The 71,525-nt window shown below is 38.9% G+C and overlaps 4 protein-coding genes across 9 annotated transcripts; 2 read left to right on the top strand and 2 right to left on the bottom strand.

The window, feature by feature from the left end:
- Positions 1–1,079: 1,079 nt before the first annotated feature.
- Positions 1,080–18,203, top strand: wu:fl23c11 (interleukin-17 receptor C). 4 transcript variants are annotated; one of them, XM_058785053.1, is made up of 16 exons: positions 1,080–1,143; positions 5,335–5,528; positions 6,462–6,489; positions 7,106–7,234; positions 7,318–7,514; positions 8,477–8,591; positions 8,705–8,740; positions 11,810–11,952; positions 12,040–12,102; positions 12,560–12,611; positions 12,957–13,180; positions 13,373–13,426; positions 13,517–13,568; positions 13,702–13,797; positions 15,970–16,008; positions 16,087–18,203. In XM_058785053.1, the coding sequence occupies exons 2-16, from the start codon at positions 5,424–5,426 to the stop codon at positions 16,761–16,763; spliced, it is 2,010 nt and encodes a 669-aa protein (XP_058641036.1). In that variant the 5' UTR covers positions 1,080–1,143; positions 5,335–5,423; the 3' UTR covers positions 16,764–18,203. The 4 variants fall into 4 exon arrangements, with proteins under 4 accessions (XP_058641036.1, XP_058641034.1, XP_058641037.1 ...); XM_058785051.1 differs by lacking the exon at positions 1,080–1,143 and adding an exon at positions 2,029–2,128; XM_058785054.1 differs by lacking the exon at positions 1,080–1,143 and adding an exon at positions 2,029–2,128 and having other exon boundaries at positions 11,813–11,952.
- A 129-nt stretch (positions 18,204–18,332) lies between these two features.
- Positions 18,333–39,704, top strand: LOC131545859 (protein disulfide isomerase Creld1). The gene is made up of 11 exons (XM_058785055.1): positions 18,333–18,742; positions 21,118–21,240; positions 22,039–22,121; positions 22,266–22,376; positions 22,700–22,791; positions 24,775–24,954; positions 25,296–25,391; positions 30,302–30,385; positions 30,458–30,553; positions 30,672–30,812; positions 37,821–39,704. The coding sequence occupies exons 2-11, from the start codon at positions 21,124–21,126 to the stop codon at positions 38,039–38,041; spliced, it is 1,221 nt and encodes a 406-aa protein (XP_058641038.1). The 5' UTR covers positions 18,333–18,742; positions 21,118–21,123; the 3' UTR covers positions 38,042–39,704.
- Positions 39,705–40,876: 1,172 nt separating this feature from the next.
- mbd4 (methyl-CpG binding domain protein 4) lies at positions 40,877–49,140 on the bottom strand. 3 transcript variants are annotated; one of them, XM_058784883.1, is made up of 7 exons: positions 48,940–49,140; positions 47,645–47,890; positions 46,416–46,475; positions 45,956–46,090; positions 43,975–44,124; positions 41,254–41,357; positions 40,877–41,142 (listed from the first exon to the last, which is right to left on the bottom strand). In XM_058784883.1, the coding sequence occupies exons 2-7, from the start codon at positions 47,826–47,828 to the stop codon at positions 41,068–41,070; spliced, it is 708 nt and encodes a 235-aa protein (XP_058640866.1). In that variant the 5' UTR covers positions 47,829–47,890; positions 48,940–49,140; the 3' UTR covers positions 40,877–41,067. The 3 variants fall into 3 exon arrangements, 2 of the variants coding, with proteins under 2 accessions (XP_058640866.1, XP_058640865.1); XM_058784882.1 differs by lacking the exon at positions 48,940–49,140 and adding an exon at positions 48,794–48,932; XR_009272494.1 differs by lacking the exon at positions 48,940–49,140 and adding an exon at positions 48,794–48,932 and having other exon boundaries at positions 41,108–41,142; positions 43,875–44,124.
- A 5,009-nt stretch (positions 49,141–54,149) lies between these two features.
- Positions 54,150–56,876, bottom strand: trh (thyrotropin-releasing hormone). The gene is made up of 3 exons (XM_058785219.1): positions 56,742–56,876; positions 56,403–56,593; positions 54,150–55,637 (listed from the first exon to the last, which is right to left on the bottom strand). The coding sequence occupies exons 2-3, from the start codon at positions 56,578–56,580 to the stop codon at positions 55,135–55,137; spliced, it is 681 nt and encodes a 226-aa protein (XP_058641202.1). The 5' UTR covers positions 56,581–56,593; positions 56,742–56,876; the 3' UTR covers positions 54,150–55,134.
- Between the last annotated feature and the right edge of the window lie 14,649 nt (positions 56,877–71,525).

Consider the following 71,525-nt stretch of genomic DNA (forward strand, 5'->3'; position numbering starts at 1 on the left):
GGGTCGTCTTATAATCAGGGTCGTCTTATATTCGGGACAATACGGTAATTACTTTTTTAAAGTAACTTGCCCAAGACTGTATATTATTATGAAAAACTTGTCAATTATTACTCCCATTATTACACTTCTTTTTTTCATTACATATGTTGCCCCAAAAACACATTAATATACAAATTAGATTTAGTTTATAGATACATTGTATATAATGAGAAAACCCGTTTATGGCCATTTTACACACATTTTGCAGAAAGAAAAATGGTATATCAAATCATTCTGGTATAACACAGTTGAGAATCATCTTTATACAAAGTTTGGTAAAAACAAAAAAACAAAACAAAAACAAATCCTGAAAACTACAAATTTATTGGTGATTTAAAAAATCAGTTGTTTTTGCCTATGCATGTTCATTCATGCATTTTTATTTAAAACAACAACAACAACAAAAAAAAAACAGGTCCCACTTTATATTAGGTGGCCTTAACTACTATGTACTTACATTTAAATTAATCATTTGGTACAATGCACTTATTGTGTACATACATGTTTTTACATTGTACTTATATTTTTAAAAATACCTATATGTAATTACATCTGTAATACAGTTTTGTACTTACAATTATAATTACACTGTTGAACCATCCCTCACACCTTAACCCACCCTTAAACCCACCCAGACCACCAAACCTGTCCCTAACCTTACCCATATCCCACCTCAATAGCAGCAAAAGTGTTTTGCAATACAGTATGAACACAAAAAGTACATTGTACTTATTCTTAAGTGTAAGTACATATTAGTTAAGGCCACCTAATATAAAGTGTGACCAAAAAACATTAGCATAACTTATGAATGGAATATCATAAAATTTTTATTTTTTAACTTTTTTTATGCTCTAAACAATGTAATGACATGAAAAAAGCCCAATTTTGTCCTAAAACGTTTTCCCGGGTCTCAGGAGGATTTGAGTGAACTATTTTTGAAGTAAATATTGAGAGAGTGTTTATGAAAGAGTGAAGTGTTTGCGCTGATGTGCTGCTGTTGGGTGGAGTAGGAGGATATTTGTTTTTCCGAAAAGTTCCCTGTAAAACAGCTGAAGAGTTCCGCTCGCCGCACGCCTCGAACCACTCGCTCCTGAGGAACACATGGTGAGTCATTTCACTTTTCTAACCCACAAAACAAAAGACAGTAGGTACACCTCAGTATTCAGTTCCTGATTTACAAATGAATACATTCAGTGTGTCTGTTTTCAGGCTCCCTCTTCAGTTGTGTTATCATGTGAGTTTATAACATGCCATAAAATATTTTACACACAAACACAAAATATAGCAGCTTTAATTTACATTTTCATTTATGTGAATCATTCTTTCAAATAACGATTATTTTACTGTAAAAAAAATATAATCAATAAGTCATGACTGCATGTATTTTTCATTAATTAATTAATTAATTGTTTTTTTAAATTCTAAGTTAAGCAATTTTCAGCTTTTTTATAAGTTATACTAGATTCAACCTTTTTTAAAGCCAGTTTAATGTAATATAAAGTAAAGAGACTTGAAAGTCGATTGTACCTAAACATTTAAGGCAGTGTTTTTTTTTTTTTGGTAGTAAAACCATGGTCAGTTTTCTTATGAGAATGTTGGAAGTGTTGATTCTACATATTAATATTTAATTCGGCAGAAGCCATAGATCAAAAGTTTTTTTTTAGATAATCTCTTTCTCTTTCTCTTTCTCTCTCTCCCTCTCTCTCAATTCAATTCAATTCATATTGCTTTATTGGCATGACATACTTAGATACATATTGCCAAAGCATTGTACATTGTAAAAACAAAACAAAAATACATATAATATACATCCATAAATAAACAAAACAAAATACATGTAAAATACATCCATATATATATATATATATATATATACATTAATGGTACTACTAATGCAGATGTGTTCACTCTTTACTTCTTAGTTTGTGGCATTTATAAATATGTTGTGCTACCAAAGAGGAAGCAGGTCCTTCAGCAAGTAATATTCCTAGTTTGTCATTTTCATGGAGTGACTGGAACTCAGGAATAATCTGCTGGAGCAATTAAAGTGCCAGTAATATCGCAAGTAAAGTCAGCGGGAACTTTGGTGGTAAGTGATGGAGTACCAATAATGATGATCTCAGTTTTTTCCATATTTAGTTTCAGAAAATTAGAGTTAAGCCCAGTTTTAATATCCTGCACGCAAACAGAAATTTTGCCTGCATGACGTGTAGATTTGAATGTCATCAGCATAAAAATTATAGCTAAAGCCATGACGCTGTAGTATCTGACCCAGTGGTACAATATAAATAATAAACAACAAAGGCCCAAGAACGGAACCCTGGGGGACACCTTGTTTCAGGGGGCAGATCTGAAATCCCGAGCAGAAATATAAAACTGTCTGTCATATAGATATGAAGAGAACCAAGAAAGAGCAGTACCTGATATACCCACAACCGAAAGTCGAGAGATGAGTAAATCATGAGAGATAGTGTCAAAGGCAGAACTGAGGTCTAGTAACAGAAATAAAGATAGAAAGCCAGTGTTGCAAGAAAGTAATAAATCATTAACTACCTTTACAAGGGCAGTTTCTGTACTGTGTTGTGGACGGAAGCCAGACTGAAATGGGTCAAAGAAATTATAGGCAGTATGACACTATCGAAAATCTTTGTCCAGATTATGATGGAGATGTCTATTTTGAATAATTTTGGTTGTATGGCGTGCTGTGCCCTGCGGGGCTTTTACAAGTAATGTTTTTATCGCCAAATTGAAATTTCCAGTGGGAGTTAAAACCAGACCAAGATCATTATATTGTAAAGCATGTTGAAGTGTGGTGTTGTTTAAAGTAAATATATGTTTATGTTCTAGATTTCTTGGGTTTTTTCTGAAATACCATAATCTTAGTTTTTTGGATGTTGACTTCTAAGTTCCAGTCATGGCAGTATTTAGTTAAAATGTCAAGGTTGTTCTGGAGACCTTCTGGTGTTTTAGATAGAATTAGTAAGTCGTCAGCATACAGTAAATATTTGACTTCTGTGTGGAATAATTGTAGTCCTGGACTGTCTGATTGGTCCAGTAGATCTGCCAATTCATTGATATATATGTTAAATAAAGTCGGGCTGGGCTCCTCGCTGTTGAGAAAAATAGTCTGTCCTCTGCTGTCCAATTTTTACTGCACATTTATTTTGGTTATACATGTTTTTAATTAAGTCATATTTTTTACACCCTATGCCACTTTGAAGGATTTTATAAAACAATTCATTATGCCAAATGTCAAGAGTCAAAAGCCTTCGTAAAATCTGTGAAGCATGCAAATATTTTTCCCTCTTTCTTTAGGTGTACATGTTCATTTATTAATGTGTAGTGTGTGAATATGGTCAGTAGTTCGATGTTTAGGGAGGAAGCCAATTTGTGATCTGCTGATGACATTGTGCTGCTTTAAGAAAGATGAAATCCGAGAGTTGATTATAGAGCAAAACACTTTTGCCAAATGACTGGTTCCACATGTCCCTCTGTAGTTATTAGGATCTGTTTTGACTCCACTTTTAAAGATAGGAGAGATGAGTCCTGTGTTCCAGACCTCAGGAAAAACGCCTGAACTCAAAATCAAATTAAAAAGTTTGAGTAGTGCGCTCTGAAGCTCAGGAGAGCTGTTTTTAAGCATCTCATTTTTTATGTTGTCAGGGCCACAGGATTTCCTACATTTGAGGGATTTCAGTTTTCGGTAACACTTTAGAGTACTCTTCCTTCGTTAATGAATAACTACACAGGAACAAGTGACTAAAGCACTATTAACATTGTAGTAACTACTATTAACTAACAAGAAACTAATGATTTAGAAAGTAATAGTGCTCAGTTGAAACTGGTAGTTCACTATTAGCTAATCAATAACTACTATTTTTTCATATATATTCTGGAGAACTACTAAGAACTACTGTATACAGGCTCATAATTCATGTGAATTATGCATAATGTATAATTAATTCTAAAATGAAGGTCATGGTAACCCACCAGTAATGACTCACCGAATCATTCTAAATGAACTACTAATTACCTGGATCAGTATTTTAAAGTGAAAATCATCATAACTTCCTAATATTGACTGACGTCATTGTGAGCTTTTGAGATACATGTAAGGTTTTGGATAGTAATGACTCAAGTGTTACTACATCCTTCTGAAGAAACTACTAATTATTTGGATCAGTATTCTAAAGTGAAGACCACTGTAACCCACTAGTAATGATTTAAGTGTTACCAAATCTAACCAGGACCTTACAAAAACCTCAAAAGTTTACAATGACTTCAGTAATTAGGGAGATATCACGATCTTCACTTTAGAATACTGATCCAAATAATTAGTAATTCCTTCTGAAGAATTTGGTAATACTTGAGTCATTACTAGTGGGTTACCATGACCTTTACTTTAGAATTAATTATACATTATGTATTATTCATATTAATTATGAACCTGTATACAGTAGTTCAGTAGTTCTTGGGGATTAATAGTATTTATCAATTAGCTAATAGTGAACTACCACATTCAACTAAGCACTATTACTTACTAATTCATTAATCAGAGTTGCTTGTTAGTTACTAGTAGTTACTAGAGTGCTAATACTGCATTACTCGTGTGTTCTTGTGTAGTTATTCAGTAATGATGGAACAGTATTCTGTTCTTGTTGGGTTATTGGGTAATCTAGTGGATTTTGGTTGTTTTTGACACATGATTCAAGAGCAGTCAATTTTTCAAGGACTTTTAACTGGTTGGGATTATTCAGAGGGTCAGTTTGATGTGTATAGAGCTTCTCAAAATAATCTTTCCAAATCTGACCATCTTGAATGGCTAGTTCTTGTGGCTTTGTATTGTTGAGACTGTTCCAAGTGCTCCAGAACTGACCCTGATCAATTGTGTTTTCCATCTTCTGAAGTGTGTTGTTATAATAATCCAATTTCTTCTGTCTCAGTGTGTGTTTGTATTGTTTCAGAAGTTCTGAGTGCTTTAAGCGTAATTCTGAGTTGACTGGATCTTTGTGTTTTTGATTTGAAATTAATCGTAGTTCTTGTCTTATTGTTTTACAGTCATGGTCAAACCACTTCTCAGAAGGTTTTTGTTTAGCTCTATTTTTGTGTTTATATGTGGTAGTTTTATTTAAATGAGCCTTTTTTGCTATATTTTCAAAAATGTCATTAATCTCTCTCTCTCTCTCTCTCTCTCTCTCTCTCTCTCTCTCTCTCTCTCTCTCTCTCTCTCTCTCTCTCTCTCTCTCTCTCTCTCTCTCGCTCTCGCTCTCTCTCTCTCCCTCCGTGCGCTATCAGTCTCTTGTGAACTGAGTGGCAGGAGCTGTTGAGTTTCAGAGGGGATCCAGACATCATCCAGTGTGTGTGTTTGTGTGTATGAGTGTGTCATGAGTGTGTGGCCCCTGCTGCTGGTCTGTGTGCCGCTGTGTATCTTCACACGGGCGCTGGAGAGGATCGAGCTCCGCGCGGATCATGCGCTCACCTGTGGACAGGTACAGTACGGTCAACGCGTCTGTTTTCCTTGCTAGACAGTTCACTGTTTAAAGTTAGTAATAAACAAGCATATTGAGACTAAAGTAGCTAAAATGAGCTGAAAACATAAAACTGTTGTAAACCTGTTTGCGTTAGTGTAGTACAGTTGATTCGCCGAGGTTCCAGCTCAGACATGTTTCTACATGGATACAGTTACTGGGAATCTGCCTGTTTGCTGAGGGGCAGTGTGTGTGTGTGTGTGTGTGTGTGCGGGTTCAGTCTACTTAGGGACAAAATATCCCCACAAAGATGGCAATATCCAAAATCCTTGACTTTGTTTGGGCATGTCTTGGCCCCCTTATGAGGAGACAAGCTTATAAATCATGCAGAATGAAATATTTTGAGAATCTAAAAATGTTTGTAGTTTTGAAAGATAGGTTTACGTGTGTGTGTGTGTGTGTGTGTCTGTGATAGAGTGGGTGGATTTGTGTGAGTTTTAGGAAGTTAAATGTTTTCTTGTTTGCTGTGGAGAGTTGTATGCACGCACATGCGTGTCCTCTTGCAAAGCCAGCAGAGACATGCGGTTATCTACAACAATCTATGCATATCAAAAAATACCACTACATTTGCATGCATATACAACTGTAATACAGTTTTGTTTTATTGAAATGACAGTAATATAGACCTAAATGTAATTATTTTTTATTTTTATCCCTGAGTCTGATGATCCTGAAATATAGGCCTAGGTGTTATTGTCTTTAAGCAAAAGAAGCAAAACATATTTGATTTTGTCATTAAATATAACCTGTGCATGTTTTTGAAAGAATATATGGCTTTCTGTGTATGTGTATGTGTGTGTGTGTGTGTGTGTGTGTGTGTGTGTTATTTATGTGAGTGATTTCTGTTAGTGTGTTAATATGACTGAATGTTTGTTCATTTTTTTGTCTCTGTAGGGTATCATTCACTGTGAAGTAAAATCTGGTAAGAAAACATGGTAACACTTTACAATAACAGTACATAAATTATCATGTACTAATACCTTAATTAATAATTACTTGACTATGAACTAATGAAGAGTTAAGACATGTATTAATCAAGAACTAACTTAACTACGACATGAGTCATATGAATTACCGCATGAATAACACCACCTTAATTACATGTTAGTTCCTGCATGTTAGTTAATGTATTAATTAACACTTTGGGGTAAACTAAATCAAACGTGCTCTAGAAGAAAGATTCATGAAAATGGCACACTGCAAAATTGTTTATAAATTTTCCACCTGCAGCTGTCACAAATTAATTAATACATTAATTAACATGCAGGAACTAACATGTAATTAAGGTGGTGTTATTCATGCGGTAATTCATATGACTCATGTCGTAGTTAAGTTAGTTCGATTAATACATGTCTTAACTCTTCATTAGTTCATAGTCAAGTAATTATTAATTAAGGTATTAGTACATGATAATTCATGTACTGATATTGTAAAGTGTTACCGAAAACATAGACTAATGTGTGAATCAGCATATGGCGGATATTTCACATGACCAGCAAAACTTCACTGGCTTCATTTGTCTAATTGTCTTGTCGTAGGTGGCCCTACTTGCATTCAGGATGACGAGCATGTCTATGTGAGCAGTCTAGACGCCTACATTGTGCAGTGCCGAAAGCAGCAGACCTGGAGCTTGTGCCTGAAAGTCCTGGTGAACGTCACAGTCACAGGTACGTCATCGCAGCAGATTTGGGGGCTGAGTTCTCTGAACCGCAGGATTATTTCTTGAGGTGTGTTGACGTGTTCGATGCAGATCGACCTGTGGCAAGTGATGGCAGTGGTGATGAAGGGGCAGAGGAGATGCATGGAGGCGCTCATCAAGACGACCTTGACAACATGACATCTGCCGTCGCTGTTTGTGTGTGTTACGCGTACTCTTCACAGCGCCACTCCAGCACGCTCCGCTTCACAGTCACTTCTTCAGCGTTTGATGACAGCACTACACTGCAGGTCAAACAGAGGATCTATATACATTGGTGGCCAAAATGTTTAGAACACTAGTATCTTCAGCAGCTAAAAATGGTTTTAAGTCAGTTATTTCTATCTTCTGCTGGAGTGTGTCAGGAGGAAATATCAGATTACATTTCCAAACATTCATTTTGCCATTAATTGTAATAATCGTGTTTGATTTTAGTTTGCTCCACACAGAGATGTGATCTGATCATCTTCAGTCTGTCTGCAGTGACATGAAGAAACAGAACAAACTGAGACTAAATCCAGAAGAACTGTGTCTCTGCTTCAAGAAAGCTCCTGCGAAGCTCCTGAGAAACTCTGCTCGAGTGCAGCGAGGACAAAACCTGCTTTAAACACAAAGCATGCTCACAACAAATGCTGATTTCATTTAGTTCATAGAAGTTAAGAAAATCTATTTTTGACAGCATCCTCATTTTACAGCATTTTTACACAAGTGCCTAAAACTGTTAACAGCGCTGTAGCTCTGCAGGAGGTTTCTTGAAGCGTCTTGAGACACAGTTCTTCTGGATTTAGTCTCAGTTTGTTCTGTTTCTTCAATTAATGGCTAAATGAATGTTTGGAAATGTAAACTGATCTATCTATCTATCTATCTATCTATCTATCTATCTATCTATCTATCATATACCAATGGTCTAGCAAGCAGAACACCTTAATAACTGCTTAGCAAAACTCTAGCAACCACATTTCAGCTTTCAAATCTCTTTCTTATCTCTTTTAAATCTGCCCAAGTATTCAGATAAGACAAGGTTTACATACCTTTCAAACGGCAAGTTCTCTCAAGACTAGACTTAAAGCCTCAGCTTCAGAAATTTTTCATATTTTCGGCAAGCCTTTGTCAAGCTAATATTTAAAGTTTAATATTTAAAGTTTTTCTAGTTTGGTTTGGATTTGTAAAGTGTTGCACTGGATGAGCTGATTGTTTCAGATGTGTGTGTCAGGTTTGGATGTCTTTTGTGGTGGACTTACCGAAGGCAGAACTCGGCAATTCTGTCCTAGTGCATTCTTCATACAAAGCCGCCCAAAAACATGTCCGTCTTCCTCCAATAGAGGAAGGTAAATATGCTGTAAAACATGCACACCTCTTTCACTAAGTATTCGAGACACATAAATGACTGCTTACAGTAACATTCATTGATGGATGGCACCAATACATTTTTCTCTTCCAGTGTGTTCCAAGGGTTTGGATGCCATCTTCTGTAAAGGTAAGTTAACAGGTGTTCAGTTTACCTGTCTAGTTTACGTGACTGGTAGAGTGACAGTTACAAAGTTGCAGATCATGGGTTCAATTTCCAAGGCATCATGTATTCTGATGAAGTGTGTAGTTTGAACGCACTGTTAAAGTTCACACTGCCTCAGTGAATGCAAACAAACCTTGACCATGAAATCAAATATTACTGACAAACACTAATCCATTATGGAAATGTTTACCCAAAAGACAAAATTCATTCATATAGGGCAGCTCAGGGGAAAGTCACAGGTTACTGGTTTAGTGTCATGAAAGTAAATATTGGTTATTGCTAAGTATTACAGCACACTTAGTAAGGTTTTGTTTCACATGTTTCAGCAACAATAAAAATTTGATTCTCAACATCACACCCTAAGATAATTTGGGTGGCTCGAGAAATTCCTTTAAATCAGTAATTGATAATGTATTCATATAATGTATTTACATGTCATACAGTGCTGTCCACAGTTGATACCCTTGACAAATATGAGCTAAACAAGCCATAGAAAAATTTACCTTTCATTAAAATATATTTTTTATTACTCAAAAAGCTTTTTATGAAAGTAAAATAACTGAAAGAAAATTATATTTGTAATCGAAAGAAAATATATAGACTATATAAAGAGAGAAATGTTCTCTCAACTGTTCTTTCAACTGCTTTTATTTCCTGTTAATTTCTTAACGTGTAAATGTTTGTTTAAAAAGAAAAACATAAAAAGGTAAACAACTGAGAAATAAACTGAACAATTTTCACAGGAATTTGACAAACAGAAAGGGAATAATGAGTCCCTGAATAAAGTGTGCATCTCATCCTCATAGACTGCACTAGATTCGATTTGCCAGGTCTTGCTGTGAGATGTTACTCCACTCTTCCAGCAAGGCACTGGCAAGCTCTCGAACACGTCTGGGGGGACTAGGGCTGTGAAGGGGCAGAACATTTCTGGTAAACTCTGGTTACACATGGTTTAGCACAGCAAGGATGGTCAGCTGTGGTCTTATTACATTATCCCCTGGTTTCACAAAGGTGATCAGGAACCCTGGACCTCTTGTACTTTCCTTAGTTATTATAACTATTACATTACTTGCCTGCCGGAAGGCCCAGTTTTAACTTTGTGTCAGGGTTATTTAGATGCTAATTTAATAATATGTTGGTACTTGATGGACCTTGTATCCCAACAAGATATCCAGTGCCTCCACCATACTTTATCACAAAGGTGAATTCAGAAACCAGAGTGAACTAGAACCAGGAACCCAAGAAATGCAAAGAGTTCACCAACAAGGCATCTATACATGGACAAGACTTTAACAAGAACAGAAGAAAACACAAGGGCTTATATACGCTGGGGTTAACATGACCAACTAGACGCATCTAAAACAATCAGGAGCTGGTGGCCAAAGTGGAGCAGAAGACCACAACAGTGGATCAGGAGACACAGAGAGTTTATGGACATGGTCGTGTCAGAGCAGACATAGAGTTCAGGAGAGCTCTCTGTGGCTGTATCAGAGCAGATATAGAGCTTAAGAGTGGACGCCGCCGCCTCGGGAGGAAAAGGGAAGTGTATGTGATCCAAGCATACAAGTTGGCGGTTCCCATTATAGGAAATGCAGTCAACAGTGAAAAGACCTCTGGGAGAAACTTGGGAAAACTGGGTGAGGGAGGACTGAGCCTACCAGACTTGGGGACCAGCAGACTTGGAACCACTGAGCAAGGGACCTCCACAGTAGGGAGCTCTGGGTCTATTCCAGGGTAGAGCCAGCAGAGCGGATGACCAGAGCGGAGCCAGCGGATCTGGTGACCAGGGTGGAGCTGGAGACCACCATGGTGGATCAGGCAGAGCTGTCACAAGGTTAGTAATGGCCTCTGTGGTAAAGAGTTCAGGGACGACCTCCGTGGTTGTGACAGGAGAGTCTCAAATGCCTAGGGATCGCTCTTGTGGCCTTAGATGCGACGTTCATGATGCCCAGAAACACTGGTGTGGTGTCCGTGATGGCTGCAGACTCTAGTGAAGTGTCCATGTTGTGATCAGTCTCGTCCTCCCCGAGACCGGTCCAATGGCTGAGATGGTGCAGGCTGCTGACATAAGTGTTGGCTCAAGCCCTGCGTCTGCCGAAGCTTGAGGACCTTTTCCCTTTCTCCCACAGTAAAGGGGGATCCACTCAGTTGAAGAACATGCTCCACAAATTGCTGAAAGTCCTTGAGGGAACGCTATCCCTGGCAAAGAAGGATCTGCTTTGCTAGATCCATAACAGCGGTCGGTTGTTCTGTGATGTTGGTGCAGGTGCAAACAAGCGGAGGCGATCTATTTGCAGGGAGTTTAATGAAGTAAAAATAATCAAAGTACCAGAAACAGAGATAACCAGGAACAAAAACATGGGTAAACTGAACAAGTCAGAAGTCAGAAAGAGCTTTATTGCCACGGATGTTTGCGCGTACAAGGAATTTGTTTTAGTGTCACAAACTTCTAGTACACAGAGACAACAACACACAGGTAATAAAACATAAGATGAGAATAAAAATACACATGTATATATAAATAAACAAAAAAATGGAAAAATAAATAGAAAAATAAAATAAATGTTATTTATTTTACATTCAACAACTGACAAAGCGCAGGGTCTATTTATACACAAGAGAACAAAAGGAACCAATGAGTTACTATGGGAACTAACAAGCAGATGGATGCGGTCCAATGAGTGGCTATGGCTACTAATGAGGGTAAATATGGAGACAAACAAGGCTCACAGCAGACAAGGACAGAACACACACACACACACACACACACACACACACACAGGTCCGTAACAGGTAACAGGTCCGTTCATAGTTTTTGGAGACTTTTAACCCCAAAACCCAATTAGTGTCTGCAATCTCCAACTATGATTCTTGTAGATTCATTGGCTACTTAAACAATCCTCCAATCCTCCTCCCTGTGTGGGGCCAATATATATCATTTTGGCACACAAACTTTGGAGAAAAACACTTTTTTCAAAGATGTGTAGTCCAGGCCCATCAGTAGGACCTTCTCTCATTGGCTTTGTTTTCCAGTAGCACCCAAGCTGCACAAGAAAACTGACAATGTGACAGGAGCAATGATACTGTATGTGGCCAATGCAGATCAAGAGAGATTTCAGGAGTTTAACGCGTGCCAGAAGCGGGACAGGAAGGGACCCTGTGTTAAGGTGGAATGGGTATGTCACGCTCCTTTGTAATACATTTGCATTTAATTGCTTCATTTAAGTTTTAACTTGTTTGTCTGTCTCTTCCTTAATGAAAAGGAAAATGCCAGCCACGAGTTCAAGATTTCACTCAGCTCTGTCGCCCCCTGTCTGTGCTTTGAGGTAACGGCACCAAATATTTATTTACATTCATATTTATTCATTTAGCAGACACTTTTATCCAAAGTGACTTAAGAGGAATACAACAAGTGATTCATCATAAGCAGGCAATAAAACACAAGAAGTGTTTGTAATACAAAGTTTCAGACATGGTTTAGAATAGTACAACAGGGAGGGATTAAGGAAAAGTTAAATTATTGAATTAATTATTGAATTAACAGATAAATAGAAATGCATCATATATTAAATTATTGCATACAAACATACAGAATAAATTTGTTATATAAGTTCCATTGACTGAAGACTGAAAGCTAATACAGCGATGTTTATATTAGAACATGTGAAAATTATGTTAAAAAAACTGTCTACCAAGAAATTAAATATTAGCTAGTAGTATTATTCTTTTTGCAGATTTTCTTGCTTTTTTACTGATTCTTATTCTGTTTCTACTTTTGCATAGATTTGGGGACAATTTCTCCGAAGAGAGTATTGCCCATTTTTGAACGAAACAGGTATGGCATTCAAAAATATGAAAAATATTTAGCCGCAGAGTTTACAGGCTGGAAGTGGTTTTCTAGTGGGCACACTCTTTTCACGTTGAACCAAAGAGGACGCAGCATTAAAGCAGCTTTGAAACCTCCATTCCACAGGCTCTGTAGATTTCCACTGTAAGCTCATATACTATAAATGGGACTTTTGTTTGTTGTGACAAACTGAGGAAAGCATGGGAATGATATTCTTCGATAATCGTGCATGCTACAGATGCTGTCCATAGAGCGTCAGCTCAGAGAATAACAATGCAGTCAGTGCAAACACTGTATAACATCATGAGTGTCTGGTTCTGGTTTCGTTCTCAGCGGTCTCAGGCTCCAGCGTGTCCGTGTCTTTGGCAGAGAATAAAACTCGTCACAAGCAGCCAGCTCTGGTCTGGAGCCTCAGCGCCCCCTGCAGACTGGAGGCTCAGCTGTGGTTGTGTAGGAAGGACTCAGGACTGGACAGCAGCTGCCATGCGGTCAGCGGCAGATCTCTGGTCCACACCCGGCTGAACGACAGCTGGAAGGAGACCAACAACAGACACTGGGTGCGAACATGTACTCCTATGGGATGGGACCCAGTTACTTGATGGTGAAGTTTAATATTCCGGGTTAGGGGTCCATTAAAATCATTAGAACAAGAACTGTAAGCAATAATAATGGTGAGGCTTCACTTACAGTATAAGCTAGAGAAAACTGTTTACTTCTCTAATGCTTACTTTTTCTTTCATCTGTTGCAGCAGTTGGAAGGAGAGTTTTTACAAGTGGATCGCCATCCTTCATTGTGTGTGCAGGTACCTAATGCAAATTTGATTACATTTGCAGTCTATTTCTGACATACCTGTGTGTTTTGGGGAACTGGCAGCATTGTGTCTCTTGTCCAGGTTAAAGTGGCAGGAATGGATGGTTACCTGGGACCAGTATGTCCTTTTGAAGGCAAGAACTCACATCCATTAGTTCTGATTAGAGAGCAGTTTTAATGTACCATAGTACTTCAGTTCAGCAACATAATGCATTGCAGATGAACCAGACGGTGATTTAATAACAGCTGATTGTTTGACTGTTGCAGTGGAGAGGGCTCGCTGGAGCGTCCTGCTGGTGCTGTGTGCGCTGCTAGTGTGCCTGTCAGTGCTGGCTGCCTATGAAGTGCAGGGGACACTGAAGAGTGAGTAGAACACGGATCACACAACAACATGAAGCAGCACAACTGTTTTCAACACTGAGAATAATCAGAAATGCTTCTTGAGCAGCAAATCAGCATATTAGAATGATTTCTGAAGATCGTGTGACACTGAAGACTGGAGTAATGATGCTGAAAATACAGCTGCGCATCACAGAAATAAATTACAGTTTAACAGAGATTCACATAGAAACAGCTGTTTGAAATTGTAATAATATTTCACAATATTACTGTTTTTACTGTATTAATGATCAAGTAAATGCAGGCTTTGTGCACGATCAAGGCTCAGAAACATAGCAAGGACATCGTTAAAATAATCCACGTGACATCAGTACTTTAACCGTAATTTTACAAAGCTACGAGAATACTTTTTGTGTGCAAAGGAAAAATGGCCAAAAATAACGACTTTATTCAACAATTCTTCTCCCCGAGGTACCATCTTCCGCCATTTTGGAGAGTACCCCAGAATGTAATCAACCTAATCAGTGTTGTTTACGTTCAGTATGCGCATGCTGTCTACTGAACGTAAACAAATTCCCTTTCAAGGAAAGTCTGTTCACTACGTGGCCATATTTGCAACGCCTCCGGGCAGCTCGAAGGCCCTGTCCCAAATGGAACACTTCATGTGCACTTGCGGTCTTACAATGGCCGCCGCGTGCGTGTGTCCGTTAAGTCCACGAGACCGTAGGGTGTCCCATTCCTAATTTTAGCGTTCAGAAGGGTGCTCGCGAGCGCCCCCTTTGCAGCCATTGTGCGCCCTCGATCTGCACTTCTGCCGAGCTCCGCAGCAGACTTCTACCCGACAGTCAAAGCAGCATTACGTCATGAACGTGCAGACTCAGAGGAAGACCGCAAGGGTTTAGGGTGCCATTTGCCACAGGGCCTAACAAGACCAAGTCCTATCTAAATGAATGGGGGAATCCTGAAATCTCAAAAACTGAACTCACAATTAAATTACATATTTCAAATCAGCAACAGAATCTGAAATGAACTGCCCCATGGATGTTGTTGCTTATGCTCAAATAGCATTAGAAAAGCTTACTTTCAGGCTTAGACAAGCCAATTTTGACTGTGCATTATTTCTATGGAAACCGGAGCTTCTAAGGGCTGCTGCAGTGATGCAATGACTTTACCAATCAGCGATTGGCTCTTTCATTTAGAAGGCGGGATTATCCCGCCATATTGCGTGTTGCAGTTTCTCCCATTCGTAAGCATAGAGTGAACCGTCTTTGTATACAGCGAGTAAAATAAGTATTGAACATGTCACCATTTTTCTCAGTAAATATGGTTCTAAAGGTGCTGTTATGACATTTTCACCAGATGTCGGCAACAACAACAAGTAATCCATACATACAAAGAGAACAAAACAATGAAGTTCTGTGTAATAAAATGGACCGACACAGGGGGGAAAGTATTGAGCTACTGAAATGTGTTTAATACTTAGTACAAAAGGCTCTGTTGGTAACGAGAGCTTCAAGACGCTCCTGCAGGAGAAACTAGCGGCATGCGTTGCTCATCTTGAAGGATCTGTGGGTCTCTTCTATGAACTCTGACCTTTAGTTCTTATTTTCTATTGGATTGAAGTCAGGTGATTGTCTGGCCGTTCTAGCAGCTTTACTTTCTTTCTCTGAAACCCGTCCAGAGTTTGCTTGGCTGTGTTTGGGATCATTGTCAGCCTCGTTTCATCTTCATCTTCATCATCCTGGTTCTGTAGCTGTTGGGACTGAAGCAGCTAATATCCATCTCCACTGACGAGGGGCAGGATTGCTTTCTAATTACTGAGAGATTTCAGCTGGTGTCTTGGCTTTCCATGCCTTTTTGAACCTCCCTTTCTTCATGTGTTCAGTACTTTTTCTCTGTGACGCTTCACTTTATTACACATAACTTCATTTCTGAACTTATTAGTATGTATGGATTACTTGGGTTGTTACCGACATCTGGTGAAAATTTCAAGTCAACAGCTCCTTTAGAAATATATTTACTGAGAAAAATGGTGACGTGTTCAATACTTATTTTACCCGCTGTACATATAGTCTTTGACGTAAACAACACTAATTACGTTGACTACTTAATACAGTTTACATTATTTCTGCAATTGTGATTTTTGTTTAAAACGTGCTAATAAAAGTGCTAATAACCCTTCTCTCTCTATAACAGGCTGTGTGTTCAGATGGCTGAAGGTGGACGATGTGAACGGTGAGTTTCCTTCTTGCTCTCATCTCTCACGCTGGTCAGTTCCTGTAGTTGTTGTGACTGAGGGTCATGTGTTTTCAGCCGCCGCAGGGGGCGTGGAGGTGCTGCTGGTGTGTCCTCCCGATGCCGACTGTGCCGTCGCTGAGCCGGTGTGTCGCCTGTGCTCCAGTCTGTCCGCCATGGGCTTCAGCGTCTCTCTGGACCTGTGGAGCCGCTCGGAGATCAGCGCCCTGGGGCCCGTGCCCTGGCTGCACTCCTGTCTGGACCGGGTTCAGCGGCGCGGGGGCAAGGCGGTTCTGGTCATGACCCCGGCAGCCTGCCAGCGGGCCGAGAAATGGGGCTGTCGAGTTGCCCAGCAGAACCCGGAAGAAGAAAGGGGTGTCCAGTCGCTGACGTGCTCCGAGGTCTTCGACGCATCGCTGAGCTGCATTCTGGCCGACTATCTGCTGGGTCAAGCCAGAGAGCGGTTCATCCTGGTCCGGTTTGACGGGCAGAGCCCTGTGACGGCCCTGCCGGAGTTCTTCAGGGAACTGCCTTTGTTCAGCCTGCCTTCTCAAAGTCTGGACTTCATAATGGAGCTGAGGCGAGGGGCTGGTAAAGGACAGAGAGTATCAGAGCACTGGGTGCGAGCGGTGGCGTCCAGAGCAGTGTCACGCTCGCTCCGAGGGCTCCCTCAGGACTCTGTAAATCCTGGGGCGGAGGAAGCCTGGGAAACTGTCCCGCTACAGCCCTGCTCTCCACACCAAAACAAGCACTGAAGCCTGGGTCTAAACTAGTCTTAGCCAGACCTCTGCTTAAACAGCACCAGGTCAGGAACCAGAATAAACTGATAAAAACATCACCGTAATCCACCGCACTCCAGTCCAACGCTTAACATCTGGAGAAGACAAAAGCTGAAACACATCCAGCATTCAAGTCCAAGTCCATAATAACTCTTCCTTCAGTGAAAAAGTGCATCTGCTGTTGTCTCTCACATCAAACCCCAGCCACATATTAGTTTAGAGCTGTTCTGGCTTGTAAACGCTGCTTGATCTGCAGATTTCTCTCCTGATTCACACCAGAACACTTTTTCACTGAAGGAAGAGTTATTATGGATTATGGACTTGGACTTGAATGCTGGATGTGTTTCTGCGTTTGTCTTCTCCAGATGTTAACTGATGGACTGGAGTGCTGTGGATTATTGTGATGTTTTTATCAGACTCTCATTCTGACGGCACCCATTCACTGCAGAGCATCCATTGCTGAGACACTGATGCAGAGACACATTTCTACAAACCTGATGAAGAAACACACTCATCTTGATCTCGGATGATCTGAGGGTGAACACATTTTCAGCACATTTTTAGTGAACTCTTCCCTTAATGTGTGCACACATGTAGTGCAGCTCAGCAAAATTTCACAAGTGAAATCCAGTCATTTCAAAAGGAGTCCATGTGATCTGGAGTTTTGCATGTTCATGTTGATCATGTGGATTCAGCTCTTTCACAGACAGAAAGCTGCTTGGTTTGAAAGTGACTTCTGTGTGAGCTGTGCTTCATGTATCACTATTGACAACAGACAATGGAGGTTTTACACCCATGAAATCTTGTCTAAATTGCTAATGTGACACACCGTTAGACAGGAAGACACCGTGTGACCCACGTGCACATGCTGGATGGTGTTCATCTAAAATAGACTGTGCAGAACATTTACTGAACAGAACTGCATAGCCTAAGAGGCGATTTCAGAAACTGCCCAGGTCTAAATGAACTCAGAAATTGATGTAAAAATGTATATATGATATGTAAACATATACCTTATCTCAAGCTCAGAATAGAGTCTGCAGGATGGACCAGAGCTTGTTTTACATAAGGAACCACCACAGACCAGCTGGACTCCCGCTTTAAAACACGAAGACACACACAACACGACACAATTCCAAAGACAAATGAAAAAAGGTCAAGATTGTGAGAGGAGTCACTTTTTTCCTCTGACTAGTGCACAATTAAACTGCCATGCCTTTTGGAGCAATGAGGAGGCACAAAGCTAGATCTCTCGTATAAGATGTAACTGTAAGCTTTTGAGTCATGTGTCCGGTTACATGAATGATTTGTCTTTTGTCAATATTTTATTTAATTTTTTATACAGTAAGAAGTGTGACAACTATAGCCCCAGTCTCCTCTATTGGTTTAATTGAATAATAATATTCAACAACTTGAGATTTTTTTTATTTTATTTTTTTTATTAAATGGCATGACGTGTTTTAAAATTGTATTTTAAGTTATGTAAAGAGATACAATCATGCAAACTGACACACAATGTCTTTTTGTGTGCCAGTCCACATGATGTGTTTAGCAAAAAATAGTAATAATCCAAAAATAATAATAAAATATACTTTTGCTGATTAATAACAATAATAATAATAATAATAATAATAATAAAAATCGCTGTAAGGTTAAATAAAATGTTATTCTGGCATGGCCTGGGCGATGACGAAACGTGATCCACAACTTTCATTTTGGCACACGGCGGTCTGTGATTGGCGCATCAGAATCCTTCCTTGATAGGGATTGGCTGTTTGCACACGGAGGCGGGACTTGAGCAATCAGCCGCAGCACACACAGAATGAGCTAGAAGAGCGAGCGCCGGAGATGTTTAATGCAGCGATATCATAACTGCTCCTAAAAACGCACATCAAAGACGTGTTTCTGGCGAAAGGATTTGGAAGCTGCTCACCGCCCGAACGCAGTCTTGTAAAGTGAGTATACGGAACAAAAATCATCGCACTTCGACATACGTAATGTTCAAATAAAAGCTTGTGAATGAAACAATGTTTCGATGCAGCGTCGCGTCACAGCCAGCGCCGTAGAAACATTGTTGCAATTTAACGAATCTAGCGTAGATGAGCAATGCAATGAATGACATCGTTTATTTTAAGACTAGTGCTGTAATGTTGCATGAATATATGAACTCCAGCAGTCTGTCACTGCAGACGCTGTTGGGCATCTTTGATCTGGCCTACATACATACATACAGCAGCATCAGCATCAGCATCACATCACATCACATCTCAGATCAGATCAGATCAGTCCAGCCCATAAACAAACATCACAGGAAGAGGAACTGATGTTTCAGGTCACACTGGGATTCAGTGCCACGAGGGCTCGAGTCAGTCTGTGGATGCTGTTGAGGATCACACCATATGTGGCTCTTTCGTGTCACATTTATCATAGCTTTACATTCAGGTCCAAAATTCTGCTATCACTAGTGAAACTGTTTCTGTTTTGCACTTTTTATTATAACTTCATACCCATACTTCATACATTTTTAATTTTCACAAATAATATGGTCAACATAATAATGAAAGTGAAAAGTAAAACGCAATGTTTCATCATGTTCATCAGTCATGAACCATCAGGAAATATCGTGGAATTAAAAAAATTGGTAAGACTTTATTTTAAGGTGCCCTTGTTACACGTTACATGTACTTGCTATTATAATAACAATAAATTATACATAATTACATGCAAGTTAGTGACCCTAAGCCAAACCTTAATCCTAACTCTAACCATACAGTAAGTACATGCAGTTAATTGATATTACTCCGTAAATGTATAATTACAATGTGACAAGGACGCCTTAAAATAAAGTCTAACCAAAAATGTGAAAATAGCAGGCATGGGGAAGTCATGGAAATGCATTTATCTAAAAAATAAAATAAAATGCTTATTGCTATAGTGACTATAAATTTTTCTTATTTATTTGTTTATTTTTTGAACAGCAGTTTTATTTTCAAACATTGTCAAACAGGTTAAGACAACAGTTCAATTTTTCATTATAACTGAAAAAATTAAATCAAAGATTACCCTTAAAAAAATAAAATAAAATAAAAAATAAAATACAGCACTAACAAACTTGTCTATATACTCTCAATGTCCATCAGTTCCACAGAGTCACTATCTAGACTCTCAGAACACTTTCCAGATGGACCAAAATACATGAAGTTTGTTTTTCAAAAAATAGGTAATCTTTTCTGAGGCAAGGCATGAGGTCATCCCCAGGACTTTCTTCTTTCTCCCAAGAACATGCAATTACACGTTTAGCTTCCAGCAAACAGAGAATTAACAACAATCTTTCATGTTTGGTGACACATGTGTAATCAATGTAATGGGATCAAGAGGAGTTTGACTTAACCCCAAAACAATGAACTTTAGTGCATTCCCACATACGGTGGAATAAAGTTCCCTTCTCTTGTTTACATTCGTAGCATATATCAGGAATATTCAGGTTGAATGTAAACTTTTCCAGTTTAGCAAGAAATTTCTCTATAAAATGGTTTGTCAAAATCTTTATCCAGTAATCATACACTACAGTAATCATAGTAGTAATTGTGACTCCGGAGCACAGAAGCAGTCATAAGCAGCTCAGCTATATTTGTAGCAATAGCCAACAATACATCGTATGGGTCATAATTATCTATTTCTCTTTTATGCCAAAAATCATTAGATATTAAGATCATGTTCCATGAAGATATTTTGTAAATTTCCTACCGTAAATATATCAAAACTTCATTTTTGATTAGTAATATGCATTGCTAAGAACTTCATTTGAACAACTTTAAAGGAGATTTTCTCAATCCTGTCCTGAAGAAGGCTTTGTGCCAAAACGCGTAGATGTACTTTTAACTATTTGTAATGATTTAAGCCCAGCACATTAAAGGCTTTTTATCTTACCCCGTGAGTGCCTTGGAAGTATTTCGTCTACATAATTTGATCTTTACCTCTACTATACCCAATGAGCACCAGGGGCTTTATAAAGAAACCCGTGTAGCACTCTCTGCTTCTGTTTCCTGAGTGATTTTCTCAATATTTCGATTTTTTTGCACCCTCAGATTCCAGATTTTCAAATAGTTGTGTCTCAGACAAATATTGTCCGATCCTAACAAACCATACATCAGCTTTCAGATTTACTGTTATGACTGGTTTTGTGGTCCAGGGTCACATATTGATTGGCTGAGAGTAGCCTGGGCTCGTGTGTAATGCATTAGTGAGGCGTGGCAGTGAGATGAGCGGTTCTGGGCTGTCGTGTGAGGTCTGAGTGATCTGGACGCTGATGGCCGTGTGTGCTGTGCAGGTCGGGATGTGCTGGTCGTGGCCGCTCGTGTCTGCGCTGGTTCTCTGCTCTCTCCTGTCTGTGGGGACGGTGAGGACGGCGCCCTGTCAGACCTGCCGCAAACTCACAGACAGCTTCATCAAGGTCTGGGCCATCTCATTCACTAGCTATTAATCATTGTGATATGATTTTTGAAGCTCACTTCAGAGTGAAATAGTATATTCAGTCAGCTTCCCTTGTTGAACAAACAGCATATGCTGATTAGGTATGTTTTGAAGCACGGCAGCTAGTTTGAGCTGGTTTAAGCTGGTCTTAGCTGGTCCTGAGCAGGAGCTAGTTGCTTAAGACCAGCTTAAGACCAGCAGCCAGGCTTCAAAACATACCTAACCAGCATATGCTGTTTTTTCAACAGGGTCCATTTACATGAGAAAAAAAACAACACACACGAAAAAGACAAATGTCAGCACACTGAAATTAAAGGTTTATTCACAAGAGGTTTCGTCAGGCACAGTCCCCATCCTTTTTTTGTAAATAAACTTTCTAGAGCTGCAATTTTTTGCCATTTTAAAAAACTATTTAATTAATAGTAAATGTGCAGACATCTGTCTTTTTGTTTTATATGAACATGTTCTTTTATATACACACATATAACAAAACATAATAATAAACAATATTTAAAATGATTTGAATATAACATTTTAATATAAAAGTCCTAAAAATAACAGAAAACTTACTGTAATACTTGTGAGTCCTGAGACAAGGAAGAACTATGAAACTAATCTAATCATCAAAATCAGAGTCTTGTTCAATTTCACCTGTAAATTCTTTGCAAATATATTTGTGTGTAATTTCTGCATCATTCTCTAAACCTAGTGTTAAGGTTTTATATGTTGACAAGAACGTTGTAGCATTGAGTTCAGATGATGGTGCTTGTTTCTTTAGGGTTTGGAGCGAACAGCCAATAAGAATTTCGGAGGAGGGAACACGGCTTGGGAAGAGGAGAAACTGGCAAAATACGCACGCAGGTAAACATCTGTACTGATCCGGCTCGCAGCGTTATTACAGAACAGAGGATTACCATCCTCATACATGTGATCTTAATGTTCGGTCTGCAGCCTTTGTTTCAAAGCCTGTTGTGTGTGTGTGTGTGTGTGTGTGTGTGCGCGCAGTGAAACACGTCTGTTAGAGATCGTAGAGGCTGCGTGTGAGAAGTCTGACTTTGACTGTAACAGACTGCTGGAGCAGATAGAGGACCAGGTGGAGACGTGGTGGTTTCACAGGTGCCTGTCTTCTTTTGGTTTTTAATTTACATTTTTACCCTTTCCCTGAGCCATGCTTCACTGACACTGAAGTTTTTGATGACTGTGTGAACAAAGATTGTATGGTTTGCTTGATGCTACGTTTTTAAAAAAAGAAAGACTTATCTAACAGGTTCTGTTCAGAGTGTCATTTGGCTACTTGCATATCCTGAGAGAATGAATTATTATCTGTTTACTCTGGGTGAGTCGTTTAATGTCATAAGATGTTAGTGTGAAGTGTGGAAATTGTTAACTGACATGCGAGATGTTGTATGCATGAGAATGTGTTGTGTGTGAGGTTACAGACAGCAGGAAGCTCCAGACCTGTTCCAATGGCTGTGCATTGAGGAGCTCAGACTGTGCTGCCCACCTGGACACTACGGGCCTGAATGCACAGGTGATCTCACACACACACACACACACCTGAACAAGACCAAACCTCTGTGTGGAACAGCTTTTATCCGATGTGCTTGTTGCACCACTGATCTAGTAATGGATTGTGTTAGTCGAAGCTTGTCAGAATAGACAGGACCATCAGAAACGGTTGTGAAATCGTCGCTGGATTTTGAGATTTTGCACGTTCTAAAACCAAATGAAAATCATGTTATTACTATTACCATGTCATTTTATTCAATAAAATAAATCTGGTTAAACATCTTTTTGTACTATTGGCCCCCAGGCTTGGTAATTTGAGCATCTCTGCCTTACCATAAATCAAATAATGTAATATTTGCTCAGATACACAAACCAGCTGATTGGCTCTCCCATATTTTCCACAGAAGCAGTGGTTTGTTATTTTGACTCTTAAAGGGACAGTTCACCCAAAAATGAAAATTTGCTGTTAATGTACTCACCCTCAGGCCATCCAAGATATAGGTGACTTACTTTCTTCAGTAGAACAGTAAAGACGTTTTTAGCTGAAACTGTGGTGCTTGATCATTCATAAAATCAATCAGTCAATGATGGCTCCTGACACTTGAGTTAAAAAACAAACCAAAAACCATGCAAGACAAAATGAATCCCTGTGGCTCCTGATGATATACTGAGGTCTCGTGAAGTGAAACGATCAGTCTGTGCAAGAAACCAAACATTATTTACAACATTATTATCTGTAATCCATACGCAAACAGGGACATTTTTCCCGTTCTTTTCCATTTCAAACTAATTCACCAGTTCCTTTGTGTAATCACGCAATTATGCAACATATACACAATTATATTAAAGCATCCAATAATGATATGAAACGTGGATATTTTACATGTTTAAAGCATATAAAGTGAATAAACTTGTCTTTCACAGCTCACTTTTTCACATAAACAATGAGAAACCGTAAAAACATTCATTCACACACGTGCATATTACCTATCAGTCTTCGGTCCGAGTTGGAGTTGGAGGAAGGGCCCTTCAGTGGTTTAAGTCCTATTTAACGAACAGAAGTTTTGCAGTTAAATTGGGTGTCTGTCGTCATCGGCTCCACTTACCTGTGGAGTTCCTCAAGGGTCCATTCTTGCTCCCCTTCTGTTCTTGTTGTATATGCTTTCCTTTGGGATCTATCTTTAGAAAACATGGTGTTTCTTTTCACTGTTATGGCGATGACACAGATTTATATGCCATTTCAAAAGAATGACAAGAATGCTTTAACTCCACTTCTGAATTGCTTAAGGGACGTAAAAAGCTGGATGGCCTAAAATTTTCTGAAATTGAACGATAATAAAACAAGATTAAACAGACACGCAAGCACAAGCTTATTACACCGATTTTGTTTTCCCTCAAATGGTTGCCAGTTCGTTTCCGAATAGAATACAAACTTTTAGTGTTTGTTTTTAAATCCTTAAACGGCTTATCTCCAACATATCTTGATGCCTTAGTGAAACGTCACACTTCTGCTAGATCCCTGAGATCTTCTGATCAGCAACTTTTAACAATTCCCAGATCTAGATTAAAACTTAAGGGTGATCGCGCTTTTTCAGTCGCTGCACCGAAACTGTGGAATTTGTTATTTGTGAATATTAGATCAGCTCCGACTATCTCTAGTTTTAAATCATTGTTAAAAACGTATTTACTAACTCAGGCTTTTCATCTCCCTGTGTGCTGAGTTTTATGTTCTTTGCGTCTTTGTTGTGTGGTGCGATGTTATTGTCTGTATATTTATGAAAATGTTTTTCTTTATCTTTGTACAGCACATTGGGCAACAATGGTTGTATTAATCTGTGCTATAGAAATAAAATGAAATTAAATGATTTCAACAGATCTGTGTCAAACGGTTCAGACTTATTTGATGAACTGATCCCTTTAAAGCTGGGCTGAAGTTCATCCTTTTGTGTGCCTGTATGGTATTTTCACACTGTTTCTGCGCTGATAGCTGTGTGTGTGTGTGCAGAGTGTCCGTCAGGTCCTGGAGGAGTGTGTGGAGGTCTGGGCCGCTGTGAGGGCGAGGGCACGCGTCTGGGAGACGGAGACTGTGTTTGTGACCCGGGATACTCGGGCGTCCTGTGTCAGGACTGTGCAGATGGATACTACAGAGAAAAGAGCTCCAATCACACACAGCCACCCTGCTCAGGTAACCGTCATGATGCACAAACATCTGATCACTTGTGTGATTTGGGAATTCTCTATATGTGATGTACACTCGTACTTGCTGATAAACTTCCACTTTAACTGGAGCGAGACTCATATTTGACTGATATGCAGGTTCACGTGAGGAAGTGTTGCAGAGAAAGAGTTGTTGCAAAAGAATCACTGCTAAAAAATCTGCTGCAGGGCTAAAATGGATTAGAAGAAAGAAATGAATGTAGTAAATGTTGTCAATCCCAAGCATTGTATTTCGGTTGACCTGCTCAGGCAACGTCATATATGTGAGGATATTGACTGTAAATTCAAATCTTTCTCTGTTGTATGTAGCTTGCCATCATTCCTGTAAAAAGTGCACAGGACCACAAGACAACAAGTGTCTGGACTGTAAGCCTGGATGGATCCTTCACAGCAGCAAGTGTGTCGGTGAGTTACAGGCTCAGGACATGTCAGATTCAGAGTTCAGAGACTGAGTTGAGTTGAGTTTATTTGACACAAAAAGTAGTAATTCGCTGTTACAACCTTCTTGTCAAGGATAACACAATAAAGTTACAGTAACTTATTTCCATTGTGGTCCTTGCTTTAAAAAGAGAAGAAAATCCTAGTAAAAAAATCCCATAAAATAACAAACAGATCAACAATTCCTTATACGTTTTAAGACATCCTATCTAAAAACAGCCTCTTCACCCTTATTCTGAAACCCTCACAATTTGTTAATACCATCTAACGGCAGCATATTCCATTCCTTAGCACCTGAATATTTAAGTGACCTTTGACCATACAGTGTCCTGTATCTACATAAATTAATATCCATAATGCTCTGTCTGGTAAAATGACCATGTCTTACATTAACCCACGAAAAATAAGAATTAAAATATACTGGAGCCCTATCATTAATGATTTTATGTACTATTTTTAATTTCTGTAATACTAATTTTCTTTCAATTGGTAACCAACCAAGCTGTTGAAAGTGTATATTATCCACATGACTAAAACAATGTAATCCTAAAACTAATCTTATCAATTTATTCTGTGATTTTTGTAACTTTATCATCCAAGTTCTGGATAAATCGGTCATCCACGAACAACAAGCGTAATCAAAACGGCACTGAACTAAGCCTGTAGCAAGTACCTTTAAACCATCTCTATCCAAAAAGCTAGCATATCTTGCTATAAACGTAACTCTAGCATTGACTTTTCCAAATACTTTCCTAGCCATACTAGCCCCACTTAAATTATTGTCCAGAACACATCCTAGATAATTGACCACTGTTTTATTAGTTAGTTCATACCCATCAACTTTGATTACCAAATCATCCTCCTTACCCAATTTATACTTGGACCCAAAAAGAATAGATTCTGTTTTTCCTAAATGTAATAAAAGCTTATTTTCCGACTGCCAATCCTTCACCTTAACTAACTCTTCACCTAACTTTTCTTGAATTTTATTAGTCTCCTTCCCAGAAGCCAATAAAGCAGCATCATCGGCATATAAGAAGATATTACACTCACAAACAGCCTGGATATCATTGATATATAATAAAAACAAAAGAGGACCTAATACACTACCCTGTGGGACTCCGTTGTAAACTGTTTTACTCTCAGAAAGCATCCTTCCAACTTCTACCCTTTGCTCTCTCCCTGATAAATATGAAGCCAACCATGATTTAACTATATCCGATAAGCCCATAGCTCCTACTTTGTCCAATAATATTGAATGGTTCACCGTATCAAAAGCTTTTTGTAGATCTAGCAGGACCACACCACACAAATTACCTCCATCTATCTCTTTTCTAATACAATCTGTCAAAAACAATAAACAAGTGTCTGTTGAATAAGACCTTCTAAAACCAGACTGGAAATCATAAATTAATCTATTCTTGCTGACGTAATCATAAATCTGTTTATGCACAACTTTTCTATTATTTTTTAAACAACGCTCAAAATAGAAACTGGTCTATAATTACCGGGATCCAGTCTATTTCCCTTCTTACATAGTGGAATTACTTTAGCCATCTTTACATCTGCTGGTACTATTCCTTTCTCAAAAGAAAGATTCACAATATGTGCAAAAGTAGGTGCAATAATAGTAGCTGCGTCCCGTGAAAACTTTGCTGGGATACCATCCAAGCCAGTTGCCTTAGACACCTGTAACTGCTCTAACATGACCGCAGTCTCTTCTGAAGAAACCTTACGAAAAGAAAAAGAGTTTGGCAATACACCCTTTCTTTCGTAAAACCTTCTGACAAATTCAATCCCATAGCTTCCCTTACTCAGGGAAGCTGTTCCACTAAATTGGTCGCTACAGATGTAAAAAAGTCATTCAATTTATTTGCAACTATTCTTTTATCATATTCTACCACTCCATTCACATCTAACCCTATATTAATTGAGGTAGGTTCAGATTTTCCCATTGGCACCATCTTTTTTAAAACCTTCCATAACGATTTAGTATCCTCAGTCTTACATTTTAATTGATCTTTAATTAAATTACTCTTTGCTACTTTTATTTTATCCTGTACTAAGTTTCTTAATACTTTATAGTAGTGTTGTCACGGTACCAAAATTTCAGTATTCTGTACCAATACCAGTGAAAATCCACGGTTCTCGGTACCAATTTCGGTACCACATGCTAATTAAAAAACACACTATTTTTAATAATAAAGTCAAACAAAAATAAAATGTACAAAAATCAATGCCATTCTTTATACTTATTTAAATTGTGTTTCAAGTTTTTCCGCAAGTAATAAAAGTATGACAAACAGTACACAGTAAAGTTTCACCCAAATTTAATTTGTCTTTTAATTAATGAAATTTAAACACATTTGGTAAATAAAGGAGATTTACTATTAAAATTAAAATATGGAAGAAATATTGTGTGATTATTTCTTTAAATATAAATTATTAATATTTTTTCAACAGTAGTAATAGTATCACATATAGTAATATATTTCTGTCACAGTGTCTTTAAGATGGCGGGTTGCCGTGAATACATTTAAATTTCTGTGTGTAGCTATATGATATGACTCTGGTTTTACGCTGGTCACGTGAAGTGACTCTCAGAGCAGTTCTGTAGATGTTGTTTATGTATTTATGTCCTCATTGAGACGGCAGATGCTGAAATCACCGCGAGCGTCACACGCGTTTCAGTGTGTGTAGTAAAAAAACAAAAAAACAAACGTGTCTCTGCCATTCATTCACTCACACAGAGACTCGCAGAACATGCGGGATTCATATCTGAATCGACTTTTGCGGCTTAATATTTACAGATACTAGTCCACGTCGCGATTTGATTTAAGTGTAATGACCTACTTTTGATTCATTCATCCAAACTTTGACAAATTCCGTGACATTCCGTGCTAAACTGTAAATTCCATTTTTAAACTAGGTTCCGTGATTCCGTCCGCGTTTTCTGCATCACGGAAATCATAGGGCCGTACGCGTCAAGAGACCGGGTTGACCGGGTACTCGGTACCACCGGTACTTAAAAAAAACCTGGTACCGTGACGTTTTCATTTTTTTAGTACCGACTTGGTAACGAAGTTTTGTGACCCTTAAACTTTGATTTATAACGTTTTCTTGTACAATATATAATATAATGATCACTAACCCCATATTCAATCACTCCTTGCTGGGCAATATTCATTTTATCAGAAACTAAAATAAGATCAACGGTACTCTCTCCCTTTTCCCAAACTCTGGTTGACTGATTAATAATGACTGAAGTCATGTTTGTCTCAAACTATCCAACACTGACTTCAAGCAAGAGATGAAACATCTGTAGTTAATTATTCGCTCTTATGTTGTTCCAAACCCATATGAGCTTCTGTGTGGAACACAAATGGAGATTTACAACACAAGCACACAGTGACCGGAGGCTGTCAGGCTAAATCTAGAGCTGTTAAGTAGGGCTGCATGATTAATCAGATTAAAAACGAAATGGTAATATGGCTTAGTGTGGTTATGAATTTGCAAATGCGCTGTTTCAGAGTGAAGCAGTGTCATGGTGTTTTTCCGTGTCTCAGAGCGACTCGATTCACAGTAAACTCCATCTCTGCATCTGCTCGGAGTTTGAGCTGCTTTAATGTGCTTTTAGAAATACAGCATGCACCAACCATCTTCTCATACTTGTAACGAGAAGCGCTTGTCAACAAAAGTGAAAAATCTATAAGGACTCCCTGCAGTTTTCCTTCAAAATAAAAGTCAGATGTTATAATAATGTTTGAAAATGAAGAAATAAAGACAGCAAATGTTAGAAAAGTAATGTTACAGTTATGTAAATATTTTATTTTACTTAAATACTCAATTTGTATCTTATATTAAAATATTATAATATTAAATGTGCAGGGTGTTCACAGACATGCAATATAATATACATAACTATGTTTTCAGATGGGGAATCTTACCTTACGTAATGAACCGTTAGGTTTTTATTTCTATCTACATACACGCGGGTTCCCTTACCTGGAAGTCTCCATGTTTCTACAGTAGCCCTAAACGGACAAACTGCTCTACAGAGCGTGTTTCGTCAGTATGTTGTTCTTGCGAATAAAACACTGACACAATGATGAACAAGAAACAATAATATTCTCAATAACATATCAGTTTACTGAATAATTAAGTAAATATAATTCCTTAATTTACCTTTGTAAATAAACCCCATTCTCTGCTGTCTCAGACGATATCTTTGTCCTGTGTCGTCCACTGTATCTTCTCGATGTGTAATTCGCAACCTCGCCGCTAGATGCCGATAAAATTTACACACTGCACCTTTAATATTTCTTTTCCTCCTCCTTCTTCTTATTTTATAGCCAAATTAAATATAACCACAACATTTTGGCCGAGTTATGCCAATTGATCTACAAACAAGCACAGAAAACCAGGAATCTTTTTTAAAAATTGCATTCGCAATTTCACAATTAGATTTGTTTTTCATGAAATTGTGCAGCCCTACTAATGCCGTAAAAGTAGACTTGTAAGCTGTATTCCTGTGAAGGCAGTGTGAGGAACAGACCAAAACTAAGGTCTTTCTTTGTTGAAATCTTTATCTCTGTAGAGCTTTGCGTGTGAATAGTGTGGATATGTTTATGATACTATTGTGAGCTGATCAGACATACTATGAAATGTCGTCGTGTGGAAGAGATTTTTTGTGGCCCACATTAAGTAATTCAAGTTTTCAGACAACATTATGCTGAGTGAATTTACTAGATTATTATTATTTTCAGCTGGAACAAGATGTTTCTAGATGACCCCTGTTCTGCCCGCTCTATCATCAGTTAACTGTTGTATTCCCAGCTCTTTATCACTGTGTGTGTGTGTGTGTATGTTTACTGCAGATGTGGATGAATGCGGCACTGAATTGGCTCGCTGTCCATCCAACACGTACTGCTTCAACACAGACGGCTCTTATGAGTGCAGAGGTCAGTCTCCCGCTAATGCTCACTAATGCATGCTGTGTGTGTTTGAGTGTGCACTCATATAGCTGTGTGCAGGCTGTGATCAGGCCTGTGTGGGCTGTATGGGAAGCGGACCTGCTCGCTGTAAGAAATGTGCTCGAGGGTTCAGACTCACTGGAGCGAAGTGTCTAGGTAAGTGGATCATTTCTGGACAACTTCTATGAACCTTACATGAGCCCTGGTACATTCGATGCTTGTGAGATGGCTGTTGATATGATGTTTGGTCAGAGTCTCTCACTGCCTTTCTCAGACATCGATGAGTGTTCGGAGAAAGCCATCGCATGCCCTGGACTCAATGAAGCTTGCGTTAATGAGGAGGGATCGTTCCGCTGCGAGTGTGCCGAGGGCTTCATTCGACGGGACAGCATTTGTGTGGAGAATCTGCCACCGGGTGAGTAAACGCACGCAGATGTAACGATATTAAAATATCACGATACAATATTATTGCAATATGTAGTCCATGATACAATATTTATTGCGATGTTTAGAACGAAAAAAAAGACAAATGAAGAATTGGGAAAAAAATATAAATTTTGTTCATTTTAAAGTTAAATTATTCTATCTAATGCACTTTGAGAGTTCAAAATTAAGAGCTCCAACTAAGAAGACTTAAGTCAGAAAAAAGTCAGTGAATTGACTTGTACCTGGGACACAACCCTCTTTTTATTTGTGATATACTGTCTCAGTCTAAATTACATTCACACTGGTGTTTTAGGAAGACAAACAAATTAGAATATAATCATAATAATAACATCAATTACAGTAATAGACATACATTTTAAAACAATTGCACTGTAAAATAAATGAAAATGACTAGGCCTATTTCATAGGTATATAATTTTTTCTTTACACTACAGTAGGGAAATTACAATAATTCTGTCCTAATTTCTACACTTGAAAGATATATTTTTGGACTGCAATGCATTTAAACCGCTAGCTGTCTGCCATTAATACTGCACTTTTAAGCTTTTATTTTGACAGAAACAGCAGTAGAGCTTTTATTTTGAAGGAAAACTCCAGCTTCAGTGAAAACAGGCTTATAAAAACACTTCTCACTACGCATCTGGTGAAATGCTGTAATCAACTGCCGCAAAAATAAAGCCTAACTGGTGGCTGTTGTGTTCCTAAATGCACGCTAAACTCACAGAATGTGCAATAAACGAGTTCACTGCATTCATTCAGAATTAAGAAGAAAAGGGATTAAGCCATATTGTGCTTTCGGTTTGAGTTCGTTTGACAGATACTGTGCCAAAGCATAATGGCCCAAAACAAATACAGTGAGGAAAATAAGTACTCCTTGGTACTTAACCACTCCTCCTGGAAGATAACCACTCCTTGGTTATCCTGGCTGTGTGCTTCGGGTCATTGTCATGTTGGAAGACCCAGCCTCGACCCATCTTCAATGCTCTAACTGAGGGAAGGAGGTTGTTCCCCAAAATCTCGCAATACATGGCCCCGGTCATCCTCTCCTTAATACAGTGCAGTCGCCTGTCCCATGTGCAGAAAAACACCCCAAAGCATGATGCTACCACCCCATGCTTCACAGTAGGGATGGTGTTCTTGGGATGGTACTCATCATTCTTCTTCCTCCAAACACGTTTAGTGGAATTATGACCAAAAGTTCTATTTTGGTCTCATCTGACCACATGACTTTCTCCCATGACTCCTCTGGATCATCCAAATGGTCATTGGCAAACTTAAGTCGGGCCTGGACATGTGCTGGTTTAAGCAGGGGAACCTTCCGTGCCATGCATGATTTCAAACCATGGCGTCTTAGTGTATTACCAACAGTAACCTTGGAAACGGTGGTCCCAGCTCTTTTCAGGTCATTGACCAGCTCCTCCCGTGTAGTTCTGGGCTGATTTCTCACCTTTCTTAGGATCATTGAGACCCCACGAGGTGAGATCTTGCATGGAGCCCCAGTCCGAGGGAGATTGACAGTCATGTTTAGCTTCTTCCATTTTCTAATGATTGCTCCAACAGTGGACCTTTTTTCACCAAGCTGCTTGGCAATTTACCCGTAGCCCTTTCCAGCCTTGTGGAGGTGTACAATTTTGTCTCTAGTGTCTTTGGACAGCTCTTTGGTCTTGGCCATGTTAGTAGTTGGATTCTTACTGATTGTATGGGGTGGACAGGTGTCTTTATGCAGCTAACGACCTCAAACAGGTGCATCTAATTTAGGATAATAAATGGAGTGGAGGTGGACATTTTAAAGGCAGACTAACAGGTCTTTGAGGGTCAGAATTCTAGCTGATAGACAGGTGTTCAAATACTTATTTGCAGCTGTATCATACAAATAAATAGTTAAATCATACATTGTGATTTCTGGATTTTTTTTTTTAGATTATGTCTCACACAGTGGACATGCACCTACGATGACAATTTCAGACCCCTCCATGATTTCTAAGTGGGAGAACTTGCAAAATAGCAGGGTGTTCAAATACTTATTTTCCTCACTGTATATATTAAAAACTACACTTTTTGCTCAGAAGACCTATCGTTTCATTTCATGTGACCACGATAATTTTGAGACAGTTTTGCTATCACGATATTGTAATATTGACAATATCGTTACATCCCTACTGTTTAGGATGTAGTAGTAAGACACTACAATACAGCAGTTTTGTCCTGATCCCTCAGAGCTTGTCCTGTGCTTCTGTGGGGTCTCCACACTACAGTATTACTCAACGTTTAGGCCCTTTTTTGGGGAGAAAATGAGCTGAACAAAGCATGGATGTATATTAATATTAAAGCAATCAGTCTGCCATCATTTACTCTCACGTCATTTCAAGGTGAGATAAACATCAGCGATGCTTTGCCACAAGCAGGAACTGCAGGAGCAGCTGAGGATGTGATTTATTCCTGTTTATGGTAGTCGTTGGTGGCCAGAGTGCTCGTATTGTTGGAATCCCTCTGCATCTTCAGCAGGTATCTCAGGGTCATGAGCGTTTCGCTCCTCAACCTGTACGCTTCACCTGAGTGGGGCAGTGAAGACCAGATCAGCCTTGCCCTGCAGAAACGGTCCAACTGTCATCTCTCATAAAGCCTTCTACACCGCACGATTATAGCAATCCTATAAGATCATTGCAGATCACACTGTGCAACATGAATCTAATAAAATTGTGTACCTGTACTCGTAGGCTACGACGCATGTTACTATAGAAGAATAAAACGTCATCAGCATGCGCTAGTGGTAAACAAAAAGAGCAGGATTAATCACACTTTGGCAATTGTAGTTTATATGTGTGCTGAAAAAAAGTGGAATCGTCGAAAGAGGAAGGGATAAGAGCTTGAGGTAAGCAGTTTTAAAGGGGACATAACATTAATATCATGTTAATCTTGAGTACCTATAGAGTAGTACTGCATCCTTCATATCTCCAAAGAGTCTTTAGTTTTATCATATTTATAAAAGAAAGATACAGTTTTACGATTCTCTCCGAAAACAGCCGTGCTCCTGGAGGTGGCATGCTGTGGGCAGAGCTAAAGAGTGACGAGCACTTGCGCCAATCACCAACAAAACAAAGACATTTGATGCCGTTTCACTTACCATCTGCAGTTCCAGATCATGACCGGGATCTTCTCCATCTTTCAGTATCAAACGATGTGCAATTCCAGCATTGAACTAGGCTTTGTTTATAAAACGTTCGTCAACAAACACACTTGTGAAACTCCGTTGCTGCCCCAGAAAAACAAACTGAATCCACTGTTCACATAACACTGGGTTCTTTGGGAAGCTGAAGAAGGTTATCTTTCCCTTACAACCAAAAACACACTTCTTTAGAGACATTCTTCCCGAGCAAGTCCCGTGCAGTGCTGCCAAATGAAGTGCGTTGATGCTCTGGTCGATGTGTTTTCTCTTCCGGGAGAAGTGCCCATACAAGGAGTTCCACCCTTCATGACGTCATGAAGATCCATGATAGAAAAAAACTTTTCAAAATGAAACTGGAAGGAGTATATTTGGCACAGAAATAGTTCTACATCCAAATAGTTTTTTGGCTGGTCAGTAAACGTGGGTCGTAGCAGCAAACACCGTGCGATGATTATGCTGAATTTCTGACGCTGTCAGAAAATTATCGCTGGCTATCTTTGTTGGCAAGACCATGACAAAGGGTGTCTTTGAACCTCTCTCACTGTACGACACAGGAGCACCGATTAGGAGGCATGATCATAGAAATCACGATTGTTTCACGATGCCAATCTTTTGTCTGGACAGCCAAAAATCGTGCAGTGTGTCTCTGGCTTTAAACACAACCACCCTGAGCTAGTCTCTGCTGCTGCTGCTATCTACCTGGTGGCCTTTCTCAGGCGTTTAGTTTCTAACCCATGCTTCTGTGGCTCCATGCCATCCTTTAGTAGAAGCCTTGCCAATCAGATCTTGATACTTAGCTTTCTTCAGCTCATGAGAGATGGCTAGCCTACCAAGATGGTTTTTGTGCTCCTGGACAGAAGAACCAAGTGTAGTCACTACCACCTCCTCTGGGAAGACAAGCTTCTTTTTGAGGTCAAGATGCTTGATAAAGAATAAAGGGCGGAGTACTGTCAGTTCTTCTTAACTTTGGAATCTTGTCTCCTTGCTTTAGGAAACGGGACTCCTCTGGGTGGTGGTGCCTGATATTTATTGGCTTTTGACCCTCTGACAATTTCAACATGAACCTTGTCAGGTCTACATCCGTAGCAGCCTTCTCCCACTGCCATGGGACATCTTGCTTGCAGGATGGATCCTCGTCCTGGCCCCAGATCTTTAGGTTGGTTGGAGTTAGTAATAGGTCAGCTACAGCATGCAAGAAGAAGGTCACTTTGCCTTGGTCAGCACTCCAGAGCTCCTTCCAGGACAGCGATTGCTCGAGTGCCTGATCCCACGGCATCCATTGCCCCTGAGAGGTGAACCCTACTGCTCTTAGAAGCCGGTCTTCTTCTGTAGCCTCTCGGACTCTCTGCACTACACGTGTCCTCCTGCTTTTGGCCTTACTCCAGCTTTTGGTTTTGCAGTTTCCCAGTCCCAGTCGTCCTTGGCAGACCATGCCAATGATTTTGTGATGTTTCCAGTATGATTGATTCTGCTTCCCTCACTGCCTGCTGTGGCTTCCACTTCATTCCACACTTGACAGTTGGTTTGGTTGGCATGTCCATGTTGAACTTTCTCATCTTTAGACAGTGGCAGCGTGCCGACTGCTCTTGCCTTGGTGGTCTTGAATTCTTCCACCATAGATGAGACTGGTAAACAGAGCTCTGCGGTCTTGCTGTGCAGATTGACTGAGCTGAAGGTCGGGGAGCACCCAGCCATCTCCACACAAACCTGCTAAACAGCCTCTCCATCGCTTCCGCCTGAGTCAAAGAGAAATAATATAGCAGGAATGGCCACTTAAACCTCACAAGCGAGTCCTCTGCACAATCTGACTTTGCTGCAGTTGGAATTGAACTGCTGGTTCGTCTGGTTCAGAGGAGAACTGACCCCCGACTGAGTCTGGTTTCTCCCAAGGTTTTTTTCTCCATTCTGTCTCAGAGGGAGTTTTGGTTCCTCGCCGCTGTCGCCTCTGGCTTGCTCAGTTGGGGACACTTCATTTCCAGCGATTATTGTCGACTTGATTGCACAGATACTATTTAAACTGAACCGAGCTGGACGATGACATCATTGAATTCAATAATGAAATGCCTTTAATTGAAATTGAGTGCTTAATCTTGTCATTTTACATTATTGACACTATTTTCCTATTCTGATATTGGAAAGTTGCTTTGACACAATCTGTATTGTTAAAAGCGCTACATAAATAAAGGTGACTTGACTTGACTTGACAAGCAGCTGGCTGTTGTCAGTTTCCTTGAGCCAAATGGTCAGTTGAGCTTTGGTATCTTTAAGATTGGTGCTGTCCTTGAAGAGTGCAGTCATAGCACTGTCCCAGGCATCACATTCCTTGTTCTTCAATAGTTGGAATCTTGGCCCCTTGAATATTGAAGATCTTCCTCAATGTCTTCAATATTTCAGGATACACAGGCCCCTAGATTTCCCTGGTTTTAAATTGCACCCGTGACTATGTGGCCATCTTCTCCAGTGAACTTAGGATCCGGGTTCCAGGGGCCTCATTTATAAAATGTTGCACAGAAACCATCCTAAAATTGATCTTACGGTCATCTCTCAAATATGTGTACATGTGATTCGTAAAATGAAAGTACGTACTGAAAATGCATGTATGCATCTCTTTCAGATGTGAAATCTATGAATTGTAAATTATCTTGAACTTGCACGCAACTGAATGGTTTCAGCTCTCTGCCTTGCAAACGACTCCTAATTAAAGTCATTGACATATAAAAGATCACCAGTCCTCATCCAAATCCTTTAATTTAGAACAGCGAGCTGCAAGAACAGCTTACAAACCTGCAGTACTCCGGCAAGAAAAAGTGTGTAGGTGTCTGCTCAGACCCTGACATGACGCTAAGCACTTTTCCACGTTAAAGACAGTTTTTACAAATATGAGCGCTGGCGTGGATTTAAGCGCGCACACACTCTAAGATCAAATCTGAGCGTACGCACGCTTTATAAATGAGGCCCCTGGATCGAACCTGTATGACTTTTTTCTCAGGAACATAATAGAAGATATTTTAAACAATGAACACCAGTTGACTTCCATTAAATGGACAAAAATACATTTCTTGTTTGGAATGACGTAAAGGCGACTAAATGATGACAGAATTTTTGGGTGAATTATTTTTATTAATATTATTATAATAATTCATAAATATCATTAAGGGTGGCCTGAGCTAACATCGGCTTGTATTAACCAAGTCAAATGACTGTCCTTGACAAACAGTCACATGGGTTTTTCTTTACACGTTGGATGAATCACGTGACTTTGGTCACCACGTGACATTTTAAAATGTCAAGCAGTTTGAAGAAACAGTAAAGTGATTATGGCGAATTATCTTTACAATTTTTATGTTAGGACATTTGTATCATTTTGACTGTGTGCACACAAGTCATTGTATGTATGAATTGCGTTTTTAATGTATTTTTTTAAGCATGACATCATTGATTCATTGATGATCAGTATAAATGCTGACTGTAGTTTCGCAGGTACTCATTTAGTGTACTAAAACTTTAGAGAAAACACTACTCGTGTAGCCAGTACAGGCATATCATCGTACACGAGTAAAGCGCGAGTTACACACCTGATGCACATTCTGTGCTCTTCATTTATCGCTCAGGAAGTGAAAGAGAGGGCAACGAATATAAAATTGTCCATTACGTTCTGACCAAGAGTACTTGAAGGAAGCTCCTAATTTTGATTACGATATAGGGTGATTTATCTCAATTTAGATGGTGACACATTCTGAGAAAATGAGTTCTTCTGTACACTTACCCAGGAAGACATGCTGTGTAACCTCTTGGTTTGTGTTTTCACAGCGGGGCCAGAGAAGGGCTTGTTTGATGACATGACGGATGACGAGGTGCTCGTTCTCCAGCAGATGTTCTTCGGCGTGGTGATCTGCGCTCTCGCTACTCTAGCCGCCAAAGGAGACATGGTCTTCACGGCCATCTTCATCGGAGGAGTGGCTGCCATGGCAGGATACTGGCTGTCAGAGAAGGGCGACCGCGTGCTGGACGGCTTTCTTAAAGGACGCTGATGGACTCCGACAGGGTGACGCCACAGAAACGTGAAGCTCTGGGTTTGGTGAGCGCCGCAGCTCTGGGAATGCATGTCAGTCAGGGACGTTTAGCACCGGACTGGAATGGCAATAGCAGTGCTGCTGATTAAAGCTCTGTGGATGATGAAGCTAGTTTATAACACTGTGTTTCAACAGTTCAACTGCTGCTGTATTTATGAGACTCCGCACGGTTAGTAATGGATATGTTTGGCCAAACCCCAAGAGACGTACTGTATGCAACCCATTCAGGTAGAGGTACTGTACATACCGGCATTCACACTACATTATTGTCATTTACACCCATTTATACATGGATACTGTGTTCCTTTTTAAAATCCGTCCCAATGCATAAAACTATTTATTTGAAAGATTTCTGAAGTGACAAAGCTTGACAATTTTTTTGGCACAAAGGACGCTCCAGAAGTCTTGTTTGAAATGCTCCCAAATGCATGAATGCAGCACTGTCACAGAAGATGTCCAGTGTGTTCACTCTCAAACCAGGACCATGTGATTGTGTGTGTGTGTGTGTGAGAGAGAGAGATAGTGTCTTCAACATCAAAGGCAAAACGATTTCAACAGGGTTCCCACTCTTTTTGTTCCATTAACACTGGATAAGTTTTTTTTTTTTAATTTTTTTTATATTGGTGTCTTTGAAATAGACCAGTTCATGAGCTCGTTCAGCAGATTTATTGAACCATCACAAATAAGGCATCACTGTGGCTTTCAAGTTTTAATGTCCTTGCACATTGAGTCTGAAATTTCTGCATGCGTTTTTTCATTTTCGTATTCACCATCCTTTCCTATCAAAATGCATGCTACAGATGCGAAAACGCAGAAAACTTAAACCTGGTCCGAATTTTTTTATGACGGACGAAAGTTTCGGAGGCAGTGTGTAAACGTGATTGACACAATGTGAGGTCGTATTTATTTTTTAACGTGCAAAAATTTCAGACTCAATGGCCTTTACTCTTCACAACACAATATCTACCGAGCACAACTAGAGAACGTGTAGGCCTAGTCATTGAGATTTTACTCACTTTATTTTTAAATATCACGACCAGGAAAACACTGAAACCACCATTTTAAAGCTAGCTGATTTTCTCTGGCTGTGGGAACCCTGTTTTAAATATGCAATTGGTAGAATACAGTAATGAATGTGATTTTACTGTTTAGCTGAGTGTACTGTACCTGCAGATTCAGCACATGTGGCCTTCCAGTCATTTCTTTGACAGATGTTTTTAGTTTCAGCACAGGCGGCTTTAGTGCATTGATCATATCCTATCTGCATGCTTTAACTTCTGCTTTAAATGAAAATGCAGAAATATTTCATCACAGATTCTATTTGTCTTGTTTGTCATATTTATTTTTTGTCCAGTGTGAATATGCCCTATAATGATAGACAGTGGAGATGTGGGCATGACTTCTGCCAGCCTTAATGTGAATTATGTTTTGAGTTGTTTTATCACCTGTTGTTAGGGTGGAACACCTATTGATTTAATTAAAAACCTATTTAATTGACTTTGCTTTACTCATATATAACTAGTGACACAGAACTCTACAATAGAAAACGTTTGAAACTACTTGAACTCTTTTACAGGCACACTATTTAGCATTATGAACTCCACACAAATTTTTGTCTCACTTTTTAAAGTAAACATGACATCAGAATTGTGATCGACTCATCTGCGCATGCTACGGCAAAGAACGTTTTCATTAAAATGTAATAAGCTTCTCTTGCTCTAAAAACAAGAAACTTGCTTCAAGTTCAAGACACTGATGCTTGCTCATAGAACAACCACAGGCTCAGCACCCGCCTACATGCACTCACTATTAAGAATCTACATCCCCTCCAGAAGTCTGAGATCTGCTCGTGAGCGACGCCTCGTGGTACCATCACAAAGAGGCTCAAAATCACTCTCCAGAACATTCTCGTTCACCATTCCTGGCTGGTGGAATGATCTTCCCACCCATATTCGGAGTACTGGATCCCTGTCAATCTTCAAGCAACAGCTGAAAACTCATCTCTTTCGACACTACTTGACTTCAACCTACACATAAAAAAAAAAAAAAAAACTCTTTCTCCTTACTTATTCCTTCCCTTGCTAGCTTGTACTTATTTAAACAATGCCTGAGACTTGGTGTTACAAGCACTTCCTTTGTCGGATTGCCTCTTCAAGATGAATCGCTTCATGTGTTCCCCAAATTGTAAGTCGCTTTGGATAAAAGCCTCTGCAAAATGACTAAATGTAAATGTAAAACAAAGCTTGGTGACATCTGTTGGTAAGTTGTTTCAAACTCTTTCTCCCACCTGTTTCACATTCAATCAATTCCACACTGATGAAATGAAGTCCTGTCTACATGTCTGTCCTCAACAAATACTCATATTTTGGTAACACTTTACAATAAGGTTCATTAGTTAACTACATTAGTTAACATGAACTAATAATGAACTGCACTTATACAGCGTTTATTAATCTTTGTTAATGTTAATTTCAACATTTACTAATACATTATTAAAATCTTGTTAACATTAGGTAATGCACTGTGAACTAACATGAACTAACAATGAACATCTGTATTTTTATTAACTAACGTTAGCGAAGATTAGTAAATCCAGTAACAAATGTATTGCTCATGGTTAGTTCATGTTAGTTAATACATTACAATAAGGTTCATTAGTTAGACATTAGTTAAAGTGTTACCCATATTTTCTGAGAGAAACAACTATTACAAAAGGGAAACGGCTACTCAATACCATTTCACATTGACTTTAAAACCCGTCAATTCATGAACCTTCATTAAAACCAAAGCATGTACAAAAGATAAAAAACTCATTTATTTTTACACAACATTTGCAAAAACATTTTTCCTTGAACTGATGAACAAACATGATAAAACAATAAGAACAGCTCATGTTTTCAGGAGAAAGATCTCTGGTGAGTTACTGATACAGAGACACTGATTCACATATGCTACTGCAGACATTATGATTTATTAAAATAAAATCAGATTCCTAATTGCTCCTGGTTTTTCCAGAGCCAGGCGTGATAGTCGTTGAGCTTGTGGTCGTCTGGAGTGACCTGCAGGACACACACACACACACACACACACACACACACACACACACACACACACACACATCAAGCCGCTGCAGAGAGCATAACTCGTGTAAAGTAGTGTAGTGTTTGTACCTCTCTCCACTCCTCCACACAGAAGATACGGTATGAGTCGTTGCCGTATTTGCCAATGCCGTGGAGCTCGATGGGATACCGCCACGATTTATTCAGATACTCATCTGACAAACAAGACAATGTCACACAATCATGAGACGTCCACTGCTCCAAAGAACAATCTCAACTAATTTTATATCAGCAGCATAATCATTGAGAATATACAGGTGCATCTCAGTAAATTAGAATGTCGTGAAAGTTCATTTTTTCTTGTAACTTATTTCAAAAAGTGAAACTTTCATATATTTTAGATTCATTACATGTAAAGTAAACTATTTCAAAAGTTTTTTTGTTTTAATTTTGAGGATTAGAGCTTACAGCTCATGAAAATCAAAAATCAGTATCTCAAAATATTAGAATATTTACATTTGAGCTTCAATAAATGACCATCCCTACAGTATAAATTCCGGGTATCTCTTGTTATTTGAAACCACAATAATGAAGAAGTCTGCTGACTTGGCAATGATCATTGACACCCTCCACAAAGAGGGTAAGTCACAGAAGGTCATTACTGAAAGGTGTGGCTGTTTACAGAGTGCTGTATCAAAGCATATTAAATGCAAAGTTGACTGGAAGGAAGATATTGGTTGGGAAAAGGTGCACAAGCAACAGTGATGACTGCAAGCTTGAGAATACAGTCAAGCAAAGCTGATTCAAACACTTGGGAGAGCTTCACAAGGAGAGAACTGAAGCTGGAGTCAGTGCATCAAGAGTCACCACGCTCAGACGTCTTCAGGAAAAGGCCTACCAAGCCACTTCTGAACCAGAGACAACGTCAGAAGCGTCTTAACTGGGCTGTGGAGAAAAAGAACTGGACTGTTGCTCAGTGCTCCAAAGTCCTCTTTTCAGATGAAAGTCAATTTTACATTTCATTTGGAAATCAAGGTCCCAGAGTCTGAAGGAAGAGTGGAGAGGCACAGAATCCATGTTGCTTGAAGTCCAGTGTGAAGTTTCCACAGTCAGTGATGATTTGGGCTGCCATGTCATCTGCTGGTGTTGGTCCACTGTGTTTTCTGAAGTCCACAGTCAACGCAGCCATCTACCAGGAGATTTTAGAGCACTTCATGCTTCCTTCTGTTGACAAGCTTTATGGAGATGCTGATTTCATTTTCCAGCAGGACTTGGCACCTGCCCACACTGCCAAAGGTACCAAAAGCTGGTTCAATGACCATAGTGTTACTGTGCTTGATTGGCCAGCAAACTCGCCTGACCTGAACCCCATAGAGAATCTATGGGTTATTGTCAAGAGGAAGATGAGAGACACCAGACCCAACAATGCAGATGAGCTGAAGGCCACTATCAGAGCAACCTGGGCTCTCATAACACCTGAGCAGTGCCACAGACTGATCGACTCCATGCCACGCTGCATTGCTGCAGTAATTCAGGCAAAAGGAGCCCCAACCAAGTATTGAGTACATATACAGTAAATGAACATACTTTCCAGAAGGCCAACAATTCACTAAAAATGTTTTTGTTTTTTTATTGGTCTTATGAAGTATTTAATTTGTTGAGAGTGAATTGGTGGGTTTTTGTTAAATGTGAGCCTAAATCATCACAATTAAAAGAACCAAAGACTTAAACTACTTCAGTCTGTGTGCATTGAAATGATTTAATACACGAGTTTCACAATTTGAGTTGAATTACAGAAATAAATGAACTTTTCCACGACATTCTAATTTATTGAGATGCACCTGTATATTGTGACTGTGATATCCTCTAGCACTACATGTAAGCACCAGTCTTTATATTGGCTGAAACTAACAGTTTATTCAAATCATTACGATGATTTTCAGTTGAAATTATGGTTTATGCAAGTCAACGGATGCTGTAACTTTGAGAGTCAAATAAGCAGGTACAGGAAACACTAAATGAATGCCCGAGGTCTTATGAAGTGAAACGACTGATCTGTGCAAATAACTGTAACCTGGACTCACGCTGTTGCTTGCTTCATAAGAGCTCAATAGACAATAGACCAAAAATAAAACATTTTGTGTCATTTGCGTACCCACACGGTTGACAGCTGTTAATGCACAAAAATCTAGGCTATCTGCTGCTGTTTTCAAAGCACAATGCAAAACTGTGACACTTCATTTCATTCATATACTTACTCGCAGGCAACCCGCCAAAATAAAAGCTTGCCGATTTAAAGTTTGAAAATGATGAAAATTCATAAAATAAATAAAAAAGCAAATATTAGCATTTTATTTTTAAGTTTACTATAAAATAATTGCATTTGTATTTAATACTCCTATTTTATTTAAAATACAATAGTATTATCACATTTTATTATTATTTTATTTAAGAAACTACATAAAATGCAATAATATCACTATTATTAATAATTTTTTTATAGTTATATTTAATGGGTCACACTATGTGCAGTGTGAGGACCAAACCAAATCTCCAGGTGCTCTCATGAGAACCAGCCTGAAAAACACATGTGCAATAGACATTGTCAGGAGCAGCACGTATTCAATTTGTGTTTCCTGTATCTGCTTTTTTTTGACTCTTGGAAGTGATGGCACTCGGCATATTAAGGAGCACGGGCTTTTTACACTGTTCTACTAAAGAAAAAAAGTCACCTATATCTTGGATGGCCTGAGGGTGAGTAAATTAAAAGCAAATGCTGATTTTGTGTGAGTGATGGCTCCTGATGGAATCTGCTGTATTGGCGGAACGCACCGGAGAAGCGGATGAGTGTTTTGGCGCGGAGCGTGCTGAGACCCAGCGGCTGCAGAAGGACAGACAGCGGTCTCCAGTCACTCGCCCGCATCACCTCTGCGCTCGGATAGCGCTGGAAAAACTCCCACAGCACCGGGATCGCCATCTTACCTGCAAATAAACAGCTACACATCACATCTACAATATGTCTCTTACTGGGCAGCAGTGTTCATTTTGATTTCCCGGTTTCACAGACAAGGCTCAGGCCTAGTCCCAGACTAAAGAAACTTGCACTGACTGATCCTAAAACATATCAGTGCCTTTGTTTTGTCACAAGATGCACACCAGTAATGATTTTTCCTAAGCACATTTATAAAAATGACTTAAATGTCCTAATTGAACTATGGCCTAATCCTGGCTTAGTCTAAACCCTGTCTGTGAAACCAGGCCTTAGTCTTTTAACTAAAATGCCATTCAGTCATCTGAATAGTTTTAGTCGTCTAAATATCACAAGACTTAAGTCGACTAAATCTTCAGTAAATGTAGTTGGCTAAAATCTAATGGGTTTAGTTACAGTGTAATGCATTTAAGCATTTCTCTAAAATTTCCAAACTCATAATAGGTTTGATTTGAAGGTTTTATCTAGTGGTGTCAAACGATTAATCGCATCCCAAATAAAAATTTTGTTTACATAATATATGTACTGTATGTGTGCTGTGTATATTTATTATGTATATAGAAATACACACACAGTGTTTTGAAAATATTTACATGTTTATACATTTATATTCTAATACTTTATATTATACATAAATATATATAAACAACATTTTTCTTAAACATATACATGCATGTGTTTGTATTTATATAAACATAATAAATATAGAAAGTATATTATGCAAACAAAAACTTTTATTTTGGATGCGATTAATCATTTGACAGCACTATTATCACGATAGACAGCGATTTAACTGCACACAACATGCCTTTATGTTCAAATTAAATAAAACCACTTCTCATAAAGAACAAGAACATGGTCTTTTTTTTAATTCAATGGAATACCAATGGTTATATTGGCTAATTATGCATTCCTTATAACAAATTGTTAACCATATTCTTCATTCTTATTTAATTACTATAAATATTACTATATTTTATAGACATATTACTATAAATAAATTTACATTGAATCACTTTAGTAGCCCTAATAAAGATTAGTCAAGAGCAGCGAGTGATTTTCTGTCTTTCTTCTGTTGCGTGACTAACATCAATAACTCGGACAATAGCAACTAAATTAGGCTGCTGTCCCTTTAAAACCGAATGCACGGATGCAATCCATGTACTGATTCACGTCCGATATTCTCCCTACGGTTTACGTTAACATAAGACGTAACTGAGTTTGTTTACATGAATACTTGACAATCATTTTGTGTGTATTTCTCCGTTCATGTGATGTGAAAGAGTACTTGTGCGCGCTCAGAAAACCGGTCCGAATTGAGGTCTCTTTTGCGTCGCCAAATTGATCCATATGTCTGCTCTTCTCTTACTCCCTCATATTGACATTTTATGAGACGTGCAGAAAACGTATGTTAGCTTGTGTCTCGCCGGATAGCTCAACAGGCTGATGCAGTTCAAATGTGTGCATCTAACCCCTAAAGGCCTTTTCCACTAACTGCTAACCACGCAGCAGGTTCGTTCTGAATCAATCTCTTCCCAAATACTCGCTCTCTAACATTTTCCTCTCATTTTATTAAATGTCGACAGATTTTCGTCATAGTTTTTGTTATTGAAAACGAGTTTAGTTCGTTATCGTCGGTGACGAATAAATTTAACACTGTTGGGCAGAATGGGCACACACAGAGGTTGGGGAAAACAGTCTACAGTGAAACTTGTTTATAATTTCTCTCAACTGGCCGTCCACACCGAGCTTCTCGCAGTGCATTATGGGATAGCTGATGCTGCCCTAGAATTTGAGAGCGCAGCCGTAAGAACACACACATACCGCTGGTCTTGTTGAGGAAGATTGTGGCCACCAGAAGCCTCCAGGGGTCGTGAAACAGTGTCTCCTGCACCAGATTGAAGGGCGAGCGCGGCGGAGTCCACTTCCTGAAGGCCTTGCGCTTCGGAGGACTGAGAGCTGAGGAAGAAAGCGTTTAAACTCATCACCTAACCAGACACGCTGTAACGAACCGTGTGCACGCTAACAGCGAAAGCGCTGGACGATGCATTACGACCACAGAACATATCTGGGTTTTTTGCAGTTCTGCAGCGATACTAAGTGACTGATGCTGCTGCTCGCACAGTCAGTACATTTAACACCATTATACCTGTACAAGCCCAGCTACAACCAGATCTTTTCATTTCAGTTTCACAGAAGCAAACAGACATTTACATGACAATGAGTCCGACTGAAATCAGACTCGTATTGAAACACAGTATCGCTCCATAAACCCGTCACCTACCCTCAGTCCTTCCACTGAAGTATGGACTCGTCTTCCGTTTCTCTGCTAATAACTTCAACCCTAAAAAGAAAAAGATTACAGATGAAAATACATCCATTTGCAAGTTCAAAAACCATTTCACATTTTTAGGTGATTAAATGAGTTTTGAATAGCATGACTATTAGTAAAGCTAGACACTAGACCATATTTCAGTTCAGTACTGTATCAAACAAACAAACAAACAAACAATCCTCACTAAACTCCTACGAATTCCTCAAAAGGCTGCTAGAGGAAGGGGTTTGTTCACGCAAAAATGAAAATTAAGACTGAAAACACAACTTCCATCAGGCCTCCACTGCATTTGAATGAATAATAACTGGACCTTCTGAGCACACTGCAAACAAAGTGCTGTTCTTCCTCTGTATCTTTGTCTTTTTCTACAGTGCAAAAGATTCTTAAATCAAGATACATTTACTTTAAGAAGTCGCTTTCTGAAAAATTGATCAAAGTTAAGTGTGTTTGATTAAAACAAGAACAAATATCTGCCAATCAGCCAAAAAGGAAAACAGGTTTTTATTCTTCATCAGAAGATATCTGTACTCTTTTTAAGCTTAAACTCACTTCATTTTCTTCAGTGTTTCAAGAATGTACATATACTGTCCCTGCAGCACAGAAGCAGTCATAAGCAGCTCAGGTATATCTGCAGCAAGAGCCAACAATACACTGTATGGGTCAAAATTATACATTTCTCTTTTATGCCAAAAATCATTAGGATATTAAGATCATGTTCCATGAAGATATTTTGTAAATTTCCTACCGTAAATATATCAAAACTTCATTTCTGATTAGTAATATGCATTGCTAAGAACTTCATTTGGACAACTTTAAAGGTGATTTTCTCAATATTTAGATTTTGTTTTTTTGCACCCTCAGATTCCAGATTTTCAAATAGTTGTATCTCAGACGAATATTGTCCAAACCATACATCAATGGAGAGATTGTTTATTCAGCTTTCAGGCGATGTATAAATTTCAATTTCAGAAAATTTACCCTTATGACTGGTTTTGTGCTCCAGGGTCACATTTGTAGGTTTAAGGATGTTTAGATATTTGTATTGAAAAATAAAAATACTGAGAAAGAGATATATATATAATTTTTTTTTGTAGTGCATGCAACATGTAATGACACGACTTTATGTCTATTCTGAGAGCCACAGAAAGCCTGATGAGGAGCGTGTTATTGTGACTCACTGCTGCCGGTGTTTCTAGACGGAGACACGTCCTCCCGTCCTCCGGGCGTCTCTGCTGGCTCTAGCCGATGGCTCTCTGAAGACGACTGCAGTCTTGTGTCCAGAGTCGGCTGTAAACGATTGTCTGGACTGGCTCTTCTCGTCTCTCTCCTCTGTGTTCTTCTCTTGTGTGGAGTCTGAGGCATCTCCCTGTGTTTGTCAGTCGCTGTGAAGCGGGGTCCTGGATCTGAAGATCTTTCCCTGAGGACTGAGAGACAGAGAAATCTAGAAACAATCAGCCATCAAACTACACCCTGCAGATCCACCAGAGAAAAACACTGCTTGTTTAAGAGTGTTTATTACTGCGTTGCTAGGTGGCTGCTGTGATGTGCTCACTGGTTGCTAGGTGGGGTTTTTTAATAAATGATTGCTAACTGGTCCAAATCAAAAGCGCTCCATCATGTCGTTATGACACTCATGTCGTGATATCTTTATGTTGTGGGCTGGTTGCTAGGCTGTTGTTAGGTTGTGTCTAGGGTGATTTTCAGTCCTCATGACTCGAAGGCCTCCCACAATGACTGGCAGATATCTTCTCTGATAATTCTACTGAGATTAAAATAACTCTGCTTGTTTTTCTGAAAAGAAACTGGGAGTGGTGATATACTAAAAATAAATAACCACAATTCATTTCGTGATTTTCCAAGACTCAACATACTGATTGTGTCGTTCAAAACGTTTTTAGTAAGAGTGGGATACTTTTTTGAAGCAAAAAGAAAAGAAAAGATTATACTGATCCCAGCAGAAGGGTGGATTCCCGGAACAAACATGTACTAAAACTTTAAAACTGGTACAAAAATACAACATTTGTAACATATAATATATCCCCAAATCTCTAAACAGCCAACAAAAATATTACATTTAATTTAAAGGTTGTTTTTTTTTAATCACTGATTGTAAACTACATTGGCACAATCATCAGAGATGGAGCAGTCAGAAGTAGTTATTTGTGTAAATGCATTGCATTTTTCTCCATCAGCATGTCCCTTGAGGGGCTCCGTAGAGCACTACTAATCCAGATTTGGAAATCTGGAAAAGTGTGTATCTGGATCAGAGTGATCCAATCCAGTCCAATTCTGCTTTGAATAACCCGCACTAAAGTAAGATGGGTTACCTGATCCTGGATAGCAAAACATGGGATTTCCAAATCCAGATCATTGTGATCCAGATTAAACTGTTTGAACCCAGGTGTTTGATCAGATATACGGATCAGGGTTGGGCAGCCCTGCTGGAAGCCAGGACACCTGTGAAATCACGCACCTGGTGCTGTCCTCAGACCGCATTCTCGCAACGCTTCGGCGAATAATCTGTGTTCAAACACCGATCACAGTCTAATAACACAAGCCGATCTCACAGGAGCCCGAAGAGCTTCACGCCGTGAGTGTAAACACCGGCGACGGAAGCTCAGGAGCGCTTGGGGGTTGAACACTTCTGCTCTGTCGACATCTAGTGCTTCGGAGGATAACAGCGCTGCTTATGTTCCTTTTACAACGAATTCAAAATGAAATTATAAAACGGATAGTTCCGGTCCTTGATTCTGATTGGTTGAGCCAGGTTCGAAGCTGTTGTAAATTACTCTACAAACCTACACCTTCCTTTACTTTGTGTGCTGCTCGGCAACAACTTTGTTGGAACCACAACTGTTTCTGAGGAACTACACTGTTTGGTGGAAGAATACTGTTTTTATTAATGTCATTACACTTTATTTGCTCTGTTTTATTTTGTGAAACCTTACTACATATATGGAATAACCATTTTATAAAAGTGAAGCCGTGGTACAGTGAATTTATAACAGCTAAGGGGGTCACTCCGCTTCGCATCGTGCTAACAACGGCCTTTAGCTGTTATAAATCCACTGTAAACCACAGCATCTGGGTGCTTATTGCTTTAACATAAAATGAGCGAACATACATACAGTGTATTATGAAAATAAAGAATCCCAAGCCAATGTTTTCTTAGAACATTTTATTTTTAGTATATTAGCTGTGATAAAAATGTAATAATTCACAGGACTCTGAAGGTGTAATTCAGATAACACTGAACAAGTTAGAGTTAAACCCTTGTAGATTTACGGGGGATTTCTGTGTTTATGCATTTCAGATTTATGTGTAATAAATATGGAATATTGTGACTGAACACTGAATAATCAATACTGTTTCTCCAGTAATATTTTCAGAAATTGCAACGTGTATTTATTGTATATACACTAAGTGTATATTATTGCACATGGTATGGATGGGAATTTATATGGTGAATCCAGGTAAATTAGGCCACTTTTTGTAAAACATACATTTTTTTAACTAGACTTTTTTGTTGTTGTTGTTGTTAACTTCAAGGTCCAGCTATATTACTTCAATTCGAATACAGATCATATATTGTGTCATTTGCAAGTTATACCAATTTTGAGATCATGCACTCCAAATGTATTTTTCCAGGTAAAGTGGGACATCCCTGATTTATCAAAAATTATCCCGTGTCTTAATTAAAAACACATATTTGTTAACACATATTATTAAATCAACATATTCAACCTATATAACCTATGCTATGAGTAAAATTCATCAGTTCATTCAATTCATGTGTAAAATACAAAACAACTGACAGTGATGAAATATTTTATTTATCTTAGAAAACAATTAAAGAAGATACATGTTTGTGAAAGCTACTTTGCCTCATTTGAGAGCTGGGTGCATTTTGAAGGCCTCGTGGTCTGTGTGACTGTGTATAGCCTACAGAAGAAAGTAGCAGAGGTGGGAGATGAGACAGATAATGTGTGTAAAACTCATTAAAATCCTAAAACGTGTATGCCTTTGCAACCTTGAGCACCTAGAAAGTGGTAGATAAGAGAAGTTCTTTTGAAAAACAGATTCAGAAGGTGTTTTTCTACAATGAAAGCAAGCATTATGAAAACTAATAAACAATTGTGGAAAAGTACTGGCATTGACGTATGAACAAGTTGTCTGTATGCTCATTGGACAGTGACCAATAACGAAATTGTACAAAGATGGTAGTCTGGACAGAAAAAGAATCAGATGTTGACTTTGTTGTCTTCTATAATTTTGACTTCTGGAACCCTGACTCCTGAGCATTATTTTGCAAAACAGAGAAAACTTTTCTCCACAATAACAAAACTTTACCTGAATTCACCCTATATTTGGACTGAAGATTAAGGTGATCAGATGTGCCATTTCCCAGGACATGTTCTGCCCAGGATTTCTAAATTGCCCCCAAAAAAGAATCAAGTACTTAGATGTCAACGATCGATCTGCGCAGCGCAAACAGCCAAAACCTGGTTATTTTAGGCAATTTGTAAATCCTGGGCAGAACGTGGTCACCTTACTGAAGATCAATGTTTGGATGAACTTTATATGCCCAATATTACACAAAGCCGCACTTCTGGAATGGAGCTAAAAGCAGAGGAACACAATGACAACATCACAGCCAAATACAGTTAAACCTCTGGTGCTCCTTATTTGGGACCCCCCCCCCACCCCCAGTAACATCAATGTAACATATTTTTGTTTAATAATATTTTTTCTTTTGTATTTTGAGAGAATTTCATGTTACTAATGACTATTTATACAATAATTATGATCAAATATTCCCATTGAAAATAATACAAAACATTTTTTCCAAATATTTTCTATAACTTTTTAATTATGGCAGTATTTCATGTTAAAATAGACCCAATGCCTTCAAAATCCAATTTTTGAAGCCAGATTAGTGCCATCTAGTGGCAGTAAAATAAGAACAATATCTGCAATTCCATGGTTTAGCCCATAGATTCCTACACAGCTCTATATAAAAGGCCTATAAATTTGGATATATATTTAGACCTTTTAAAAGACAACTTTTTGTAAAGGTTTATATATATATATATATTTTTTTTTTGGTTTGAAATGTTGATTTAAAGCATACATTTTTGAATTATTATTACTACAGTCAAACCTGAACACAGAGAAAGCATTTTGTTACACAAAATATTTAAATTCTATAAAAAGTAACTAAGATCAACTGGAATGTTTTATGAATTAATGAATGCATTTATGTAGTGCTTTATTGTGTATTGCTGTACACCCAAAGTGCTTTACCATCATGTGGGGGTCTCCTCCTCTCACTTCAGTTCTCTGAGTTGTTATGGCTATATGGTTATAACCATACCAATTCATTTGGAATGTGTATATTTGTGTATGTGTGTGTGTGTGTGTGTGTGTGTGTGTGTGTGTGTGTGAGTGGATGTGCCTGTTTTGCACTCTTGATGTTTCAGAGTGTAACCCCTTCCTTGCTGTCCTCTTTTTTACTGCATTGTAGTTGAATTATTGCTTTTAGTTTATATATTTGCTGTGTTACAGTCACACCAGTTCATAGGTGTGTGTGTGTGTGTATAAGTGTGTGTGTGGATGTGTTGGTTTTGCACTCTTGATGTTTTTGAGTTTCACCCCGTCATTGCTGTATACTTTTTTTCTGCATTGTGGCAGATTTGTAGATTGTTTTGTAATTGTAATTTGCTGAATTTTTGTGTTTTTGTCAATTTACCATTCATTTCCTATGGTCGGTCATTTTTGACCAAAGAACACAAGTGTGACTATTTTCTTTACAACCACTTAGCCTGCTCGAATCAAGCCTTCAATTATTTACTTTTTTGTGTGTGTTCACATTCCAAATGCCATAAAAGTCACCAAGTTTCGTACCATTCCAATGAAGCTGTGATTTTTAAAAATTCAAAACAGAAACTTTTTTCGGTCAAAAGTGACCTTACATCCAACTAACATTACGTGTTTATTTTAGAAAGATAGTTCTTTTTAATCATTTTTTGTTAGAAGTACAGCTAGATATCAGTTTGCCAAAAGTTATGAAAAAGGATTTTGTTAATAATAATAAGTGTATCCAAGCCAGAACAGTCTTACACAAATAAGCTTTTAGCTCACTAGAAAGGCTTTGCTTAAAAGTGTTAATCATAATGACTCCTTCAAAGCAAAGAGAAAGAAGTATTTGTGTGCTGTTGTATTTACTGACATATTAAACCAGTTTTGAGGATTGGCTATTTGCTGCTTTTTTCATCTCTTGTGTCACATGCCCACTCCACCATTTATGCTCCATGTTTAATGTATATCTTTGGGATGAAACATCACACAATTTCCCCACTTAGAATTATGTATATAAGTACTCTCTGGAGGACTTTTCAAGAAAATGCGTCAAAGTGTGGTGCTCCTGGATTCCTGACCCTGCAAACACACAGCACACACACAGACCTTTACAAACACCTTCCCATTGAGCTGGAAGACTCACACAGTTTATTAGGCTACAGCAAGAATCATTTGAAGTATTTATAATTTAATACTTGTGATTTATTGAATATGATCTTTTAATGTGAATTAAACCTGTTAACCACTGTGGCACTGTAGTCCATTCCTGCTCGTTTGAACCCACACTGAGTTTTTATTTACATCAAGCACTGTCGTCAGTGTGAGTCTCTGAGGGCTGGATACTTGTTAAATTATACTTGTTAGCTAAAAGTTATTCTGCTTGCAGAATGAGCTGTTGTTCTGCTGTCTGTTGGCGAGTTCATGTGTGTACTGGAACTGGAGCAAAGGAACGGATCCCATCCACCCACGGCTTGAGTTTCACAGAGCAGAGGCTAATTAAAGGACACCCCGCGGACTGCTGCTTCCTTCAAGGCAAAGCTCTGAATGTTGAGCTTATGAAGCCCTGCATCACAGTATACTAATGTATGCGGCCCGAGCTTTTTAATAAAGAGGAGATGACGGGGCCGGATGTTTCAAACACCCAGATCAAAACCGCCTGAAATCAGAATATGTCTTATGAATTCTGTCCTCCCAACTAAGCTTTCTTCAGCACTATCGTTTTATGGCATCCGTTGGATAAAAAGTGAACACAGTAAAACACACTGGCACAATTTCAGAGGAGGGTTAACTATAAAAGGAAGGTAGATTTTAACTGAGAGCTAATGTATTTTTTCAAACATGTCAGGTGTGTTTTTAATGTTGTCATTAATTCATTAATTGCACATTCTCCTGGCCAAAGCATGTTTTTTTTTTTTTTTTACATTTTACACTTATGCTGTTTCATGAATTTGTCATTATATCGCCATTTAAAATCCATTAAAAAGCCCGGAATACATGTTTCAGTTTATATTGCATTGTTTTTAAAGGCTTCTCCCAATTCAGTCTTATAACAACAGCAGGTGACAACATGCCCCGATCACAGAATTAGCGTGTGCTTAGTAAACTGCATCACTTTCCAATAAGCAGTCTTTTGTTATAAATCTTAATGGCATGTGTCTATACATTAACTGGCCCTCTCCATGACTCTCCCATCTCTTTCTGTTTCGATGGTGTGATCACATTTATCACATACATATCACATCTCACGCGCCACAATCACCTGTGACTTTCTGTTTCCCTTGTGATTGTTAGATGCTCAAACCCAAAGCAGACATTCTCATCGAAAGCATTTTATTGTACAACATTATAATCATTTATATGCTCTTTATCAATAGAACAAAAATAAATCATGAAATCATGTACAGGTCAAGTCATGCAAGAATTAAGCTAGCTACTGTAGAAAAATATTCCGGCAACCCGTTTCATAGTTTTGCGAACCAAATCGAAGGAGATTGACGCTGGAGATGTTCTCTGCTCGCATGCATTAGTGAAGTGTTTCGTGGAGCAGCACAGCTGTGTGCCAAACCAAACACGTGCAGCAGGTTCCAGCGGATTCCCGCGCACAGCTGCTGTAGAGACGGAAAGCGACGCACGACGAACGGAGGACAAACACACTCTTGCTGGATCGAAACGAGAAACGTGAAAGCGACCAGTAAAACAAAACATGTTTCTGGATCAACATTATACTGTCCGAAAATATAGACTTAACCTACTTTAACCTACTTACTAGACTTAAACCTACACTTGCGAAAATTATCCATGGGTTTACTGTAGTAAAAGTGTAGTAACCATGTTTTTTTTTTTTTTTTGGAGTATTGATTACCATTTGTATAACCACAGCTTTACTACAAATACCACGTTAGTGTATCAAAATGGTTCATTTGTGGTTACCATGGTTGAACTATAGTAACCATGTTTTTTTGTTTTGTTTTGTTTTGGTTTCATTTGTAGTAAAACCATGGTTCATTTTCGTTAATTTATTCCTAAAATCAGTGGGGAATGATAGCAGATTAACAAGGGTGTAGAAGCACCTAACCCTGATTGTAAGCCGAAAACTGAGATTTCCTGAAAAGTTATCCATCAATTCTGATTGGTTGATTTGGAATGTTGTTCCAGGATCAATAATTATGTTGATCCAGGCACATGTTGTATTTGGTGAAGGACACATCGAGACGGGTGCGTTTTCCATGAATCGGACGCGGAAAGCAATGGACACTTACTTATTCATCCGTTTTAACAACTCGGACAATTCAGCAAACTCTTTTGCCAGTCACTCTCGCTCCGTGAGATCGTCCTCCAGCTCGAGGCGTTTGCCGGGATGCTGTCGCTTCTCCTCGGCGCCGCTTCTGTCCAGGAGCTCCAGCAGGACGCTGGCTGGATCGCAGCCGGTCTCGGTCCAGTCCTCGCACAGTCTCTTCCCGGGATGCTGGCGCTTGGCCAGGTCCGAGAAGTCTCCCTCCGCCTCCTGCAGCTCTCTCCGGCCGGGGTGCTGCCGTTTGTGGAGCAGCATCAGGTAGCGTTTGCCGGGGTGCTGGCGCTTGGAGAGCTCGCTCTGCGCGCTGGGCTCCTCCAGCATCACCTGCTCCAGAGACAGCCGCTTCCCGGGGTGCTGCCTCCTCAGCCGGCCGCTGTCCTCCTCCTGCTCGCGTTTACCGGGATGCTGTCTCTTCTGGAGGGCAGAAGCCTCGTCTTCGTAGTCGGCGTCCTCGCGTTTACCGGGATGCTGTCGCTTGCCCGGGTGCTGTCTCTTCTCCAGCCACTCCGTCTGCTCTCCTGGAGAGAGATAGAGGGGTTTACACACGCATCAGAACTTCTCGAACCCTGGGAACATTTCTGAGTGTCTTGATGATGCCACGGAGAATTCAACACAATCATTTCTACAGCGGATGATTTTATATTATTGGTTTCTTTTGAAACTTTGTGCTTTTGATTTCCGGTTTTATGTTTGTTGCAGTCGTTGTGATTATAAATGCATCCAAACAATAAAAAAAAAGAAAAAAGAAAGCACAATTTGTTTTTATTGTTCATTTGTTACATGCAAAAAACAAACAAACAAACAAAAAAAGTGTCCTTTTAGGTGTCCTTGTTACAGTGTAATTATACATTTAAGTACTGAGTAATATTATTTAACTAATTAACTAACTAAAGTGTTACCAAAAAAAAAATAAAAATAAATAAAATAACCGTTGATTGATTTGCAGATTTTACAGTTTTCTACTTCGATATTGGGCTGAGCAATACATTACACCAGTTAGTGGGTCTTTCATAGCTTATTAATACAAACATATTAATAAGAAAAAAGTGTTATTTATATTCCTGTTATTAATATAATTTTTTTTTTGTAATAGTCATCGAATGAATGGGTAATATTGTGACAATAATGATCGGACAATTAAACAAATATAATCTGTCGTGAAAAGAACACGATCTTTATGTCGCAGTCGTTTTATGAGAGTGCTGGAAGGAGTTTCTAGTTGATCTGCTGTGTTGTAAGTTTCTAACTATTTTAAGTAAGTGAATGTAAACGCGAGCAGACACCGTTGTTGTTGTTCTCGTCCTCCATCTGTGTGAGAATGGAGCGGACCAGCAGACTCTCCGCTCGCTGGAACAGCTGATCCAGAGACGGGTCACCCTCACCCGCCAGAGTCTGAGCCTGGATCCCGGGTGACATGGACACCGTCAGAGAGGCCAAGATGATCACACACGCCGCCCTCATGGCAACCTCTGTCCTGTTCAAAAACACATCAGAACTACAGGTGTGATCCAGGTGCAAACGCAAACCACGATAACCTGATACATCTGACAAGTAACACATAAACAGAACATGAATCTGGCCATCGCTCAGATGAGAGAATGTTGGCTGCATCCTCGTCTCACCTGCAGTGCGGAGCTGGTTCACCTGTAGCCTGAGCAGACAGTCTGTAGATGCTGGAAACTGAGGGTGTATCAGCAGCTCGAGTGATAACGCGGCGCTCCTCGCTCCTTTGATGTGTCTGACCCGTTCAGGCCGAGGTTAGTGGAGTGAAGCGTCAAAGTCGCATGAATATTTTATATAGGCTCTACCCCCCCACACTCCCCCCCCACCCCACCCCCCCCCACCCCCGCGCGACCCTCTGACGTCATTTCGGCGGAATTCATGACTTTGATGTGACGCCTTGCGTGTTTTGTCCTGAGGGGGGCAATGTGCTGCCGAGACAGAGATCTGTTCATTCATAAAACAGCGCTTCTTTTTTTTCTTCTTCTTTTTTTTTTTTTTGGCTCAGACAATAATGCAATAGACAATACAATTCATATAGTATAAAACATACGAAAAATACACAATGACTAAAATTGGCACATGCAATAAAAATTTAAAAGCTGAAATGTAAAATTTCAAATCCAGATTCGTAGCAAATATTATTGGTAAGCCTCTTAGTCTTTATATGTAATATATTCAAATAAACGGCCACAGAAGGTGTGCTTTTATAAAATTTACATTCATTGTTGATTCATTACATCAACATTCATTGTTGCATAGTGGTCCTTATAATAAGTAAGTGCAGGTATGGGCACGTTCCCCAGTAAAAATCTGCTGTGCCCCAGTAAAATCTCAAGTTTGAGTTATAATTAACTTTATTTGTCAGTGTATTAATTTAGATTGATAATCCCGAAATAAAGAAATTAATCTATAGGCTATGCAACAACCGAATCAAAATTGTAAAAGCAACGCAGTTTAACCGACAACAAATCAATGAAAAAAATCCATGCCCGCGCGCCTCTGTGTGTTTAACTGCACCGCGCAACCTTTCATGCAGAAGGGTCGGCATGCAGTAGTTGAGGTGGGCTATGAAAAAAATGACAAGACCGGTGCTGGAAGTGGGCTGGTACCTGTACGCCGTAGCAGCACTTTTATACTTTAACCCTTAGCGTACCACGAATTTTTCTGCCGTTCCGGGCCAGCACTTCTCACATGCCTCTCACTGTGCCCTCGCAATTTCCACCCCAGCCCCTGGACGCAGTTTCCCTCGCGCATCGGATTCGGGAGTACTGGCAGTTTTGTGTTTCCACTTAAAGCACTGGACAAAACTAAAGAAGCCAATGTTTAAATCATATTTTGACTAAAACATGATTGGCTCCTGTAGATAGACAATATATATATATATTGTATGAAGCAGTCACAGAGAAGCAGAGATGGTGAGTCTGAGAGAGGTAAGACTTGATAAACAAACTTCATACTCAGCCATCAGAGTCAGGTCTCAGACATCAGATGAAAAGCATTAAATCCCAGGAAAACCTCTGTCAAATCTATGGAATTGCACTAGCCTATTGCAGCGAAAATAAACACATTTTTGTGTTCTCTATAATTGTCTTATGAACTTAATATTTATTTATATGCAAAAGATTTCTTCTGACTAGAATTAGAAATTCTGAGCATATCACACCAGTCCTTAGGTCTTTACATTGGCTTCCAGTTACATTTAGGATTGATTTTAAAGTAGTACTATTTGTTTATAAATCACTCAGTGGCTTACATTGCAGATGTGCTCACTGAATATAAACCTAACAGATCATTAGGAACACGTCAGATATAAATGCCAAGGGTTCACTCAAAATAAGGGGAGTCTGCTTTTAGCTATTATGCCAAACATAGTTGGAACTAGCTTCCAGAAAATGTTCAAGTTCTCTCCAGTTTTATTTTCATATACATTAATTGCCTTAAAACATGTTGAGAATGTTCATGTGAAGTATGATGAAGACACTTGAATAAATATGTTCATAAAGTGTTAATGGATACATTTACTATTCCCTATGAATAGCGGGTTACACAAGTTTGTATAGTTCATTGTGTTGTACACTTATTGCATGCAACTGGCTTTCAAGAAAGAAAGTAATGGGGGACCTGTGCCCCAGTAGAGCTTTATGTCTAGCAACGCCCCATTGCCATCAGATGGTATAGTAGTATAGCATGGTCAATATGTTTTCAACGATTCCTATATTTATAGTTTTGGAGCTAAAGAAATACTCAAATGACTTGAGTAGGGCTGAAACGATTAGTCTACGTTATCAACTGGCCGTGCTGATTTAAATCCAGCGGGACTGTTGTGTCTCATGCCGCAAGATCAATGATGCAGGCAGTGACGATTTTCTCCGGCCAATCAGTGATCAGCTGAGTTTACACGTCACGTTTTGGTAACAGTACGGTTCGCTTGGAACCTCGGCCGAGGTGGTACTAAAAAAACTACCAGGTACCAGGTACTGTACCCAGTGAAAACCCCCCCAAAAGTGAGCTGTACTGAACCGTACCATGCCGTACCATGCAGTGGAAAAGCGCCATAAGTGTCCCCAACTAAGTAAGCCAGAGGTGAGAGAGGCAAGGAACCAAAACTCCATCGGTGACAGAAATGAAGAAAAAACCTTGGGAGAAACCAGGCTCAGTCGGGGACCAGTTCTCCTCTGGCCAGACGAACCAGCAGTTTAATTCCAAAATCGGATTGTGCAGAGGACTCATCTGGTTCCTGTGGTCTTGTGCCAATGGCCATCTAGTTGACATTGTCTCCTCTGACATTCAGGGCTGTAGAGGTCATCTCTAGGTGCTGATCCACCATCTGGTCTGAATACGGACTGGATCGAGTGGCTACAGTGACCTCGGAATAAGAATGAAAAGGACTAATATAAGTGTATATGCCATTCTTCTTATGATACAACAAGTACATCAGGTGTTTTGGGAAGTGTTCCCGGTTCCAGTTGACCTAATTAATGCAGCCTAACAATCCTTTAACGGATTTGAATAATATAATTGTGTTAGTGTGTTAGTGTGTTATGTGTACGCCAGGTTAAAGAGATGGGTCTTTAATCCAGAATTTAGCAGTAAGAAATTACTAGTCATCCAGTTTTTTATATCAACTATGCATTCCGTTAGTTTTGAAAATTGGTATGTTTCGTCAGGCCACGAAGAAATATAGGGCTGAGTATCATCAGCATAACAGTGAAAGCTAACACCATGTTTCCTGATGATATCTCTAACGTAAAGCGTGAAAAGCAACGGTCCTAGTACTGAGCCTTGGGGTACTCCATACTGCCCTTGTGATTGGTATGACACCTCTTCATTCACTGCTACGGATTGATGAGTCAGATAAGTATGATTTGAACCAATGCCAATGCACTTCCACTAATACCAACATAATTTTCTAGTCTATTCATAAGAATGTTGTGGTCGATAGTTTTTGGGACATATCCTAATGACAATGACAAATTTATAATTGTCAGAAGAGGATCTATGACTTCTGGAAGCAGCTCTTTTAGTAGCTTAGATGGAAAATTGTATAACATACATGTTGTTGGATTGGATTATGTAACATGTTTATAAAAATGAAGCTGTCGAGCTGCGTTTGGATGAATATGTAAATATATGCTGCACACTTTCCTCTCAATAACAAAATAAACACAACATAAACTGATTGCGGTGAGAAAGCAGCAGTTAAGAAAGCATCTGATTACAGTGATGTGTATGTTTGCACAAGCTCTGCAGTTCAGTACACCAGTAAAGTCCAGTCGCGTTACATTTATTTATATAGTGCTTTATGCAATAGATAGCAGCTTTACAGAATTAAACATGAAAAACCAGAGTCAGTGTCGCTTTCAGTTAGAATTACAACTTGATTTTCTGTTATAAAGCAGCTCTCCAGTGTGGAGCTAGCTAATGATAAAATCTTTTTACTAGTGGGAAAAATATTATTTTATTAAAGTGATAGTTTGGTTTACAGAGGTCAAAGCTTGATCTAGCTCAGGACTGTTTTGATTATCATAACCCTATAAGGTATTTTAAGAGAGATTATGTTGTGAATAAAATAGTTTATCCAAAAATAAAACATCTTATCACTTACCTTTATTTTGTTTCTTATCCATATGATATACAAAAGGAGATGACAGGCAGAATGACGTGTCACTCAGTTACTTTTTCATATACGTAGCTAATTAAATGGTGAATAAGATAGTTTCTCTGTCATCTCATTTTGTGTGCCAAATATATTTATTTGTATCCATCTTATTCTTCCCGTAAAAATGGGCACGGACATTTGTAAATTTTATGGGACTGGCTTCCGGTCTGATTCCAGCTATTTTTAGCTGAACAAAACCGCTCGTTTTGCTGCTTGATATCGCAAATTGGTGAGTCTTACCATATAATTTTAATGTACTGTATTATCTTAATTATGAACACACTGGTTTGTAGTGCAAACACTTTTACCGTTTAGTGCATGCTGTAATTCTTCTCGTTAGTTCCCTATAGTGGTTAATGAACTGGAAGTCTTGCCCACAGGCTTACTTCTGCGTTGAAGAATAAGGTGGATAAATTAATTCTATAATTGTAATTACATAATATGACTATCAAAAGCTGAAGTGATTACCTTTATTTATTAGTTAGAATATGTATAACTCAATATTTGAACTAATTGCAAAAGCTGAATAATCAAAGTCTACTGACTTATCAGTGAAACAATCAATGATTAGTTGATTAATCGTTCTAATAATAGTTAGATTAATTGATCATCAAATTAATTCGTTGTTGCATCCCTAGACTTGAGTTGCTATGTAATGTGCAGTATATAACCAAAACACACTGCACAGAACATAATGGCCACAAAATGTATTTGTACACTTTTGAATATTGGTCACACATACAAATTTCAGAATGTTATTGCATCAGATAATAAAACATCAAACCAATGTTCTAATGTGCACAAGTGCTGTAGAATCTTTCTTCATTATTTTTGCTCAGTGTCCTACCAGAGCAAGCACTGCTGTGGTTCATCACATTTCTGTAACTAAACACATTCCACTGCCTCATACAGTAGCATAATACAGTTTAATCATTCATCATTGCATGGTGTTTCTCATGCTTTTGTAGACTGGGCTTTATACTGCATATCCAGTCATGTTATTTTATTGTGAACTGTGGTAAATGGTCATAATACTATGGTAGTTTTGTTACTTTTTTGAATGTGGAGTCTGTTAGTAGCCTAACACACTCTTTGTGATTGACGTGTTTGTGTCCCTTAGCTGGCATTGCTAGATTACATGACGTTGAGTCTGAGCTGAGTGTTGCGTCACTTTCTTGCTTTTGAAGACATCCTGAAGAAGCCTTAATTTTCTTTCAGAATTACAATGAGGAATATAATGGGCCGGGAACTGATGGGCGACTGAAGTCTCATTCTTAAAGCAAACATCATTCTGCTGGGCTTCCTCTAAGCCTCACTGAATTCATTAGGCACAGCTCACATCATTTCAAAATCTCCACAAACTCTCGTACAGTCGGCCAGCTGATGGGAGTACGGCAGCGAGGGAATCACCGTGTAATGGAATAAATCAGGCCTCTTTATGCGCTGTCACGTCCAATACTTCAGCTGTCAGTAGCAATCATTTCATATGGATAGTGGAAAAAAGAAGAGGAATTAATTGGTTGACATTTTAGGAGGACTTCCTGTGCATGAGATGACATGAAACAAAGAAATCAGTCTGGTGTCTGTATGCCTCACCGTTTGAATGAAACAATAAACCGTGAAACATGCTCATAATCATGATCGGAAACATCTGCGATCTGTACGCGCGATTTGGAGACGAAGAGTTGCTGAACTAACGTTCAAAGTTTCACTTGAAGAAAAAGTTCTTGTTCTAGTTCAGCATGTTATCTAGAAGATGATTGTGGCTTTCTACACCTACTCTTGAATTATGTGCCTTTTTGTTCTGTGAAATAGTCACCCTTTTGTGTTCATAAAGGGCCAACACAGATGCACACACACACACACACACAATCACTTATAATAGTGCAAATGAGCTGACAAGCAGATCTGACCCAAAAGGTCATGCTGTCAGCCACTGTCAGGCTATAATTACTGCATGAACGTGAACATACAGACACACACGCTTTAATAGTGTACCCAGAACATCACATTAAAATACAGTTAGCTTATTCATTTGCACAAAACTCAAAGGGAAACCAAGAAATACTGGAGGGTGAAAAAAAAAAAAAAAAATCTTATTCAGACATAACGATCAGTGTATGTTTATTTGTTTTTTTCTTTGGGCATTTAATCGCTTGATCTTAGTAGTGAAGATAACTCACGGATGTAGAAACCGATGCTCTAGTTTGTTGTGGGAGTGTGTATTCCTGTGTGTGCATGTACACGTCCTTTGGCAACAAGATATGAGCGTCTAGTAAACATGAAAAATGTTTTTTTCTCATCTTTTGATTTTGCAGTGTTCCAAATTCACTGTGATGCAAAGAGATGTTCCTGATGTTTCTCAAACATGTCTTTCAATGGTTTGGAAAGAACATGTATCCTGGATTAACACTTGAATCTAACCACTTCTGTTGTTCATTGTGGAGCATCAAATAGTTATTTAGTAAGATTCTTTAATAGAAAGTACATCTCAATGCTCAAACTGTTTAACTGATTGTCATAGGACTATTTTTACATTCTTTTTTTACTGGTTTCTTCTAGTTAAACTGAAATTATTTTAAGCATATACATCTGAGTTTGCTGAATATGAATAATACTATGACATTACTATGAACATTGCTAAAAATAATATTTCTGCTGCCAGTGACTTCATGACCAAATTTCACACGTGATTGGGTTGTTTTTACTGTCACGGCCTTGCAGCAGCGATACACACGATACTAACAGGTATTTTGGTTGACTACCAGCTGTACTGTAATGTAACAGGTGTAGGAACGATCTGTACTAAATCTCATCAGCCCTCTCACAATACAACAGTTATAAATAATGGCATCCATGTTTGAATTATTATTTTCATAAAACAAACAAACAAAAAAAAATTATCATATAATTTAATAGTTGAACATTGTTGAACATTATTGGTTATTCATTGTTTCTGTAAAAAGACTAGCGATAAATAGGTCTGATATTAATAACTTGCTAAATGTGACTGTTTTCAAAGTATTAACATTGTGAAGGAATACTTGTCTTTCTCGTCTAAGCTGTCAGCTGCTTACTCTGTCACGTTTATGCTGGGCAGGTTGTTGGGCTCATGAATATTAAACGTGTTGTCTTCATTCTGCCAAACTGATTTGCTGAATCAAAATGCAGGCAGTGCCAATGGCCTCTACAGTCTACTTATAGGCTTAAGATGCTTTTGGGAAACACAGTCTGATGTTGTTTGATGTTTTTCAGTCTGATAAGCAGGACTTTTTAGCTATTCACAGTTAAGAAATAATTTTCAAAAGGACACTAAACGTCTTTCAGAGCTCACAAATAGAAAGGAAATCTGTCTAATCATGTGTTGGCTGACTACACTAATACTCTAGGAAGTTCTCCACCACTAGACACAGACAGATTTCCGTCCATTGGATTGCAGAGATGGCATGTATGAGATCTTCCATCTGAAGGAGGGAAGAAAGGTTGATTGTTACAGCACTGCCGGGTCATTCAGGTTAGCTAGCACGGATGTGGTTCTCACGTTCAGGGAATAGGGAGCAGTGAACACTGGGACCCTGTCAATGCTCAGTTCATAGAGCTCTCTCCTAGCGAGCTGATGGTCTGAATCAGGTGTGTCAGTGCTTGCTTCACCCTATTTTCACATCTTTACACATCATTTATTAATCATTTGTTTTTGCAGTACCCAATCTGAAGTTGAGACTATTCATCATTTGTAAATATTTATAAACAATTACTAATTTTTTAGTATGTTTATTGACACTGGACTTTATCTACTGTAACAATGTTTGTGTTAAGGGTGGTTAGTTAAGTTTAGCTAAATGCTTGGTAAGACATGTCACACATTGTAATTTGAGTGCAAAACATGTTTTTATTACCTCAACACTTATATTAGTTTACTGTTGAGTATCATTAAACAGAATATTCCTACATCATACATCAACAGAAGGGGGCAAATTGATCATTTATCAAAACAATGCAGTATAAACAGACTGAATCATGTTCCCTTATAGTAATCAAATTGACCCCTGCACACTGTTGACCCCTTCCCCAACCCTTAAACCAAACCTGTCCATAAACTTATAGCCGTATCACACCTCAACAGCAGAAGTGTTGTGCTTTAACAAAAGCTTTTAATCATTGTATAACATCTGTTAAAATGATTTGTAGATTTTCAAGATGTGCATGATCATATGAATTAGAAGTTTAATGAGATTTGAAATCATTTTAATGTACATGAAATGTTAATTATTAGGTAGTTTAATACATTTATTAGTAAACATAAACAAGCACATTATTTCACGTTTCTAGATATTTGAATATATATCAACTAATAATCCGTTAAGCATTACATAATGACAGTCAAGATGGCGCCAGTGTGTGCGGCAAGCCGTCTGCTCTCCGTCTGTACATTGCTGTTATCTATGTTTGCACCAGTATCTGACTCAACACTCTGCGGCTCCGTTGATCTATGACCGCCAAACGCTTTTGGACATTAAAAATAAAAATATGGAAGATCGGCTAAATGTTGAGCTTAGCGAGCCAGGTGTTAATCATCATCCTGGCTCGTTGCTATGTTCGGCTCACCTTTGCCGGTTGTCGTGTGTCCTGTGCCGGAGGAGGCGTCGCAGAAGGCGAGGAAGGCAAGGTGGACTGCGGGTTGGGGTGAGATCGCGCTTGGTGTCACCCGAGTTGGTCTATCTTCGCTGCCTATCTACGGATTCACAGCCGGACGACCACAGAGGTATCTCCCGCTGCTCTTTCGCACCTCGATTTCAATGCGTTACGCCTGTTGTTCTGGGCTTCGGCGTCGAGGGTCTACGGCATCGGACTCCACGTTTTCGGAGACGTGGTGTGAATTTGCACAATCTTAGCCATCTACGCCGTGTTTCACTGGTAAATGATGATTATATGGTGAAAAGGCTAACTTTGATTAACACTAGATCCTTTTGGAATAAATCATTCATTGTGCACGATTTTTTTTAACGCCAGGGACTTGGATTTTTTATTCATGACTGAAACTTGGGCTACCATAGGAGATCTTGGTCCTTTTACCGATCTTGTCCCATCGAACTGTAATTATTTTAACACTCCTAGACTGTCGGGACATGGAGGAGGTCTTGCATCTATATATAAGAACTGTTTTAACTGCAGGATTCTGCGCGCTGAAGTTTTTTCCAGCTTTGAACTGCAGTTGTTTCAAATAATGACACATTCTGGTCCTGTAGTATGTGCACTAATTTATCGGCCTCCCAAACTGAATAAGGACTTTATTCAACAATTTGCTGTCTTTGTGAGTGGACTTTTACCCATGTATGACAGATTATTAATTTTGGATGATTTTAACGTTCATGTAGACTGCCCATCTGATACTTTGGCGAAAGATTTTTTAAATCTGGTGGATTCTTTTAATCTACTGCAACATGGGCCTACACATGACCGTGGACAATACCTTAGATCTTGTTTTATCTTATGGTTTGTCAATTTGTAATATTGTACTAGAGGATGTGGCCTTTTCAGATCATAAAGCTGTCACTTTTGAGATGTCTTTCAGTCATGAGACAAGTAGGTCTGCTGTTTCTACTCGTTTTGTTCGGAAATTAGACTCTACAGCTGTTGAACACTTTGAAAGTCTGTTTATTCAAGCTCCTCTTACGACAACCTTGGAGAATCCCCCCTCCCATATGGATGTGGAGATGTTATTAAATGAGTTTAACTCTTCTTGCTCTTCTATTTTAAACTTTGTTGCTCCTTTAACTGTTAAATCTGCTAAATTGAAAACTCAGCCCTGGCTTGATGAGGCCACTCGGGCTCTCAGACAAGCTTGTAGAAAAGCTGAGCGCAAGTGGAAGAGGGATAAACTCTAGGTGTCTTATGATATTTTTCGGGAATCTCTTTCCACTTATCAAAGTTTTGTTAAAGAAGCTAAAAAGAAATACCTTTCAGAGTTAATTGCCAATAACTATCATAATCCTAGAGTTCTTTTTAGCACTATAAATTCTGTGATCAATCCAAGTGAGAGAGTTGATGAGTCTTTGTCGTGTGAAGATTTCTTAAATCTTTTTGTAAATAAGATTATGACAATCAGATCTGAGATTGTTAATTGTAATTTGGAACCTTCCATTCCTACTCCATTCTCTGCTACTCTTACCCATTTTGAGCTGGTATCTTTGGTGACACTGACTGAGATTGTAGGTCGGATGAAACCCACCAACTGTCCCCTGGATAGTATTCCATCATGGCTGTTTAAAAAAGTTTTTGATATTATTGGCCCGAGCACTTTGTCTATTATTAATGGTAGCCTCCACGCTGGTTTGATGCCATTGTCACCGAAACATGCTGTGGTGCAACCACTTCTTAAAAAGCAAAATTTGGATCGTTCTGTTATGTCCAATTTTAGACCGATCTCAAAACTCCCGTTTTTATCTAAGGTTTTAGAGAAAATTGTGTAGGGTTTGATACATAAATATAATTTTAATTTAGCTCAAAGGGAATCATTTATGATTTTATAGGTAATTTGAACAGAATCACTGTTCTGCGGCTGATCACTGAGTCGGCAGCGATTCACTGAACGAGCCGTATAACATCAACTCTGCACTGGATATTAAAATCCAAAATATAGTGAAAACACTATTAATAAGCACAGTAACAAGATCGGCAGATTAAGACATTAACTTGTAAGCACAAAACACAAGATACTTCTCTTTTGAATATAAATAAGACTTTATTTATATAAACCTAAGACAAACTAATCTAACATGAACACACGCATTCACACATTCACACGTTGCAGAAAGAGAGAAAGGATGAGTTTAGAGAATGAGAATGTGAAATCCCAAGTTTATAGCAATATGTGCTATTGCATAGACCTGAACAAACCATCGATCACTTAATTAACCCTCGCACTGAGTTTCTCAATGAGGCTAAAATTTATATTAAATGCACCAGTTCAGTTAGAATCTGGAGTTGTTTTACTTGTGTTGCCTTCGTGTTACAGGGATTACCTTCTGTCTTCGTCGTCGTTGCAGGAAAGGGGTTTTCCCGAGTTGGTGATTGGCTGGAAGTTCAGTAGTCTTTGAAGTGATGTCTTGGGAAGCCAATGGTTGGGCGTTGGCTGAGGATGGTCTTGGAGTCCATTGTTGGTTGAAGTTTGAAGCGGGTGCAGTCGGAGCTGGACTTTGCGGCAAACTTAACTTTTGAACACGAGACTCAGCGGAAAGAAAAGAAACTAAAGTAAAAGAATAAAATGAGTAACGAGACTAGGTGGTTTTTCTTCTCATCGTGGTGTTAAGTAGCAACTGGCCTGTAGGCCAGAGCACGCTCAAAGAGCGCTAAAACAGCGTCAAAGCGGTGGCGAGAAGAAGAAGAGGAGAAGGAAGAAGGAAGATTTGATGGTGTCCTGAGGTTTTAAACTCGGCTTTTGGACACATCCCATCTGGTGTCTTGACCAATTAGATAGGCTATTATCTTAGCTAGGGTTGTTCCTTCCATCATAAATCAGCATGTTATCAGTCACATGGTCTGAATTTTACACACTCTTGCAAAGTATAATTTTGGATGTGATTTCTATAACCAGAATATGATACATTTGACAAAGAATCAGTTGGAAGAAACGTTTCAAGCTAGAAATGTCAAACTCATACATACCAAACACGACTAACCTTAAAGTCATTCAATAGTTATTAGAAAGACATACATAATATGTGCTTAAAACATGATAGTCTAATGTGTGGTTACATACATAATATAGTGTTATGCCTAGAAAAGTTCCTTTTAGGATGATTTTATATGCATATGAAAAGAAAGTCTCTGTGTAGATCTGTGGGGACCAAAAGACATGTTCTTTGGACAGAAGGATTTCCGTCTGGTTCTTTGTCTTCTATGTGTGGGGGAAAAGTCAATCTAAAGAAGCTTGTGATTTCTCTCGTGGAACACATGTGATGGCCATCTCTTTGACCATTAATCTTGATTATTTACCCCAAATTTGACGATCTCCTTCCTGCGTTGAACACTTATCAATAAGTGTTCTTTTGTCTTAATGTTGCAAACTGTTCTGGAAGAGGCTTGTTGGTTAGGCTTGCTCCAGAGGTCGGAGATAGGCATCTTTACGACGTTGTCATGTTCTCCTGGAATTTCGGCTCCTCATGTTTCGATGTCCTGATCGAATCTTAGTTTTGTCTGACTCGTTCTGATGCTACAATTGTTCTAAGTCAATTACAGAGTTTTTTGGATCAAAATGCTGTGTTAGAGTCTCTCCACAGTACTGAGTCTGCATTGTTAAAAGTACTTAATGATATTTTATTATTAAGTGATTCTGGCCATTCAGTGGTCCTTATGCTATTAGATCTCACTGCAGCTTTTGATACGATTGATCACAGGATCCTTGCTTCACGTCTTGAGGAAGTGGCAGGTATTCAGGGTACCGCTCTCAAGTGGTTTAGATCATTCCTATCAAATAGAAATTTCTCTGTCAATTCAGGTCAGGCATTTTCTTCTTCTGCCCCATTGATGTGTGGTGTCCCGCAAGGATCCATTCTTGCCCCTATTTTATTTTCCCTATACATTTTACCTTTAGGGGCAATTTTTTGAAAGTATGGGATTTCCTATTATTTTTATGTAGATGATAAGCAAATTTATTTGCCTTTGAGGAAAAATCACCTGAATGCTTTGGACTCTCTTGTGAATTGTTTGAAGGAAGTTAAAGCCTGGATGTCAGCAAACTTCTTGAATTTTAATGAGAGTAAGACAGAACTCATTTGGTTTGGAGGTCCTAATGCACCTGAACTGTCAAATTTAGGTGAGTTGACCCCTTTCTGTAAACCTGTGGTCAAAAATTTAGGGGTATTATTTGATAATACCCTCAAATTTGATAAACAGATAAACTCAGTCGTTAAATCTGTTTTTTTTTCATTTACGACTGGTGGCGAAGGTTAAACCATTTCTGTCTTTTAAAGACTGTGAGAAGGTGATCCATGCCTTTGTGTTTTTCGAGGCTTGATTACTGCAATTCGTTGTATGTAGGTGTTTGTCAAACTACTTTAAACCGGTTGCAACTACTACTTAATGCTGCCGCCAGGCTTTTGACAGGGACTCGTAAGTGGGATCATATTTCCCCTATTCTGCCCTCTCTGGGCTGGTTGCCAGTCCAGTATAGGGTTGACTTTAAGCTCCTAGTTTTTGTTTATACGTCTTTGAATGAGTTAGCTGCCTCCTACCTGTCGGAGCTCTTACTGGTACACAAACCTGTTAGGTTTTTGAGGACTTCTGACCACTCTATTTTAATTGTTCCGAAGACAAAGTACAAGCGAAGGGGGGATCGGGCTTTTGGGGTGGCGGCTCCAAAACGATGGAACAGTCTTCCCTCCAACATTAGAGTTGCTCCTACTCGAATTATTTAAAAAAAAACGTCTGAAGGCTCATTTTTTATGTGTAGCTTTTGAGACGGCAGCATGTTGAGTCATTGGTTTCTGGTACCGTCCCTTGATGTTTTATTTTGGTGTTTTGTTACTGTTGTCTTCTATTTTGTGGAATTATTTTTATTATTGTACAGCACTTTGGTCAACACTCTGTTGTTTTAATAGTGCTTTATAAATGAATTAATTAAATGAAATGAAACATAATGTTTGGTAATGATTTATTAATGAGAGTTATTATAAAGTGTTACCTTGAAAACCACTGATCTACTGTAGAATATGGTCATGCTGAAAAAGGTATTAAAATGTGCCTTATAAGTACTAATAAGTGGCCAGTATGCTAGTAATATGCATACAATGTGGTTATTTTAATACATTATAAATGGATATTTTTTTAACAAATTAATAAATAAAATCAAACTTAGTAGTACCTTCACCAACCTCATTTGCCAAAGAAGTTGTCGCACGATGAATCTGCATTTTGGCAGATAATAGCTTATGTTATATACTGCTAGCCTGTTGCATGGTGTGGATGAATATTCAGCGATTTTTAACAACGTACAACAACAGCAGAGGAATCTAGACCTAACCAAAATAAAGTCAGATGAAGATGTTGATGCCGATGCCATGCACTAGCGAGAGACACTAGAGGCTGCGGTCTTTAGCATGCTTGCTAGCCCCACTCATCTCCCATGCCAGAAATGCTGAATCTTGCTAGGAGTGAGCGAGGGTAGTAGAACCGGAGGGGTTACATTTACTATAGAAAAGTTAAAATGTATTTAATAGTGTAAATGACAGAATCGACTGGCTTGGTTTGGCCCCCCAAGCTTAAACATCAAGCTATACCTATGTGTACAACATAATGCAACCAACTAATATTAGCAAAGTTAACAACTCAGGTCAACAAATTAATTTGGGAGAGCAAGCATCCAATCACATCAGACAAGCTGATCATCCACAGCTGATGAAGACCAGAATACCTGCAGAACAAAGACAGAAAGAGTCCTCTTTATTGACTGTGACAGTACAACAATTTGAAGTTAAGTGTAAATTATAAGAGGAAAAGCTGTTTTTTGTAATACATCTGATGTCTTCATATCTCACCTATGTTGACGAGGAAAATTGTCCCAATAAAGCATCAGTCAGTAAACCAAAGAACTCTTTTAATCAAGTGTGTAAGAAGTTAGAAGTCACTGTTCATCGTGAGAAAGATACAAAGAAGGACCCAGCCAATGGTGATGCAAGTCTTAGAGTTATGATATACCTTATTATAAAGCATTACTGTACATGTTCCAGCAAGAGCAAGAAAGGTG

Source organism: Onychostoma macrolepis, chromosome 08, assembly GCF_012432095.1.
Source record: "Onychostoma macrolepis isolate SWU-2019 chromosome 08, ASM1243209v1, whole genome shotgun sequence".
Classification (NCBI taxonomy): domain Eukaryota; kingdom Metazoa; phylum Chordata; class Actinopteri; order Cypriniformes; family Cyprinidae; genus Onychostoma; species Onychostoma macrolepis.

Coding starts and splice junctions, on each gene's coding strand:
- wu:fl23c11 (XM_058785053.1), top strand. CDS start 5,424: ATGAGTGTGTGGCCCCTGCTGCTGGTCTGTGTGCCGCTGTGTATCTTC. Junction 8,741..11,809: donor GGATGCCATCTTCTGTAAAG/GTAAGTTAACAG, acceptor TTTGTTTTCCAG/TAGCACCCAAGCTGCACAAG. Junction 12,103..12,559: donor CCCCCTGTCTGTGCTTTGAG/GTAACGGCACCA, acceptor ACTTTTGCATAG/ATTTGGGGACAATTTCTCCG.
- LOC131545859 (XM_058785055.1), top strand. CDS start 21,124: ATGTGCTGGTCGTGGCCGCTCGTGTCTGCGCTGGTTCTCTGCTCTCTC. Junction 22,122..22,265: donor CTGGCAAAATACGCACGCAG/GTAAACATCTGT, acceptor GTGTGCGCGCAG/TGAAACACGTCTGTTAGAGA. Junction 22,792..24,774: donor CTACGGGCCTGAATGCACAG/GTGATCTCACAC, acceptor GTGTGTGTGCAG/AGTGTCCGTCAGGTCCTGGA.
- mbd4 (XM_058784882.1), bottom strand. CDS start 48,815: ATGTTTTGCTATCCAGGATCAG. Junction 46,476..47,644: donor GTCTAGAAACACCGGCAGCA/GTGAGTCACAAT, acceptor TTTTCTTTTTAG/GGTTGAAGTTATTAGCAGAG. Junction 41,143..41,253: donor GTGTGGAGGAGTGGAGAGAG/GTACAAACACTA, acceptor TGTGTCCTGCAG/GTCACTCCAGACGACCACAA.
- trh (XM_058785219.1), bottom strand. CDS start 56,580: ATGAGGGCGGCGTGTGTGATCATCTTGGCCTCTCTGACGGTGTCCATG. Junction 55,638..56,402: donor GGACGAGAACAACAACAACG/GTGTCTGCTCGC, acceptor ATCTCTCTCCAG/GAGAGCAGACGGAGTGGCTG.